The sequence below is a fragment of the Myzus persicae genome, unplaced genomic scaffold (genome assembly GCF_001856785.1).
Source record: "Myzus persicae strain clone G006 unplaced genomic scaffold, MPER_G0061.0, whole genome shotgun sequence".
NCBI classification, from domain to species: domain Eukaryota; kingdom Metazoa; phylum Arthropoda; class Insecta; order Hemiptera; family Aphididae; genus Myzus; species Myzus persicae.
Window position 1 is genome coordinate 139,779 of NW_019101180.1, and position 62,561 is coordinate 202,339.

At 30.1% G+C, this 62,561-nt stretch overlaps 3 protein-coding genes across 5 annotated transcripts; 1 reads left to right on the forward strand and 2 right to left on the reverse strand.

The window, feature by feature from the left end:
* The first annotated feature begins 12,711 nt into the window (after positions 1 to 12,711).
* On the forward strand, positions 12,712 to 13,188 carry LOC111028089 (igE-binding protein-like). Its single transcript, XM_022306628.1, has one exon. It carries the CDS (start codon positions 12,712 to 12,714, stop codon positions 13,186 to 13,188), a length of 477 nt encoding a protein of 158 aa, XP_022162320.1.
* Positions 13,189 to 23,296: 10,108 nt separating this feature from the next.
* Positions 23,297 to 38,588, reverse strand: LOC111028074. Of its 3 annotated transcripts, none has more exons than XM_022306607.1 (8): positions 38,036 to 38,588; positions 29,987 to 30,326; positions 26,750 to 28,372; positions 26,481 to 26,690; positions 25,242 to 25,311; positions 23,770 to 25,154; positions 23,617 to 23,709; positions 23,297 to 23,557 (listed from the first exon to the last, which is right to left on the reverse strand). In XM_022306607.1, exons 1-8 carry the CDS (start codon positions 38,329 to 38,331, stop codon positions 23,363 to 23,365), a joined length of 4,212 nt encoding a protein of 1,403 aa, XP_022162299.1. In that variant the 5' UTR covers positions 38,332 to 38,588; the 3' UTR covers positions 23,297 to 23,362. The 3 variants fall into 3 exon arrangements, with proteins under 3 accessions (XP_022162299.1, XP_022162300.1, XP_022162301.1); XM_022306608.1 differs by lacking the exon at positions 38,036 to 38,588 and adding an exon at positions 37,389 to 37,626; XM_022306609.1 differs by lacking the exon at positions 38,036 to 38,588 and adding an exon at positions 32,787 to 33,095.
* Positions 38,589 to 48,898: 10,310 nt separating this feature from the next.
* Positions 48,899 to 50,867, reverse strand: LOC111028090. Its single transcript, XM_022306629.1, has 3 exons — positions 50,381 to 50,867; positions 49,050 to 49,236; positions 48,899 to 48,929 (listed from the first exon to the last, which is right to left on the reverse strand). Exons 1-3 carry the CDS (start codon positions 50,865 to 50,867, stop codon positions 48,899 to 48,901), a joined length of 705 nt encoding a protein of 234 aa, XP_022162321.1.
* Between the last annotated feature and the right edge of the window lie 11,694 nt (positions 50,868 to 62,561).

Sequence of the window (62,561 nt, forward strand, 5' to 3'; positions counted from 1 at the left end):
TATTCGTTATTACTAAGGTAGATTATAAACATAAACTTTATTACTTATAAGGTATTACTTATCAATATATTATTTTTTTTTCTTACTAAATATATTTGAAGACATAAGAGTAGTAGAAAAACTATTGAAATATACCCCAATATAATTGTTATTTTATTTTGAGCTGGATGAACGATAAAATGTTACGGATCGATTTTTTTGTCATGTGTTTGTTGTAATAGTTATTTATTAACAAAAACATATTTATGATTCATAGATTTTCTTTATCGAAGAAAAATATCGAGTAGTATGGTATGAGTTTTTTTTTATAAATGTCTGTACATTTTATTTACGTTGTTCAAAGAGCTTGAAAATGTAATTCTAGGTTCTTAATAAGCATTTAAAAGTAATAAGCGTAAAGACACAGTTTCTTGTATAGATATTATTTTTAAGTTTGAATTTGGATGAAAGTAGAATATATTATTTAAACGACGAATAACGATTTAGCTGGCTTTATTACTTATTATGTTGTAGTTTAAAAATATTATTCGTGGGTACTTGAAACTATTAAAGTTTATTATAATACTTAAAAGTTATATACTTACACAAAATGACATTTTAAAATGGTTTATACTTACTGTATTACCTACTAATGTTAAATTGTAAAATAAATTACAGAAGAACTCTGATTATCCGAACTCCAATCAACCGGAGGTCTAATAACCAGACGAAAAAAAAAGATTGATCTTTTAATAACTCATAAATCGTAATTAATCGTAATCGGAAATCGTAATCATATTTCCCCGTTTCGTTTCCAGTTAAATTTAATAGTAAAATGATTTGTTTATTGTTTAAAATTAAAAATTATATTACATAGTACATATAAATAATTAAATACATATAATATATTTCTACAATTATTACAAAATAAATTTTGATATGTCATATGCCAATCATCTGGATATTTGATTATCCAGACCTCCTTGACATTAATTAGTCCGAATAATCAAAGTTCTACTGTACTTAAATAAGTAATAACAATAATATAATAATATAAAATATACTTAATAATGCAGTTGCGACAGAGCTGACATTTTTGATTCTTGAATTATAATTGATGCAATATCATTCGTTTCATTGGCTTTTCATTTGTTTAACTTTTTTAATAATTTGTAAATATTGTGGGCCAGGCCTATGAGAATGTTTGTTGATTGAAAAAAGCTTATTATTTAGAATCTAAAATATGAATATTATTTTCAATAATAGTCTGTATCCGTGATCCACATCAACAAATCCAATAATAAACTAGATTATCGTCAATTTTTCATTGGTTTTGTCTACTGAATATGTATAAATACTAAATAGCCATTTATGTCCACTTTTCATGAATGGATGGAATAATGGTCAAACTTAATTCCGATTTCATTAAATAATATAAACAATGTTAAAAATAACTTAATAATGCCGGGTTGCATGAAACCGAACTTTAAATTTATTTAATGAACAGTTTTAACGAGCCGTTAAATCGTTTTACAGAATCGTTTGGGTTGCACAAATCGTACAATAAAAATATATTGGTATTAAACATGATACCGAGGTTAGTGTAGAAATTTAAGTTTATCACAGAAAAAGTGATAAAATCCTATGATCTAGATTTTTTTGGAATCTAGCCACCCCCATAACTTAAAGGACTAGTTACGACTATGCCATTCATGCATTATATATAGGTAGTTCTTACCTATATATAAGGATAATAATATATACGAGTGGACTGCCCAGGGCGGATAGGTGGAAAAGTCCGACTGGCCTAGTACAGGCCTTGTAGGACTATTAATGATTTGTACTGCATTAGGATGGAATATTTTTAGATTTTTGTTATAAATAAAACTTAATACGTATTTAGAATTTAAATAATATAATAAAACTGGTTTGGTGTTATTAACATTTAAATAAGTAACAATGTTTTTAAAACACCTTATTACTTACCTAAATCGACACTTAAAATCGATTTCATCAAATTCCTCCAAAGGATTTGATCGATCTCTAAATAACCTCGGTCTAGGTAAATTATACAAAATATCCAAAACAAATTCATCATCGGAAATAGATAAACTTGAATCAGAACTCGACATTTTTACTATTTTCGGTTACAGCTTATAAGTATTAAGAAAAAAATTTAGTAAGTACGACCAACTACAGGGTAGGTATAGTGACGACGTACTACTGACACCTGAATACGTATGCGTGATAACTGTAGGATTATCGAATGATTAAAATTTAAAGAGCCGAAATCGGCGCATTAGTTTAATGAGCTGGTAACCTATATTTTAACGGCCCAATAAAACTATTGAACGTTTAAAGATTGTTTAACAGATGAATAAAATTTTAATCATTCGTTAGCGCGCTAACGGCTCGTTAAACATTTAACGGGCGTTCATGCAATCCGGCATAAGTATTGCTCATTAATACCTGTTCATTTTTGTATCCTGAGTGCCTTTTCTTTTTTGTAGGCAGCAGGGGCGTGCCCAGGATTTCTGTTTGGGGATTGTTTAGTTTAACCTTAAAGTTTTAAAGTTAAACTTAAACACTTAGAACAATATAATTCAAATAAATGTAAGTATATACTGTATGAATAAAAAAAAATTTACTATTTCATGTAAATTTGTTTAGTCAAAAATAAAATAAAAATTAATAAATCTGTTTACGCCGCCAGTACTCCTTATACCAAGGTTTGGCACCCACAACTCGCACCACACCGAATTAGACTAAATTACGGAAATTACAATATATATATCAACAAAATTGCTTTTATTTATAACATGATACAAATACAACTAATTACAATTAGTGTCTTACCAGGGGATGGCCAATCCACCTGATTTAGAATACTCACAATAAAATGATATTTAAGTTAGTTTGAGCTACTCATTACAAATATGACTAGGGGGGAGATGCGGAGCTGCAGATGCTGGAGATAAATTCGGATGAACTTCCTGTGTCTGTCGAGCTGATGGTTTGACGATGTCCAAGCTGGCAGGTGTGGACGAACTGGCCACATGTCTTCTGATACCAGGGTGAACAGCGATATTAGTATGAACACAATATCGACACCGAGCTGGTTGCTGTCTAATGAGACGTAGATTAAGTTGATGGCTGACAGATAAAAATCAATGTCACTCATAGCTTGTATGAAAAATATATAATGCACGAGCATGTGCTTTAGAAAAACTTGAATGTGGACGAGAATGTACCACTCCGTTGAATAACGTAAAAAAGACTATATCAGAACTGAATAACGCTGACGTCGAAGTTGTCCAGGCAAGACAATGGTGCGCGGTGGAAGCGTCCACTCAGTGTCACCAACTCTGGTAAGAGGAGTAACGAACCAGTAGCACTTATGTCGGGGCGCGAACATACTCCCCCTTGTGAGACTTTCCGTGTGTTCCTAAACTTTTGCATATTGTTATCAAATCCATCGGGTTTCATTTCAGTCCATCCTTTAGAATAGCAGATTGCTGATAAGTCAATCGGCTTGATTACCTCCCCTCCAGCGGCTGACCAATCTGATGAATTTAGGAACACACGGATAGTGTATCACAACTTCATACTTGAGCGGAGTAGTACTAGGTGGAACAAGCGATCTGCTGAACTGGAGCTGAATGAATAAAGTCATGGCCGAGCTGGACTGTTGCTGAACTGGAACTGTAGTTGATGATGATAGAACTTATCTTGAGCAGTTATAGAAGGGAAAATACATTTTTTTTTTTTTAATAATAATTGAGCAGTCTCTAATATAACAAAAAATGACTATTGTCTAATAACAATTAACAAAATAATAATAAAACAAAATTAATTAATTAAAAAGGTTGTATAATACTATTATCCATGATGCAATGCGAAGTCATAGGAACCAACACTCTGTACGCAGGAGCCTTTAACGTAGTAGCACTTCACACATTACAATCATATCATTGTCATATAAATAAAAATATTGAAAAGAAAGAAAAGGAGACTGTAGGAACTTTAATAGTTACTAAACGTTGAACAAACTAGCTATTGGTTAAAAAATTAGTTACACTATGGTAATACACAATATCTAATGATAGTTTATTAAAGAGCTTTAGTAAGTAAATTTAAGGAAAATTAAAATTAAAAATAAATATAAGTTAATAGAAATATATTTATTGAGTAGGAAGTGGAACTATCTTCACTACTGGTCTAATTGTAAGGCCTTGCTTGGTAAGTAATTTTACTACTCTAACGACTCCATCTGGGCCTGGTAGAAGCTCTTGGACGCGACCTAACTTCCGTAGTAAAGGAGATGAAGTGTTGTCCTTGATGATAACTAACTCACCCAATTTAATGTTTTCTTTTTTAATCACCCAACGTCCCTTGGTCTGTAGGGTATGTAAATACTCATTGAACCAACGATGCCAAAATGCCTGAAACACCCGATGAAGGAGCTTCCAACGGTTTTTGAGGTGTATCGAACTGATAGGGACCTCAGCTTCAGGCACTGCACAAAAGGGCCGACCAACAAGAAAATGACCTGGAGAAAGGTAATCTAGATCATTTGGATCATTAGACGATGGTGTTAGTGGTCTTGAGTTAAGAACTGACTCTATTCTACACAAAACTGTACACAGAACTCCTCATAGGATAACACCTGATTACCTACTACCCGTACTAACAATAGCTTTGTTGAACGCACTGCGACTTCCCAGAGCCCACCAAAATGAGGTCCACTGGGGGGGGGGGGGGGGTTAAAATGCCAAGAGCACACAAACGCTGAGCTGAACTGCTCCCGATTCCTTGGATCATTAACCAGATCATATAACTTTTTCGATGCACCAACAAAATTAGTCCCGCAGTTAGAATATACTGCTGATGGCATTCTTCGTCGAGCTACAAAGCGGTTGAACGCCGCCAGGAAGGCATCGGTTGACATATCTGTCACAAGCTCAAGATGAACTGCTTTGACACTCATGCAAACAAATACAGCAATATATACCTTATATTGTCGTACCTTTCGCAGGCTAGTCTCCTTCATGATAAGGGGACCAGCATAATCTATACCCACACAAGAAAAAGGGCGGCATTGCTGAACTCTAAAGTCAGGTAGATCAGACATGACTGGGTGCAGGTTGCGAGCTGATAACCTGACACAAACAGTGCATTCACTAATTGCACGACGAATGACAGATCGGTCTCCCAATATCCAGAACTGTCTACATATTACAGCTGACATGAGACATGGACCTGCATGACAACTGACAAGCAAACAGATGCCAATGCCGGCAATTAGTAATGACAAATATGAAGCCTTTGACAACAGAACTGGAAACTTGCGTCGATCTGACAGCAAGGAATGACGAAGACGACCTCCTACCCGAATGACACTATCGATGAACGGCGATAGACGTGTAAGTGGGTGAGAAGAGACAGCCTTGCTGCACAGAGCTGAAGGCGAGGAATAGACATGGCTTTGGTTGGTGCCAGTTTAGTATTACTACCTAGCAAGAACATAGAAACTCTACGGTAACGATCTGATACTCTTAGATAAACTACAGCCACATAGCCTTTGATAGAAGCTTCAGAAAACCCACATAACTCATATTGTCACCCTTCAGAAGTACCAACAAACCTTAGTACTTGTATCATGGATAGATAATGTAACTCATCAACAAAGGACATCCAAGAATTTTCTAACTCCAACAGAAGACGATCATCCCATGAAACACCAGACCATCAAACACATTGCAACTGATGCTTAGCATGGAAAATTACAGGAGATAAAAGACCAAGTGGGTCAAATATCCGAGCAATCACCGACAACATACTACGTTTGGATGAGATAAACTTGGTCGAACTGACATTGTAGTTGAAGGTGTCCACATCAGGATTCCACTTCATACCTAAAATCTGAACTTGAGGCGAGTTGTCAATGTTGAACGGGAGAGAACCAGCTGCTCTGTCTTCCGAAGGTATATTCTCCAACAGCTGAGGAGAATTACTAGCCCATTTCTTTGACTCTAAGCCGAACTGGCTGAGAATAGAGATCAAATCATCATGAAGGACTTGAACTTCCCTGATGCTATCTGCTTCAGTGCAAATGTCGTCTATGTAAGTTTGATGCATAAGAGCTGTCTGTACCAGAGGATATTGTTGACCATAGACAACAGCTATTTCCTTCAGTACCCTTAGTGATAGATAGGGAGCTGCTCCAACACCATAGGTGCAGGCGTGGATCCAAGGGGGGGGGGGCCAAGGGGCCATGGCCCCCCCGTAGACTCACGGTTAAATGGACTTGCATTACTTGCATTTTTATCAGACTTATAGGCTGAAATTTTATTTAAGATGCCCCCCCCCACCCCCGTAAATACGTTCTAGATCCGCGCCTGCATAGGTGACAATGTTCAATTCATACTCTAGAATTTTGTCATATGGAGACGCTTTCCACAGAATATGCTGGTACTGACGGTACTTAGGGGCTATCAAAATCTGTCTGTACATCTTACAGATATCAGCTGCAAAGACAACTGAATGGGTGCGAAAACGAAGTAGTATGTTCACTATGAAAAATAAATTTTCACTAACCTTTTTTTTAAATTCGTTGTTTATCTCTTCACAATTTAATGTACAATTATGTTGGCAAATTTTAAATAATAATAAATGTATGAAAATAAGTTTCAAAATAATAAAACGTTAGAGTACAACAGATCACCAATCGTGGTAAACACTAACGAAATGAAAGATTGTACACAGTAAAAGTAGGTTTATTTTACCGTTGATAACGTCAAAATTAAATTGAAAATACTGTGTTGGTACTCGGTATTATCAGTAACAGAAATGATGTAAAAGATTACAAATATTTATGATTTGCTTTCGTTGTAATAAAATTATTATTATGTCATCGATAAGACCCATACGGCAACTTGAAAACTGATTTCATTAAATTTTACGTAAAACCCCAAACAGCGATAAGAACCTGCCGTTGTACCACGAATATAAAATACGCAGAAATGTACTAAAGGGAATAAAAACCAAAGATTGTCAAATATTGTATTATTTTTATATTAATTATTGTATTATCGGATTTCCTTATAATATTATGTTAATGTTATTTTTTATTTTGTAAATATCATGAAGTTGGAAAAAATAGGCCAGTCAATTTGGGGGTGGTTTGAACCCCCAAAACCACCTCCTCGGCACGCACCTGGTAGGCAGAGTTACTAATGACTAAAGACCTGTTATAAGCCCATTTAATTTCGTAATATAAGGATATATCCATGTATCCGCCGTGGGAACGAGCACGGCCGATGTATATGACATTGTAATTGTTTGTAAACAAACACTGTCTGAAGTGTTTATCAAGCCGTCGCGATTCGTGTGATATTATATATATCGTGTGTATATACATAAAACGCCAGAACGCCGTCGACGCACGTCGTCTTGTTATATATACGGATATAATATGCAAAATTTCCGCCGTCGTCGACGATATACACAACAATTTTGATCATCATCATAGAAATACACTTAAGATAGTGGTCCCCGCCAGCAGTTTCGGGGCTAGAGAACGTCGATTCCTCAAGATTAGTCGAAGTGGAAAGTCGTCGTTAATTTCTCATGGATCCAGTGTTAGCCAAGCTGAGTAGAAGTGCAAAGTAATTCAATTATCCGTACAAAGCATCCAACGAAAAATCCAAGTGAAAAAAAAAATAGGTAACATGCAAGTGATTTCAGTACCAGTCGCGTAAGTAATAAAAATAATTTTTTTTGGTTTGTACCAATATGTACGAATATCTGTAACGCTAGTATTTAATTAGTCTTAAAAGGTTTAGTAATAGTCGAAGTATTTAATTACATTTAAGCGATTTAAATTTCGTTCATGGTTTGTTGTATAGGTTGCCAGGGTCACCTTTCAAAATCTCGAACTCCTACACCTAAGTTAGGTGATTGTACCGAAAATCTAGTAGAGACAACGGTTCAACATTTTCAACATCCAACTGAACACTCAAATTCTGTTCCACTCACTAGTTTGCCCCTAAGATTGGCTAATCCAGATTTGTCAAACTCTGAAAAACCTTTGTGAGACCTATCATCTAATTTCTTTTGTGCTCAACTAAAGGACACAGAGAATCTTTTTAAGAACGTAGACCAGACCATCAGGGGTGTGGATAATTAATCAATAAGCCCATAATCCTTTAACTCTGGAAAAGGCTATACAAGCCACCAGAGAAGAAGAAAGAAACAGAAAATCTAACACTGAATCAAAGAAACTCTTCACTGGAGCCTCGAAGGCAAGCACTTCCCCAAAAGTCAAGTTAACATGCTTTAACTGTAGAAAAATTGGACATGTAGCTAAGGACTGTCGTGTTTCTAAAGATCAGAAATCTTCGAAAAACGGACCATCTGAAAGTGGTAGTAGAACAATGAAAATATGCAATTATTATAAGAAGCCTGGGAACAAGCTTATAGAATGTAGAAAGCGACAGTATGTAAATTCAAAGAAACTGAGAATCAAGAAAACTTGCAACAACTGGCGGTCAGCGGTGGACGGCCGGTTGGTGAATAGCCGTTCCAACCAAATCCACTACTTTCAGTCAGAATTAGAACGAGACCATGTAACATGCCATATCTCTTAGACTATTCGCGGAACCTCAATGTTACTCCTGGTCTCAGGGAGTGAACTGAACCTCATAGTCATCATTAAAGAATCAGACCATCGTGTTTGAAGAGACAATATTCTATCTTAAAGGAATCAATGACTCAATGGTGTCTACAATTGGACTCACCTATCTAGATGTTCAATTAGGAGAAAATATAATCGTCACCGATTTTCAAGTGGTATATTCCGATTTTCCAATATCACATGATGGTATTCTTGGACGGTCGTTATTGGTATCAAATCGGATCACCATCAAGGCATCAACTATGCAACGAACAAGGTAACCATTCCTGAGAAATCAGACATAGTTCTTAAGACACGTACAGAAACCCTGGTCAAAGTCAGAGCTAAAGATCAGTTAGAAGGTGAAAAAGTAGTAATAACGTTACAAGAATTAGCTGACTCAATCATTTGTAGAACGTAGTCACTAGGATCCAGAACAAAGATGCCATGGTAATACTCATCAATCCAACGAAAGCTGTTAGATTACAAGTTTCAAGTCTCAAAAATCTCGAATATGAACTATATCACGAAGCATTGGTGCGCACAGTGCAGCTCCAACAGCCATCAGAACCTCAGATTTACGGAAACCGAATCTCCTTGTTTAATTAAGCCGTTCGCACGCAACATTTGAATTCGGAAGAAAAAGCTTCATTAGAAGAAGTGTGTCACGAATACGTATTCTTCTTGGAAGGAGACAAGGTCATAGCAACTTCAGCCGCAGCTCACGAAATATGAACTCCAACGACGATAACCCCCCCCCCCCCATTCATGTGAAACCATATCGGTTACCCCAACGGCATCGTCAAGAAATCACAGATTAAATTTAGGATCTTAAACGTGAGGGCCTAATAGCACAAAGTGAATTGCCATGGAATGCGCCCCTATTGGTCAACCCAAAGAAACCGGACATAAACAGAAAAATAAAATATTGGGTTTGTGTTGACTTTCGTCGCTCGTCGCTTAAATGAAGTCACTGTAGGAGATGCATTTCCGCTTCCAACATCGTCGACATATTGGATCAGCTTCTTCTTCTTCTACTGGCATTTCTACTCTCTAAGAGTTTTTGCCGCCATTACTACACTTCGCCACCTGTCTCTATCTTGAACTGCCTCCCTCCAATTCTCAACTCCAAAGATTTTTAAATCTTCTTCTACCACGTCTATCCATCTTTTTCTCGGTCTACCTCTTGGCCTTTTACCTATTGGCTTCCATCCCAATGTCACTCTAACTACTTCCTTATCTCGTCTTCTCATTATGTGCCCTAACCATTGTATTCATTGGCTTTTAATGAAGCTTGTGTTATGGACGCACCACTTAGCGATTCCACACAAATAAAATAAAACGAGTTTAAATTACTTTGGCTCAAAATAATATTCTTTATTTAATTGTAATGACGTTTAATTATAATAAAATACTCTGAAAAATGGTCTGTAATGGTCTGTTGTAACACCAACACTGACTACTACGTGTGCGAGCCCCGCATACGAGCTGGTCGCCCGTTCAAAAAGGGTTTATTCAGCAGATTCCTTAGACCAGTCGTATGGAGAAGGGAGTCCTACTCGCCTGTGTCACACACGTATCAGTTTACAATATTATTACATTTATACTACAAGAACTATAGAATAATATAACTAATAGTATTCAGTTGTTCTTAACACTTGTTACTGTTGTTAGTTCCAACATATCGTACAGCTCTCTATTGTACCTCCTTCGCCAATTCCCCGTTGCTTCGTCAAAGACAGGTCCACATATTTTCCTCCATATTCTGTGTTCAAAAGTCCTCAGTTTTCTCTCTGTTTGTTTAGTTGTCGTCCAAGCTTCGCAACCATACGTAAGCGTCAGTCTTATAATGGCTGAGTATAGTCTTGTTTTCGTTTTCCTTGATAACATTTTGGACGTGAAAAATTTTGTCAGTGCATAGAACGTTCTCTGAGCTTTGTTTATTCGAATACTTATTTCCTTTGACCAGTCATTCTTTGTACTTAATGTGGCTCCCAAATATTTGAAATAGATAACTTTTTCATAGGGTAAATTTTCCAACTCATTAGGGTCCTCCCCACTCTCAATTAGTTCCATTATCTTTGTTTTCTCAGTGTTAATTTCAAGACCTATTCTTTTCGCTGCTTCTTCTAACACTCTGGCTGCGTTGGCTGTGTCTGAAAGCGAATCACCTATTATGTCTAAATCATCAGCTAGGTAAGTCCAAATACTACGCCACACTGTATTTAGCTCATGGATATCATCAGGTACCAATGAATCCACCAGACTGAGAGAAAAAGGCTTTTTACACGGAAAATGGTCATTTTGAGTTTTTAAGGATGCCATTTGGCATCTATCATAATCAATCATAATCTATGCAAAAGATCTTAAAGATCATTCTCAGAAATTCTCAGAAATCTTTACCAGACATCGTTAGTATAATTTGAAAATACAACCACTCAAGTGCGAATTTCTTAAGAAAGAGGTCACTTACCTAGGTCACAGATTAACCGATGAAAGGGTAAACCAGATCCTCAAAAATTGAATGTGTTCAGTCTTTTCCAGTTAATAAGAATGTCAAGAAAGTAAAGTGTTTCCTTGGACTATCAGGCTATTACAGACAATTTATACACAACTATGGACAATTTTCTAAACCATTAATGACGTTACTCAAGAAGGACGTTTTCTATAGGTGGATCGATTTTTTTCAGACATCGTTTGAAACATCGAAGAACCTCCTCACTCAAGCTCCGATCTACAGTATCCAGATTTCCAAAAGCCATTCAATCTAACGTGTGAGGTAAGCAACTACGCCATACGCTGTATTCTGTCTCGATGACCTGTTGGAAAGGCTTTGCCGATAGCTTTCACATTACGAACACTAAACAAGGCTGAAATCAATTACAATACTACGGAAAAGAAACTGACTAGTATTGTATGGGGAATAAAAGTATTTAAGCCGTACCTATTTGGACAACACCTTAACGTAATAACAGACCATCGTGCATTAGTTTGGCTATTCAACAATACAGATCCGGGATCACGTTTAACTCGATGGTGTTTGAAGTTAGAAGAGTACCAGTATACTATTCATTTCAAACCCGGAGTAAATAACACAAACACAGATACACTAAGCCGTTTATACGTTATTTCTACTAGGGAACATACCAGGTCATCAAACTTACCAGAAACTCAGGAATCATCAGACTTGCCAGAAACTTAAGAACCATCAGACTTTCGTGAACACCAAGAACCTCCAGATTATCAAGAAAATCAAACACATCTAGAAGAAATAGAGTCTTCAGATACCTATCCAGAATTCCTGAAAGCCGAAACAGCACAGCTAGGACCAATGCCGAATGATAGGAGACATAGTCGAAACGCAGTTAATAACTTCGTTAGCACATTGTGTGTCAGTTGTTAGGAAAAGAATAAGGGGATAGTATTAGAATGCAGTCGCAAATATGGACGAATTGACGAACTTCGACTCCAAAAACATTTAGTCACGGAGATCGCTTCAATACGGGAAGGAAACCGGTATATCTTCTATTTTTTGACTAAAAAATTCCATTAGCAAAGACCATCGTAAAAAAATCTGTTTAAAAGTCTTCAGAATCTCAAAGTATGTTGCAAAGAACTCCAAGTTATCAAACTTGGGTGTCCTCGTTTAGGCTACGGCTTCGGCTTAGATAGACTTAAGTGGGAAACGGTATGAAAGATTATGAGATTCATAGTATATTCATATATTCAAGTATACACCAAGGACGAGTTAACCGAAGACAACAAAGAGCAGATCGTCAAAGAGTTTCATGAGAATCCTCTTGGAGGACATCAAGGAAACACCCGTACTTACAACAAAATACCGCAACAGTACCAATGACAAGGCAGTACATCCGAAAATTTCCGACTTGCCGAATAAATAAGACACCCAATTATACTATCAGGGAACCAATGGTTATTACGACCACGTTATCAAAACCTTTTGAAAAGGTTTTCATGGATATAGTTTGACCATTACTTCAATCTTATAGTGGGGATTCATATACCTTGACTATGTTAGATGATTTCTCTAAGTTCGCATGGGCTCCACCTATGAAGAAGTGAAGGACCATGAAGCCAACACTATGTCACAACATTTTGTAAGGCAATTCATATGCCTGCATGGGCAACCGCAATCACTAGTTACAGACTACGGAACAGAATTCCTCAGCAAAGTTTTCAAAGAAGTTTGTAAACTCTTCAAAATCTCACAGACATCTACTACACCATACTATCCGCAGATCAATGGAAGTTTAGAATGTGGTCACAGAACTCTAGGCGAATATTTAAGAAACTACTTTAATAAAAACCCGAAGAATTGGAACACTTATATCCTTTATGCCATGTATTTCCACAACTCGTCAGTACATTCATCCATGGGTTACCAGCCTCAAAAAGTAGTTTACGGATACCATCTTGTTATACCAGTCCATACGAATTCTCCCAACGTCACTATTCCCAAACGTAATGAGCAGACGCGATTACACAGGAACTTGTTAAGATTATTCCACGAGTGACACCTAGTATGTTTCAGGGTGTTAACCATAACCATAGTCCGAAGATCAGAAACCATAGACAAGCATGTACACGTAGCGTCACTAAGAAATACTACGGGTCTTTACTTAGAATCAATAAGTCCAATCCGAATTTCTTACTTAAACTGAGACTTTGTGACATATGTCAACCTCTCCATTTACGATATTAAATTTCATAACTTCGAGGATTACTTCTAATTTACTAGCGACATATGCAAAATCCTTAAAAACCAGGAAGAAGAAACTCTTAATAATGCATGTATCATATTCTTACAAAACATCTACCATATTGCCCATGAAATTGAATTAAATTATAACTCTGTGATGAAAATTTTAGCACCCAGTAGGAAAACTTCAGAAAATCTGTCTAGAAGAACTCGAAGTCTAATTAACGCAGGTGGTAGGCTAACAAACGTCCTTTTTGGCGTTTATTCTGATGAAGACGCTGAATTCTTCAATTCAAAAATCCAAAATCTAAAAGAATCCAACCAAAAATCATTACATCTGGCACAAGAGCAATTACGTATAGTATCATCAGTTGTACAAGAAGAGAACTTCTCACTTCACGATTTAGTAGCAGATTTGTTGAAAACCCAAATAAATATCCAAAAACTTTCAGAACAATCCACACGCATTCTAAACGCAATTGATATTTTAAACACTTAAAATCTATTCGATGGGCATACTACTATATTAGTCATCCTGTTAAATCAGATTGGGTGGAAAACTCAGGACCTCCAAAGAATAGTTAATTTTGCTCTAAATGGGTTGATGCACACTAGTGTTTATCCACCTTCAGAACTATATCATGAAATGAAGGAAATTCAACTCACATTACCCCCAACGCTGGAACTACCTGCAGTAGAATCACACTTAGATCTTCTAGAGCTCTTTAGAGCATCTACTTTAAGTGTAGTGTATCTGCAATAGACACTCATGTTTGTAGCAAGGATACCGTTATTGTCAAACATACCATTTAATCTCCATCATAACGTCCCCTTGCCAATAACTATTCCGAACGGCAATATAATTCTAATTAATCCAGATCCAATATATTTAGCAGTGAGTTTAGATAACGAATACCATTTTAGCCTTACAGAACTTCAATATTATAAATGTAAGTCACTGTTCATTTAAATTATGTACAGGACTAGAATCAATATTTAAACGCATTAAGGAAGAAAATTGTGAGGTATCTTTGTACAACAATCTAGACAATTAGACACATGTAACCTGAGGTATTTGAGTTTAAACACCACTTTAAGGCATAAGCTTCAGTATCAAAATTCGTGGCTATATTATTGTACTCATCAGGTGATAGATAACAGTAGCATGTCGTCAAGTCCCGTATAAAATAACCCTTACTGGAGTAGGTAAAATATACATTCTAGAATATTGCGTGATCTATACAGACCATTCAATACTCACACCAATCAGAAACATCAAAACAAGAAATCATAAAGATTTCGTACCCGAAAGTCCAAGTCTAAACTAACCATTATCTCTTAAGAAAATAACAGAACATCATTAACCTCAGAAAATCAGTAATCATACGCTTTATATAAATTTTAACAAATTATCTCGGGAATTCTAAGAGTTAAACAAACTCAACGAATTGTTCAAGAATACCACAGAAAATATTTTTGTTAAACCGGAATATCATTTGATACATTAGTTATTATAAGTTTGTACTTGGTTATTAAGTATTGATGTAGTATACCAAAATTATATTCATCGAAAATCGCTGAACCTCATGATGTACAAGAAATTGCAAAGTCTCGCACCGCCTAGACCTGTAGTTTTTTTTTCTTTGTGTAAAACATAGTAGAAAAATGGTGACTTCTTAGCTTCCATTTCTCGTTTAAGCCGTGGGGTGTTATAAACCCATTTCATTAAGTAATATAAGTAATATAAGTATTTGTAATATAAGCATTTTGTTGACATATATATGTAACCATGTATTTGCCTTGGGAACAAGTACGGCCGATGTGTATGGAATTCCGATACGTGGGCAATTTTGAGTCGCTCGGCCCCAAGGCGAGTCAGTCGTTGTCAGTCAGTCTAACAGAACCTCTACAAATCCGTGTATTTTTGGTATTAACATAGTGTTCAAATAAAGTATAGTTGTTAACCACCTCACTGCGTGTTTTAATTATTTAGTTGTGTAGACGTACAAACAATGAAATGAAGTCCAGCATTCAAGAGAAAAACCATGTGGATGCTATGAGAATACGGCAATTAGAGAAAGCGTTACGTACAAATCATCTAAATTCTGAAAAAAAAAATCGTTTGAAACAATCTGTATAGAGTATCTGATGTATTTTTTCTAGAAGCCGACAAAATCACAGCAACGGCAGCAGTTGTTCACGAAATTAGAGCGTAAAAGTTCATGACACCCAGTCAAGAGAAGCCATACAGTTTACCACTGTTAAATCGTCGAGAAATCACGGAACAGATGGAGACTCTCGAAAAGGAAATAGCAATTGTGCCAAGTGAGTCACCTTGGAAAGCTAAACTCTTAGTCGTTCAGAAAAATCCTGATGTAAAAGGGAACGTTAAGTATTGTGCCTTTGTCGACTTTCGCCGTTTGAATGAAGTTATTGTAGGAGACGCATTATCACTACCTAATATTGTAGTTATACTTGTAACTAGAATAGGTTGACAAAACATTTATCTTTATTGAAATATTTTATAATGTTCCTGATATTCAATATTTTCTTTTCTATTTAACTTAATATCACTTATGTAACTGTCAATTCAAATAACATGTAAGTGTGTAACAAGAAATGAACGAGTAATATTATTTACAACGTTCAGTAACTCACAATCAGTGTTGAGACTTATCTAGATAAACTTAATACTTATCTAGGTAAATAAATAAATAATCTATTATCTTATCTAGATAAAAATCGAAATGTTATCTATTTATCTATCTTAGATGAAAACTCCAGTCATCTACTGTTATTTATCTAGATATTTTATGTTGTAGAAATTATTTTAATTTATTTTAATATTATTATATTAATTATGTTTCTGATAATATTCATTATTTCCGTTCGTGATGTCGCCGTACGATGACAACGACGATCGGACGATAACAATGTCTATTAATATTATTATTACTTATTAGTTATTACTGTTTAGTCATTACCCATTATAGTCAATAGTCAGTATAGTGTATATTCTACAGTCGCGTTCGTACTACGAAATTCCAAATGTTGACAGATGTGGGTAATTAAATTAAAATGAAATGACGGTAGGTCGAAACGTGGAAAGTCCAAACTTCCTATAAATTATGAATAACTATTAAATAATTATTTCGATGAAAATAAGTCTTTTGATTATGTACAGAATATATTATTATGTGTCCAACATATGCTGCTCCACGCGGAACATGTTGGAGCGTGTAGTTTGCATGCAGCCTTTGCATATTTTTTATCTGATACAATTTGAATTTTAAAATATTGTTGTTTTTTAAAAATTTATCGGCTTTTTATCTAGATAAATTCTGTTTATCTTTTATCTAATAAATAGATAATTTTAGTTGTGCTTATTTTTATCTTTATCTAGATAGATTTTAGGTCTATTATCTTTATCTTTATCTAGATGAAAAACTATTTATCTGAGCTCAACACTGCTCACAATTGATTGGTTTTCTTTAACTAAACCTCGATATTAGTAGGTAGTGATACCCACGTTGGATTGATTATGGTTTGGCGGTGGGCACTGCCTTCCTGGGTAAAATCCGTGTTTAAATGGCCATCCGGTCCAATTGGATAGGAAGCCGAGTCTTCACTGAAGTGGTCCACCGATGGTTAGGTTCCGGCAGATATTTTTAATTAGTATTAGTGATTAAATCTAAGATTTCGTTAGGGCTCGAGTATGGTAAATTATTTTTGGGAAGAATATCAGGTCCACATGGTTTATGTTAAAGTAGATTGTTTTTAGAGTTACCCTTTCGGTCTTACCCAGTTACCTGTTTAATGTGAAGGTGACACACCGGTTGAAAACCACTAATCTAAGGTTAGCACTTTAGGTTAACTCTAGTCACTGTCTATACCATATAATATAATACATATAATATTAACATATGCTATGATCACTGATCGTGATGATCTTTGAAAGAGTAGCTATTGACTCCGTTGCAACCAATTGCGCCAAGCCGCCTTCGCCGAAACGGGAGAAGAGTCGTGACTAGTCTGTTAGACTAAAATGTAAAATGTAATAATAATAATATTATGTAAAATCTATCTAATGTTGTAAAAATTTCAACCTCAAACTCTCATAAAAATGTAATTTGACATTTCAGAAGAACTTTTTTTTCGATAAAGCCAGACACACTTGTAAGGAATCTTGTATTACATTTTTAAATCTTAGATATAAATAGAAATTTTTTTATGAATTTATAACTTAATATTATGTGCTAATTTTCGTGATTTTTACGAATTTTATCAAAAATTCTAAGTTTAAACGCTCATGAAAAATTATTGTGGAATTACACTCACTTTTTTTTTAAATTTCCATTAACAACTACTTACAAGGAACCTTGTATTACATTTTCAAGTTTTTTGACTGCTCAAAATTTTTTTTATCAACTTGAGTTTAAAAAAAAACAAATAATAATTGAAAAGTTCATTTGCTTATAAATAGTTCAACACAAATCAAAATATTTTTAAAACTGTATGGTCTATAGAAAATGCTTACACAAATATTCAGTGAAAATTGCATGTATCTACGGACATTTATGTTAGAGTGACACTAAAAACCAAAATTGATTTTTTCAAAAAATGGTTTTGCGTAAAAATTCTCATTTTGTTATTATTTTTAATCTCGTCGTGAAGTAGTTTTGCTAATTGCTGGTCGTTCAGAGAGCTGTTCCAAGCTCTTCGTTTTAAATTGTTACTAAGTATCTGTTTGTTGATCTTTTATTCCCAATCTTTAACCATGAAAATCCTCAAATTTATTTGCCTGGGAAATACTGTGTCTTAATATTTTTAAACACTGCCATAATCAATATAATGACGACAGTACTCTTTCATGTACAACTATCGATATATTAATTAATAATCTAGGTATTCTATAGGAGGCAATTCGAGTAGACCGTTTGTGTATGCTAGAATTGCCTCCGATTACCATGACAGAACACCAAGTATGGGCCATTTAACGATTTTTTTTTAACTCAGTTATGTTAAGTTAATATGCACCAATAACAAAAAGTTAAAAGTTAATTTGACTATAGATTAACTCAGTTAAGTTAAAAGTTAATACCAGTTTTTTGTTTATACAACGCTACCGTTTTCCAAACCAAAACTATAGGCAAATACTCTATATGACAATATGGGACAGTCTATGATAAGAGAAACACGACATAAATATGACCCACATAATCGTTGTGGTTGCTTATACATATTCTGCTAGACGCTTACCACTTATACTTCTACAGTTCTACAGTTGTTATATACTATACGTACTAGGCAAACAGTAGGCATAACGAAATATATACTTATTATTTATTTTATGGGTAATAGGTAGGTATTATGATTATTATTGTTATTATTTAAATTTGTTAAGGCTTCAACAACGAAGGTTTTTAGTCTATAGCAGTAGTTCTCAATTTTTTTAATACCGTGACCTAAATTTCCCCCGAAAAATCTTTCGCGACCCACATTGTTTCACTTTTCAACAATTTGAGAAAAACAAAATTTGTATTATATAAATATGTATACATTTTTATTAGGGATTTTGTTTTTTTATAGGTTTATAATTAATATGAATAAAAATATAATTAATATAATTAAAATGCACTTTTTATAATGAGGTACCTAACACAAATTTCTTGGAATCTATATAATTCAAAAAAATGTTCCCGACCCACCAAAAATTGACTGTTGACCCACACTTTGTGAAACGCTGGTCTATAGGTATTATTATACAGGTAAGTAGATATTATAGTATATTAATATTATATAATTGTACAACATTTGATTTTTGAAAGCCATAGTTTTTATGATCCTTTGATTTCTTCTCTGATCAACCCATAATTTACAACGGAAATTATTAATTAATACTATTTTAATAGAGCATTTGATATTATCACATGAAAATTTCTATACACATTATAGTAATAGCGTTTCAAATGTATCAATACTTACTTGTTTAGCAAAAGAGTATTAATAATCTTCAAATCCATAGTTTGGGAAATAATTTATAAATACATGCTATGATTGATCATTGAATTCATAATTAACATATTATCCATTACAGTGACTTACTCAATGATGAGGTACACTTAACACATACTGTATAGGTACACCTTGTTTTTTTTGGTTTAAACCGACAGCAGAGGAGACTCTGGGTGAACAATACCACCCTGCTGCCATCGTTTATAACGTTTACAATACTCTAGCAGCTAGAGTCTAGCACTCTAGCTAATACAGATACATACTCAACACCACTACTGTATACGCCTGACCTCACCCAATTTTATGTTATAAATGTTACTTTCTTACAGTAATAAGTTAATTTTTTTTTAATAAAACCATAACCTTTAAGATAATGATAGACTCAAAATCACAATAAATACAATTAGTTCCTAAATGTATTGGGGAAAAAAGTAACAGAGAGTTGCTATAGTAAAATAACTATTATTATTTATAGATATTACTTTCAATGAAAGTTAATTCAATTACTATAAATTACTTATAAAGTAATTTTGTTGCATTAAATTTTAAACTTATGGTAAGTTACTCTACGTCTTCGTGACATTGGTAATGTCATTGAAGATAAGTCACAATTATATTTTAAAGGATTCAAAACTTAACCACCTAAAAATTTAACTTACAATTGATCTTTTGTAGGAAATTTATACAAAATGTTAATACCGGATTTTTCCTGCTATTGTTTTTACAATTCCAAAAAGAACAACTCTTGTGTGAAGTTATTTTATAATGGTTGGTATACAAAACAAAACACTTCAAATACAAAATATTTGGAGAAAAATAATCCTAAAAATATATTAATAACAAAATATCGAAAGATTTATAATACCATCCTCCCCACCATAATTAAAAGAAAAAAAACACAAATAAACCATACATGTTTCCTTTATTTTTAGCTCAGATTTTTCGTATAAATATCCAATTAATTATTTAGGTTATTTACTATTTAAAAAAACAGGATTTCGAATAAAGGAGGGATATTTGAGACGAAATAAGAAGAACAAGGTATTATATACTTAGTATGATACAAAAATATTAAATGAGTATAATTGTGTACATTTACATAATTTAATAATTATATATTTATATCCATCATATAAAAACTACTTAACTTCAAATTACAGTAGTCTCGCTAATCCGGACTAGATGGGGCCGAACTCTATCCGGATTATCGAAAATCCTGATTAAACGGAATGACGTTTTTTTAACTTACTGATAAATATAAATATAAACAAAAAACACATTATGTATTCATACAAATTCAAAATTTATTGATTCACAATTTTATACTACACATTATTATTGTTATTATTATGATATATGTATTACATATCTATACATATTATATCAATACAAATTTAAAGGAAATAAAAGACTGAACACACTTAAAAAAATAATATAAACACAATACATATGTAATCAAAACGATAATATCTTAATTCTTAATCATGAGTATTCCAGAGTATAAATATTATACATGAGTACTAAAGTACGAAATATAGATTGTCCGGATTATCTGGATGTACGGGTTAGCAAGACTCTACTGTCCCTATATTAGAAATTAAAATATAATTAAAACAAAGAGATAATATGTAAATTGAAATAGTTGGATAATATTTTAACATAATATGCATTCAGTCATGTATTTGCTGAAGCCTGGGCACAAAAGAGTTAAAAAGTTAAAGTTAAGTTAATTTTAACTTTTTAACTTAACATTTTAAAATTTATTTTTCATTAACTTAATTTTTAACTTATCTGGTTTTTATTGATATAAACTTAATAAATAACGAGTTACTTTTAATCAAATCCAATTTCGTTAAGTTATAAATAAAGACCGGATTTATATGCGTTTTAAATTTTAAAATATGCATGCAAACATGCACTAAAGAAAGTCAAAATATGCAAAAAAAAGATGCAAAATAAAGTTTCAATTTGTATTACATTTTATATTTGACTAGCTGCCTGTGAAACTCGGGGGCTTGTGAGTTGTGAGACTCGGCGATGCAGACGTCAATGTCGTTGAAATTACTTTTAGAAGTCACTCCTGTTGACGTCATGGGTAGTTAAAAAACAAAAATGTAGGAGGTGGTAACGATTTTTGATAAGTCTTAGAGATCTCGTTTCGAGCGCGGGAATGTTTGAAATTTCACTTTACCCACGAAAATCGGCAATTGAATAACACGGTTCCCCATCGCATGTCTTTTGCTTTTTCGTATGTAAAAAAATGTAAATTCGAAAACTGAGTTGGAATGTCTAGCAAGTCCGTTACCTCAAGTGAAAATCGTTTAACATTCAAGTTAGCTACCTAGGTAAGCAATCCGACTTTGTCGGATCGCAGACGATGTACTACAGCTAATCAGGTAAACAATCCACCTGCGGTACCTGTAATTTTGCAGTGATAATTATTTATTAATTATTAGTTTCATTAAAATTTTCATTAACAAAAAGCAAGATGTATAATATAACAAATATGTATTATGTAGTACAATAATGTAACTTGTTAAATTGTTTTAACCATTGGTACATTGTAAAAAATATTTTATTAAAATTAAATAGTAGCTAATTTTTGATATACTGATATAAATAGGAAAAAAGTACGAAAAATGTAATGTAGTATGTTAATTGGAAAAACAATACCCCAACCTATTTTTAGAGTCCGCATATTATTTGAGATGTAAAATATTTGATATTAATATTATGTAAACGTACCTATAATCTGTTTTTTTTTGCTCAACACTTTTTTAAATCGTTTGGTATATATTTGTACGGTTTTTGTTAAATATGCACTATACAATTTTTATATTTAATCAATTAAATTAATGATTTGTGGACACTCGTTGACTGCATGTATATGATGTTGAAAATAGCAACATACATTTCATGCAAAATCCGGTCTTGAGTTATAAATAATTAAATAATAAATATAATAATATTATTATTGATGATATATATGGCATAAATATTTACTTTTTATTATTTTAAACCATACATCTAGCTGCTTATATATTAAAAAATAGTTAAATAAATAAATTAACTTAAGTTAGTAAGTTAGTTAACGTTTTCAAATAACTTTTAATTTAACTGAGATTAAAAGAAAATTAGGATACCTATTAACTTTAAACTTTTTAAAATGTTTTCTATCAACTTAACTTAACTCAATTAAAAATTAACATAATCTAGCCCAGGCTTGGATATACTTAAACTATGAGTTTAAACATAAATAGGTTGCATACATATTTATGCTAAGAAAATTTTACATTGAAAAATTATTTTTTCCTTTAAAATACAGTGATTGAAAAAAATATAAAATTTTGAACTTGAAACAATTCGCTACAAATATTTTTTTGACATGACAACAAAATCGAAATAAACTCAAATAATGAAGTGCAAAAAAAAATTAAAAACAAAATAAACTAACTTAACTTATTTCTTAAAATGATAAATTAATTTAATTCAATTTAATTAAAAAAGTTATTTAATAAGTTAATAGTTAAGAATGAAAATCCAAGAGTAACTAGTTAAGTTAAAAAATTAAAGTAAAATCAACTTTTTAACCTAACTTTATTTTTTTAACTCGTTAATGCCCAGCCTTGCAAAACAAACATCTTCAAATACAATTTTTTTTATTAATACAGTATGATCTAAATACTTGCTAAAACTTATTTTAGTCTACATGGTTTTATTAAGTAGGTATTCATTTTGGCTGCTATAAAAACACAATAAAATAAAAAAAATACACTTTTATTTTACATTTATTAATTGTTTTACCATTAAAACATTAATTCTAAAAATAAAATAGAGCAAAGGAAACAAATATAATACTATTCAATAGAAGGTTTTTTTTAAAAATTAATTACCAATACGAAAAAAAATCAATGTTTAAAAAGTTTATTTGTACACCTATAATATTTTAAATACATATATTAAAGACAAATAATTTATATCTCATCCGAATAACCATAAATTATTTCTGAAGGTGGTAATGGAATAGCTATGGGTACAGGTTTCATCTTGTGAGCTGCTTTACGTAGGTTATATGAATAATTTGAATGAATTGTCTCCTGGTAATTGATTTTATTTGTTATTTGAGTGCTTTCGTAAACAACATCAGGTAATGGTGCTTTCATTCGATTCTATTAAATACAAATATCAAAATAAATATATATTTATAATAAAAATATACATGACTTACATTGACAGAATTGACGGGGATATTTAATATAAAAGTTCTTTTGTCCTGTTTTATAATTGTATTTTTTGGTGGAAATGGTGTATTCATTTGATTCTATAACATACAAACATCAAAATAAATATGTATTTAGTAAAAAAAATATTAATACCTTACATTGAAGGGTGTTGTATTTATTTCTGCTGGTTTTATGACTGTATTATTTGGTTTAGTAAGCAGCATATTCAATAATGGATATTGTGACGGGGGATTCTCATTTATTCTTTTTAAGGCAACTGGAAGAATAGCATTTTGATGTGATAACTCCACGGGAATTTGGTTAGAAGAAACAAACAGGGCTTGAGGGCACTTCCAATCTATGCGTTTTATTCTTTTTGCATCTACTGTCGAAAGTTGTGCATCTTTCCCAACTACAAATACATCAAAGGTAGTACGTTTTTTAACCTTTGATTCACCATCCATGCAAAGATCATCATTACTGTTCAATGGAGTTGTTGCCTTCACAGATGAACTCGAAAATGTTGGATTATTACTTCTTAAATCAGTGGACATTGAAGTAAGTGAAGTTATCTCAATATCTTTGTTACATTGAGTAAATATATTTGTTTTATTTTTTAACATTGAATTCATCATAATTGGTAGATCGTTTACAGTTAAATCAATGGATGTTGAAGTAGAAGGTTCATAACACTCAATTTGTGTGTTGTGTAGAGTCGAACTTGATTGACCATTTAACATATTTGGGTTTACACTTGAAGAGATCATATCTGGTGGACTGTCTACAGTTAAATCGATGTACGCAGGACTAGACTCCATTGTTTTAGATCTAGTTTTCCTAATATCTGTGTTATATTGTGTTGAAATTGTTTTTTGATTACTGAACAAATACGAGCTTAACCCTGAAGTTGTTATAACTGGTGGATTGTTTACAGTTCTATCAATGGAAGCTGAAGTGGCAGGTTCATAACAATCAATCATATTGGACTCAGTTATTTCAGAGAATTCAATTTCTGTACCATATTGAGTCAAAATTGCAAAATCTGGACATATATTTGAGGACTCTAAAGTAGACTGTTCATTAGTCTCAATAACTTTGGATTTAGTTATCTCAATACCAGAGTCAGACTGAGTTAAATTGTCTTGTTCAGTGTAAATAGATTCAGGGCTTATTATTGAAATTGTTGTCTCTGGTGGAATATGTACATTCAAATTATCAAAATTTGGAATAGAAGAATGATTAGTTTTTATTATCTTAGTTTTTGATCTTGTAATATATGTATCACATTCGGATACACTTCTTTTTTTACTTTCTGAAGATTCCGGGATTAATATTGAAGCAGTTGTACTTGGTGGAATATCTTTTATCAAATCAACCATCACTTGTGTAGAAGATAAATTTGTTTTGATTTCTTTGGATTTAGTTGTATTAATATCTGTCTCACATTCAGTTAGATTTCCGTCTTCACTGTTCAAAGATTGTTGGTATGATTTCAAAGTTTTAAAGTTATCTGGTGTAATATCGTTTTTTAAATCTGTACAAACTAGAGCAAAAGGATTAACAATTATTTTAGTTTTAGTTTTATTAAATCTTATGATGAGTTATTTTTTTACAAGATAGATTGATTTACCTTTTTTCTTTCTACCTGCATTGGTGGTCTCTTTCTTTCCAACTCCAATACTTCTACATAATGCTGCATCCTATAACACAATGAAAACATTTCTAAGTTTAGTATTAAATTTAAAAAATAATAAGCTAGTGAAATTGTGTAGATCATTTAATCGTTATTCACTTTAAATAGTATAATAAATCATTATAATAAAATTAAATAAAAATTATTATTTTCTGAAATATAAGTTGGCATATTTAGTAGAAACATTTTGTAATATCTTGGCTACAGACTTTGAGGCAACCTATAGCCCAGCTATTGTACCATACAGCATCAAAGACTATTGGATTTTTCTACACCCAGAAAACACCTATTGTTATAAACACCTATTGTTATAAAAGTATGTATGTGTATATACATAAACAGATACATACATACATACATACATACACACATCTATAAGCAACCAACATGATAAAAATAATATATATGATAAAAATAAAAAGTACAAAACAATCGAATAAAATCATATTTTAAAGGTAGACAAACTTGTAAGGAATCTTGTATTAAATTTTTAAATCTTAGATATAAATAGAAAATTTTTTATGAATTTATAACTCAATATAATGTGCTAATTTTCGTGATTTTTACGAATTTTATCAAAAATTCTAAGTTTAAACGCTCATAAAAAATTATTGTGGATATACACTCACTTTTTTTTTAAATTTCCATTAACAACTACTTACAAGGAACCAACCTTGTATTACGTTTTCAAGTTTTTTGACCACGCAAAATTTTTTTATCGACTTAAGTTGAAAAAAAACAAATAAAAATCGAAAAATTCTTATGCTTATAAATAGTTCAACACAAATCAAAATATTTTTAGAATGTTATGGTCTAAAGAAAATGCTTACACAAATATTCAGTGAAAATGTCATGTATCTACAGACATTTATGTTAGAGTTACATCAAAAACCAAAATCGATTTTTCGAAAAATGGTTTTGCGTAAAAATTCTCGTTTTTCCTTAAATTTGTTTGTTTATTCTGTTGCTTTTGAAAACTAACTATGCATCAACTAGATTCACTTTCCTACCAGAAACGCTGCTATTTAAGAAAATCGAAGCACTTTTACTGCAAGAAACCGTGATGACAGACATACAAAAAAATAAATAAATATAAAAACACACATCATCGTAAAATCAATGCATTCATCGCTCCGCTCAGAATCTAAAATGTAAACAGAGAATACTGATATTCACCTTTTGATTTTGATTTTGAATACTGATGTGTCTTGTATTTCTGTCACTTCTTGTACTTTCTACTAATGTTTTTATTTGAAATTCCAAACATTCAAATTTTAATTGCCATTGGAGGTTACGGCCTTTTAATTTCAAAATTTCTAATTTAGTTTTAGTGCATTGATTTTGTAACAGAATACATGCTTTGTTAAATAAAATACTTCTGTACACCTACAGTATTAATTAGTATTATTAATAAAATATATTTTCAATGTAAAAAATTGTATTACCTCAATTCCTGTCAAAGGATCACTCAAGTTGTTTAAAATTGTTGGCCAATTTTCTTTACAATAAATCGATATCATATCATCATGCACCAAATTAACATCATTGGTTATATTATGATTAGGTTCTTCATTATCGTAATAGCTATCGCTGTCACTATTAATACTAATATCATCCTCATAATTAATAGCGTTGTTCATACAACTTCTAATTGGAGGTTTAATTTTAATTGTAGATGTTAAAATTGAAGATGTTGTTTTAATTGTAGGTGCTAAAATTATAGATGTACTTTTCATTTCAAGCGAATTTTGATTTGTAGGTTTCAGAGTTTTCTTTTTTAATTTAGAATACATTTTTTTTCTGCGAGTATTTATGATTAAAGAGCTCTTTGTTTTTTGTTTATTAGTAGTCCTAATATTTATTTTTTTATGTGTATTTGTAACCAAAGTCCTTTTAGTTGTTTGTTTATTGGTAGTTAGAATATTTTTTATTTTATAACTTTTTCTAGACGTAACAGATTTATTTTTGCTTATATTACTTATTGAAGTAATTTTATTTTTGCGAATGTTATTACCAAATGAATTTTTTTTTTTTAAAGCTCTAATCAAAGAATCTTTTTTTTTGGTAGTCTTAGTAGTCAAAGTATTTTTTTCTTCATGTGTATTACTACTTAATGTATTTTTATCTTTATTTATATTGCTAATCAATGAAATTTTTCCTCTCGGAGTATGAGTATTAGTAGTTGATGCATTTATTTCTTCATGTGAATTACTAGTTACAGTATTCCTATAATTGTTTATATTCCTAATCAAATTACTTTTATCTTTCTTTATATTGCTAATTGATGATTTTTTTTCTTTAGGTGTATGAGTATTATTAGTTAAAGTATTTATGTCTTTGTGTGTATTACTAGTCAAAGTATTTTCATCTCCGTGTGTATTACTACTTAATGTATTTTTATCTTTATTTATATTGCTAATCAATGCAATTTTTTCTTTGGGTGTATGAGTATAAGTAGTTGATGTATTTATTTCTTCGTGTGAATTACTTGTTACAGTATTACTATAATTGTTTATATTACTAATCAACTTATTTTTATCCTTCTTTATATTGCTAATTGATGATTTTTTTTCTTTAGGTGTACAAGTATTAGTAGTTAATATATTAATGTCTTTGTGTGTATTACTCGTCAAAGTATTTTCATCTCCGTGTGTATTACTAGTTAATGTATTTTTATCATTATTTATATTACTAATCAGTGCAATTTTTTCTTTGGGAATATAAGTATTAGTAGTTAAGGTATTTATTTTTTCATGTGTATTACTAGTTAAAGTAATCTTATCTAAAATTATATCACTAATCAAAGAATTTTTTGTTTTGCGAGTATTAATAGTCTTATTATTTATTTTTTGATTTGTGTTAATAGCAGAAGTATTTTTTTCTTTATCTGTATTTGGAAGCAAAGAACTTTCATTCACTTGTCCATCATTTTTTTCCTTCTTACTGACAATCAAGTTTTGTTCTTTTGGCAACATTTCATCATGCACCTGGTTAAAAGTTTTGATCTTGAAAGAAGAACACCTTATATTATTCTTCGTTGTGTCATTTTTTAAATTATTAGATTCAATCTAAAAAACAGTTTTAATATATAATTATGGTAAGGGTCAATTAAATGTAAATTACTCAACAGTTCAGAGTTATTTAATATTTTTATAATACATGAAAAAATAACCACCCATTTGTTTTAACATCAGAATTGTTGATTATATCTAACAATTTTAATTGATACCTTTATTGTGTAAAGGTAATAAGTGAATTTCATGAAGAATTATTAATAATTAATTTTATGCGGTAAACTCATTTTTCTTATAACTAAAAAGTATTAAGTCTTTCAATTTTTTTTTTTTTTTTAGTATGACTGAATAACATCTACTTCTGTTTAAATGTTTGTTACTCAAAAACAAGGCATTTATTTTGTTATGTATAGCCAATTCTAAAATAATACTGATAGATTTTCTTTTAGTTAAAATACTGAAAATGTTAACTTAAATTAAACATAAGTAGTGAAAGTTATATTTAAAATTTTGTAGTTATTGGTAAACTGCACATCAAATATTCATAAAGCAATTTACTTAGTTCACGACAGAAATTATAAATGGACTTTTATTTTATTATTGTTTAATATTTCAGGTTTAACATTTATATATATAAAATAATATTACATTGATTCTTTAAGGTTGAAAACAACAATTTTTTTATTATTTTATGTACTCATGACTAAAATCAGATGCCTTGATTAACCATCATGTATGGATGTTACAATTTTAGATATTATTTGGAGAAATAAACACATTATGGTAACATCAATGAATTAGTCAGTGATAGAACAGTTGTTATTATGTACCAACCTCTAAATTATATTATGGAGTCTTCGTATATTTAAATAAATAATGATAATTGACACGATTGTATTTTACAATAACATAATATTTCAATAAATATAATATTTAAGTTATTTTTAAATCTTAAATTTTGACATAATGATTTATTACACATGCAATTTTACTTGTATTGACTTCAGGCATTACACACTAACAAAATAACTCTACTTAAGAGGATGATGCTACACCTTGCATGTCCTTGCCCCTGTCTTGCAAATACGTAACATAGCAATTTTTTTAAGCTCATTTAGATCTATTACTTAAAAAAATTGAGTGAATTGAAATCTTATACTATTTAAAGGTAAGACTATTATCTAGTGAACCTCATATGTTTATTTTTATATTTTAATTTTAAAGCAAGTTATGAGTATTTTAATACAGTAAATTGTTTGTACAACCACCACAGTAATACCAATTTACATTAGAAAAATTATAAGAATATATATTTATAAGTATAATTATTGTGTATATAAGTGATTGAAATATATAACTTTCACTTTCCTACAATTATGTAAGAAGTCCTATGATTGTTTTTTGTGTCTGTATTAATAAAATAATAAATGATTATATTAAACTTTTAATTTAAAAATACAAACAGTTTAATTGTATTGCTAAAATCTAAGCTATTTTTGAATTTAAATTACAGTGACTGTAATTATTTGAACTAATATGCAGCAATAACATTTTTAACAATAACAATACAAGAACAAGTTTTTACTCTTTTTACCTTCTAAAAAAATAATATATTTATAACATGCAATTTTAAAAGTAAATAATTAAATGTAAATTTAAATAACCTACTTGTTTTTGTTTTCTTGTATTTCTTGTAATTCTAATGCTTGGATTTTCAAAATCGAAACTTATATCATTTAAGTTTTTATTTTTGATTATTTTTTCAAGTCCATCTGTGTAATTATCTTCATAGTCATAATCAAGTGGATCAACATTAAATATTTGATTAATAGAAGCACAAAATCTAGCTAGTTTATTATTTTTAATATTCTCAGGTATATCCTCTTCATCAATATTAATGTTAGCATAACCATTCTTCGGTTTAAGCTTGGTATTATTCTTAGATATACCTTCTTTAAGATGTATAATCTTAGGACAAGGATTCCTGCCTTTGAACATGGAATTATTCCTAAAAAAAAAAAATGTAATAAATAAAATGATTAAACATGCTTTAATTTTTTTAAATAATTTCCATAATTTTTCATAAAAAAAGTCATCATTAAAAAATAAAAATAATTTAAAATTCTATAGGAAAGTGATTTTAATTATTAATCTACCTGAATGTTTTTGATTTTGAGAAGAGCAATAAATGTATTAATTCTACAATAGTAAAAATGTTGTGTTTTTTGGCCGGAAGAGACTCTTTTAAAGGAAAAAAAAAACTTCAATCTTCAATTTCTATATATTTTCTGATAGGAAAGTGAATTTAGTTGGTACAATAGTGGGTTGAAAGTAATGCAGCTCACAGTAATTATCTCAAGAGGACGTTATACCCGCATGTGTTATCTTTGTCTTACAAGAGTGTGGAACATATCAAATTTTAAGTTCAGCAGATCACATTTAGCTCAGTTAGCTTAAAAATTAGAGTGAATTGACCTCTTATTAAAATTAAAGGTAAGATTATTACGGAGGGCTTCTCTTGGGCTTTTTATTATATTCTAATTTTAAAGAGAGTTATGAGTATTTAAAAATTGTAAATTATTTGTACAACTTAAAATACTCATAACTCTTAATAGTTAGGACAAACAAAAAGAAAGAGTAGATAACTGCTCTGCTGACTGCTATGCAGGTGTTGAGTACATCTTATTATTGAGTAAGTTACTATAATATATACTTGTTTAATAACCTTTTAATATATATATTTTTCAATTTTTCAATATAATATGATGAACTACATAATATAAGGAATGTTGAATTATATTTTTAATCCTTAGCTAGCTATACATTTTTATAAATTCAAACTATAAAATAATTCTCATGTTTTCGTGAATTTAGCGACTTTTGTCAACATTTCAACATCAAATTTAAATGTTTATAAAAACAAAATCATACCTATGTTCTTTTAATATTTTGAAATGTCCATAATTAAAACATAAGGGGAACCATATATACATTTTTTGAGCATTTCGACAGAAAAAATGTATTTGTTGATATTTATAAAAAAGAAAAAACTAAAAAAAAAAAAAAAATTTCTATAGCTAGCTCTAAAATAGTCAAAATGTTTTAAAAATTATGTTATGTAAAAAAAATGGTAATTTAACATTAAGGAAACATTTCAAGTACCTACGGTTACAATAAACTAAACAAGATTTTATCAAAAATTAATTTCATGTAGAAATTGCGGGTTTTTTCATAATATTTTGAAAAGTTCGGGAATTTTGACCTACCATCAGTACCAGTCAAAAAAATTCACTTTCATACTAGAAAAGATATACTGGATTTGAAAACTATAGTAAATTGTGTAGAGATACACAAAAAAACACACATCATTGTAATTATTGCTCCGTTTAAAATCTAAAAATAAGAAAACGGGAAGTATTACCCAAAATCGGTTTACACAAAATCGATTTTCTTATTTTTTTATAATTCAAAAACAAACAGTAGTAATTGCATTTTTTGAAAAATGTTTATATAAGCATTTAATATTCACGGTTCAAAAAAAAATTGAGCCCCCTATTGATAAACATTTGAAATCTACAATTATTTTTTTTGTTACATTTTCGACGGTTAAATGCTTGAAAAATTAATGTGAGGTTCATCATAAGCTGTTATTAGTGTAATTTGGTACTGGTTTGTGATATCTCAGCCCGGGCGTGTGACAACTTTATAGCCCTGTCGGCCACCAATATATTTAAAAAAAAATATCGAGTCTTTTAAATGAATTGTAATAATAGTAAGTAAATGTATATGAATTAATAATAGTATAAATAATATACATCTATAAATCGAATAACGACGTACAAGAACTGACAAGACCCCCACGGTAATTGATCGGTGTATATCTATTTAATTATTGATTTTTTAACAACACATATGAATTTGTTATGATGTAGTACAGACTATATTATAGCCTATAGAATTGGACAATGGTACATATTTCCAAGAACCGAAGAATTATTAACACGATATATTGATTATTATGAATGACAGTGAAATATAATAGAATGGCGAGGCCATATAAAATTCTCGGGTGGGGATATAACAAATTAGTACCTGTCATTTTAAATAGAAATTGAGTGTGAATACTGGAAAATGGAAATCCACAGTAATTTTTTTTAATAGTTTGAAGTTGGAATTTTTTAATTTTGTCTCAAACAGTATTTACTGTAGTTGTATTTCCCGGCGTTGAACAAAGATCAATAAAACGGAGATGGACATTAAAACTGCGACGTATATTAATATTTAATAAGTACCTTTTTTTCTTTAGTGAATCTACTGAACCAATACCACATGCAGACATAAACTAATATGCGATAAAGGTTTTAGTTAGGGTAAGCCACCTCAAATAACTGGTTAAATTTATTATCTATATTTTCCCTGAAACGTTAAAATCGTAGTATTTTTATGATTATATAAGCTTCAGCCATACCTTTGACTTTTAAACATTATAATAGCAGTTGCTACCCATTATATTTTCGAAGTCAGTAAATTGCGTCCCCAAAAAAAGTCATAGTCATCATAAACTAAGTAAATTGCGGTCAGTGTACTTTTAAGACACACGTAAGTTGAGTCTCGGGTATATTTGAAATGTGTGTAAATTGTCCTGGAATATTCTGATTTCCAGTAGGCTCATCCAATTCATCCAAACATATTTCATTTCATTGCCATTTTAAAAACGTGCAGTATGATATTATATACATCGCATTGAGAAGTGAGGGAAAAAACAAAAAAAATACTGAAAAAGAAACATTTATACATGACAAAATGTATGAATGGCATTATGGCAAGCAAAAACAATTACTTGGTTAGATCATATGTGCGGGAATTGTCTTACTCATTTTTACCAGTTTCTTAATTACAAATTTTTAATAATACTTTTTTTAATACATTTTTACACATTTTTGCAAACATATTATTTCTAATTGCTAATAATATATTTTTTAATTATGTATTAAGAAAAGCCAAATACCAATATTTATTCAATTATATTGAATAGTCCTTAGTCTGAAACATTGGAAGGAAAATATTTATTTTGTAAAAAAAGCCTTCGACATAATTTACATATAAACAAAAATATTCAGGTAGGTATACACACAAAATTATTCCCAGACCGCCATTTATATATATATAAAATATATATCCGGACTACAATTCACATACACAATTTAAAATTGGACGCAATTTACAGCGACCCTCAATTTTATACTTCTGTATACTAGCTTTATTAGCCTTAATTACAAAATAAATTACAACACAGAAAATATAATCTTTTATATCATGAAAACTATTTTATTATCTGTTACCAGTGTAATTACAACCCGTAAATAAACAAATCCCATTTGTGAGAGCCATAATTAAATGCATAAGTGAGACATGAGCTACTCTATATCGACCTATATAGGTAGAAAAACGAAGCTAAAGACCGTCTCTAACTCAAGAGTCTCATAGAATCGATTGATATGTATAACTTTTATTGAAAACGGTCCAGTGGTTATTGAGTCCGTTAAATAATGAAAGAAGGAATTATTTATTTATAAGTATAGATGGGCGTCTGAAGTTTGAATTTTACAAAAATGTATGTCCATGTGAAAATAACGATTTTTTTGTTTTTATGTTATAATTCAAAACGTATTAAGCGTTAAAAATAGAAACATTCCACTGTTACTAAATTTTCTTAACTCAATGAAATTTTTCCAAAATGTTTAGATTCATTTGAAGTTACTTATAACCTATTTATATTAGATACGAAGTTCTAAGGTAACTGGTAAGTCTGCAGTATTGACTAAAAAGTTAATAGCAATAATATATGATAGTTTTCTCGCAAAAAGTAATTAAATCTACTGTACCTATTTATAAGTATAGTAAAATAAATTACTAAAATAGCAATATAAATTCAAAATAAAATATACTTAGTATTTTAATAATAACTATAACTATTAGTTTTTGTTGGAGAGACTCTGAGTCTCCGCTCAGAATCTTTTCCATATGCAATGAATTCAAATGTAACACTTAATTACAGTGCTGAAGTTTACTCAACATTACTATACAGCAGAGTGGAAACCTATCCTAACCCAACCGGACCGTCCTAAGGATTTGTGAGGCCTCGGGCGAAAACAAATGTAATAGGTACCTCTAGCTTTTATATCTACCAACAAATTTTTCATAAGTACATCATCAATAGTTTTTATCACACAAAAAAAATAGATAGGTACTTAATTAATTACAATTTATCATATAATACTAAAAATATCACTTGATATTTATACAAATTAGCTTTAATTTAATAAAATACAAATAAGCAGATAGAACTCTCATATTTGGTAAAATCATACTTAAAATAACTATTACCTATTCTTAATCGATTTAACACAGTACAAATAAAAATTTATCCTGTGAAAATAAAATAACCTCGTCTTTAATATAATAAATTAAATATATAGTAAAATATCATAACATTCATTCAAAATTAATTTTTCTGGCTTTTATTTCTGCAAACTTTTCAATTATATCGTTATAATCAACATTTTCATACAAATCGTGTTAAATTGAAAAAAAATGCTCAATAAATAAGACCACTCCTGGCAATACTATTGTTTTGGTATTTTTTTAATAAACAATTTTCGACTGTTTTTTACGTTGATTTTGTTGTTTTTCAGTAATTTTAAGTTTCGATTTTTCAGCACTAGTTTTAAATTTTTGATATTTATACGTAATCGACCACTTTTTGAATATTATTCTATTAACCAGACTCGATGTCAACAATAAAAACTACTAATAAAATAGGCTTAGTATACTTAGGACCTTCTTTTTATATTTTGCTCAATAAATATTACTTATTATGAACATTGTTTTTCTTTAAAATACTGACGTTTTAACTGTTGTAAGTCTGATATTCCGAAATATTATTTTGATTAAATTAATAATAATAATTTAACGAGTGAGAGGTATTTAATTGATTAAATATTTGATTTTTTTCAAAGGTAATTATTATAATTTTTTTTTTTCGTATCATACACGTGTGTGTTTGTGTTTGGCAGAATTTCTATTATTATAATTTATAATTAATACCTAAGTAATGAAAATTAGACTAAAAAGACGGTGGCCGCTACCCGCACACCACCAACAATGCTATTAGGTATCGCCATTGTAATTACATGTTATTATTGGATAGTTCAATATTTTTAGTCACAATAAACGATGTTGACCGGGGGAGAAGCAATGCCAACACCAGTTCTCGATAACAAGGAAAAAAGTTCAATATTTTTACGATGTACCTACTTCGTTAATTTGATATTATAAACCAATTTTACTAATTTTTTTAAAACACGAAGCCCGGGGCCTGGACCCTCCTCGCCTTAGGATAGCTCTGGTTGGAACACACGTTTTTAGAATCTGAGCTAAGCGATGAATGTATTGATTTTACAATGGTTTTTTTTTGTGTCTGCATCACTAATTTTTGAGAAGCAAAAATGCTTTGATTTTCTACTTCAGAATTTTTTCTGGTAGGAAAGTGAACCTAGTTTATAATTTGGAAGATCTTAAGTAAAAAATTTTCAGCACCTAGTTTTCCAATGTTGGAAAGCATCAAAAAAATTAAGGAAAACAGCGATCTTCACGCAAAACCAGTAATTGAAAAAAAAATATTTAATTTATTTGATACAACTCAAAAAATAATAATGATACTTTAAATTTTCTTTATATGTTTATAATAAAATTTCCTATTCACCATACATTTTTCATAAATTTTTTCGACTATTTTTTTAGCTATTTATAGTTTTCAGAAAATTACAATTATTATAAGTTTTTTTTCTGAAATGATATAGGTATTGTTGACATAAAATGTTTCGCTCTGTCAAAGAACATGAAAATTTTTGTAAGAACAAATTTAAAAAAAATTTATACCTATATAATATATATATATAAGTTAGGTAGCTACTTTAATTGTATAGGTTTATATTTTCTATACAACATTTATAATATTTATAACAGTATATGATAATGTGATATTGACGGTTAAAAAGCATCTTTTAGGTGGCATACAATAGGCAAATATGAACTAATATAATGATCTTAAATCTGAAAAGAAAGGTACTATTGTATTTTATTTACGAATATAGGTAGAACGCAAGTCATAAGTATTATTTACCAAATGACAATTTTGTTTCGCTGTAGTTTTCAAATTGTAGTTGATATCATAAATATATTATTAAATTGTTAATTTTTATTATTAACAGTATTTTATACTAAAACCATTTTCAAATAATAATTTTAATATAAGAACAATTATACTATTATCATACATGTCTTATTGATTCCTGTATAAATAATTTATTTATCTTAAACAGTTTAAAATAATGGTAAGTTGTTGAATCATAAATGATAGGGAAGTAAGGCACATATTGTTACTATGCCTTTACATCAATTATTGAATAAAATTTGCACATGTTTTGCGCAAAAGAACAAAGGAAAACATTAATGCATAATAATGTGGTAGTAATATTAAACAGAAGTAGACATTGGTCAACAATACAGGAACATCACCAAGAAGTAATAAAACTAAGAAAGAAAATTGTACAAAAATACAACTACTATAAGTTTAAAATTTGGTATTAAAGTAAGGTATTTTTCCAAATGTTTCGGACAGTATTTTTTCTATTACTTGATGTTCAACTATTAATAATATACAAGCAATTAGCATACTATAAAATGTTAAGATAATATACCTACAAGCATTATATTATATGAAATGTTAAAATAATATTACAAGCATAATAACATAGTATATGAAATATTAAAATAACAATAATGAAGTATAACAGATAAGAAGTACCTAATATTTTTGAGGATGACATTCTAACATCTAACAAATTGTAACCAAACAATGATTTCAGAACCATCAATTAAGAAAATTTAAAAATCTCATACAAGATGTACCTAATACTAAAACAATTGGTAGTTTGCTTAAAAATTTTAATTTAAAATGTAATGTATTAAATATTATTTGAAGTCGCCAATAATTGGAATTGCTCACCTGACCTGCATATTAAAGTCATAGTCATACATAACAATAAAGGTACTTGAATACAACTCATAGTGATGTCCATCTCTACTATAGCAAGTGGGTGTTTTGTGAATAAACTGTGGTTGAAAATGATAACTAATCATTTTAATATAATACATAGGTAACTATGATATACGACTAATTTTAGAGCAAGAAGGTGCGATAATTGAAAACAATTAAATTGGAAGCAATAATTGATTTGAGATGATACAATTATTTTTTGTGGGAAAGAAAAATATCACACAGACTGTTCACCTTTTTAGATACGAATTGGTCGTTACACAACCATTGAACCAATAATAGGTACAAAGAATAAAATTAATTGTTATTAATGGTGCCCAAAATAAAAAATAAAAAAAAACAGGATAATTAATAATATAATACACTGTGCTGTGAGATATACTCATTAAAGGAAATGATAAACCTATAACGTAGCACAATAATGTTATCAATGTTCTTAATTGATAACTTGAAAACCAAGATTGTGGGAAAATGTATGGTTCAAAGTAACCCCTATCACACCACTATGGAGGTATGATAATTAAATTAAATATATATCTATATGCTTTGGTATGGGTGTATTATAATATATTAACATATTTTTTATAATATCTTACCGAAAGAAGGAAGATGCTCTGAGCATCTGTAATTTCATTCTTAAATTAGTAATTGCTGCTTCGTCTATTTCGTGATTGTGATCGTGATCGACGGCAATATACTCTAGATTTAGCATATTCATGCTCGTCCTTAGCACGGCCGGGCACTTCAATGCATACACACGGTTGCATTTCCATCGGAGGTGACGAGAGCATGGCTTGTGGAAATGGTACAGGTGCCCTTTAAACACAAGTCTTGGGTATTTAAACGGCTTCATTAGACAGGCTTCGAAAACTTCCAAAACATCCCCTGACATAACAGGGACGACGCAACGACAATCAACCACCGTTCCACCCGTACGGACGACGAGTGACGACTGAGCGGCGGCAACCGGATCCGGACGGAACAGACGAAAACGGCGCGTCGCGCGAGTAGAACAATATTCGAGCCAGTGGTGGGCTGCTAACCCGCTAGTGCTATGGTCTGAGGTCTGCAGTTTACTGCATGTAATATTCAGGCGGTGGTGGTGGTTGCGGCCTTGGGAGCAGGCTGGGTCCTGGTTGCCAACCAATTTATGTGATAACGTCAGTGTCTGTCAGCCGTTATCTCTTCCGCTCGCTATCATCAGACTAGTATGGTGACGGCATTCTTAATAATAAAATAATACGACATAATAATTTAATTTAGGACTTTAGGTATTATAAAGGATTCCTTTATCCTTATTTCTTTATAATAATAATAATAATAATAATAATAATTTTTGTTATTATCCAAGACAGTGGGTGCACGTAAGGTTGTCGATGTACTGCCCTCCCTTCGCGCATCGGCGGCCCTCCAACATTCAAGGGTTAGTTACTATTCCATGAATAGGGATCGATATTTATAATTTACGTTCAAGGTACTGGACATATGTAATGCTGGACCTACGTTATAATTCACTCAATAGTTAATATTATATTATGAAAATTCGTCTTCGTCGCCGTCTTTAATATTTATTATTGTCGTGTTCATTATTAGGTATCATCATAATTTTTAACGGCCATTTACACGTTTCCATTGCATAGTGGAGTTACGGAGGGGTTGGATGGGGTGGTGGCTGTTTTTGGAAGGGTGTCATGTAGTTAGGGTTGTTCACCCCTTACCACCACTATAAACGACAATATTTATATATTATATCTATCACCTATGATGACTGTCAACTTGATTTTCCAACATTTTTTTGGTTCTGTTCTAATCGTCGTTGGGGAGGGGGAGTTAATTCGGTGACTTTTACGGAACAGCACGACGCTATCGGGACGTTCGTTCCCCGCTACGTAGTCAACACGAACCAATGACGGAATTTTTTTTTGCTGTACAATATACGTACCCATTGACCTTTGCTCTGCGCCGCATTCTAAAATTGTGGAGAGATATGCAAATTGAAATAGTTGGTTGGTATTCAATTTCCTTGTTACGTTGTAGCTGCGTTATCAATTTAATCTGAAACGACCGTTGCAACGGTGTGATTTACTGCGATGCTCAATCACTAAAAAATCGAAACAATACATTTTAGGAATTTATAATAATTCTTATACCTAAAATGAATCTTTTTATCCATTAATTTGATATATTGATAAATCATTATTCGATTACTTATATCGATTATTATTTTAACATTTTCAAGTTTGATTTCCAAGTAATATATTTTCATGTTACAGTTGCAATGACAATCAAACATTAACAAATAAATTATTAATTAATAGCACCTATTTTATTAACTTATGTTGCTATGAACATATAATAATAAGTACAACAAATATCAAGTAGCGCAATGTATTTATTTTATGCCTTTTCTTTTATAGAAAATCAGTTAACGTCAAACTATCTGATATTATGTTTTTAGATTTTCGTTTTGATAATGTTTAGTCTATCTTAATTTAAGTTCTTAAAAAAAAAACTGAGAAAAACTAAAGAACAATTGATGAAAGATTAAAAATATATTAAAAATAAAAATAATAATTATTAAAAATATGTTTTATACTAGATACGAACAAATTAACTATTAAAAGCAAATTTTTAATTTTTTTTCTTAAAACTTCTGTTTTGATTTTGATCAAATTTTTACATACTCCTTGAAAGGTTTACTTAATTTACAATATTTATATTAGTTCTCACATGCAGTGTTGTATAAAGATAATTGGTAGAGTAGTTATCTATTTAAAGATAAAAATAAGTATTTAAAAAAGAATTTATGTAAATTGATTAGGATAAAAAAATGTAATGGTATATTAACACTTTAAAAGTTATATACATTTTAACCATATAATACGTATGATATATATCTTATTCATGTATATGTTAAAATTAGTACCTACTGTATTTTATTTTATACGTATTAGTTATCAGTATTTTTTATTTATTTAGTATATTTTATTATAAATCATTTTGATTCATGATCGATTCGAATTAAGGCGGGTATCCTGGTCGGTGAATTACGTTGCAGATAATATTATTATGTTGCTAACACAAAACCTATTTAGGTACCTATGTACTACCAAAAACATTTAAAATATGAACTTAGTAAATCTGATAATTCAAGAATAGAAAATATGTTTAGGTATATTTATTATTTATAATACCAATATTACATATATTTATATATATTTTAATAAACAATTATTATATACAAGTCATTATTAAAATAACAATTTGTAGTATTATGTTTATGTATAGATATTGAAAATAAATTTACCGTTTTGTAATCGGAAAGTATAAAATATTTAATAATTAATTAACATAAATAACAATATAAATATTTAAAAATATAATTTTATCTAAACGATTTAATTATTTATCTTGGACGAGACTATTTAATTATTTATCTTAGATAACGCTCAGATGATAACATATTTCCTATTTATCTGGATAAGATAAACTACACAAATTTACCTATCTAGATAATTTGTCTAGATACAACACAACACTGATCACAGGTAGGTACTGATTTTGAATTTGTGGAATATATACCTACTGAATGTATGTATGGTCATACGACTATACATATTTATTGGCTATATATTAAGAGAAATTAGAATTTATATTTTTGATTAGTTCTTTGACTGCGTAGTGTTGGTTATCACGTCTTATCAGTATTAATGCATATTAAAAGCTTGAGGGATTAGGTACCTCAAATAATTAGGTGTCATGTCTAATTTATTTCACCAAGAAATTTATAATTTTAAGACAAACATAATATTTTGTACTATTTGCAGTAATATATTAGGTACATAATATTAAGAAACACTGTGTATTTGCATAAAAAAAAATTTTTTGTGATCTTTCACTTATTAAGAAATTCCCATTTACATATTTTGGAGTGGAAATTGTGGAATAGATATTTGTCAGACTATTTTGGTGATGGAGTAAGGGTTTAAATTGTTAATAAGAGGTATAACAGTCTCAGAAAAAATGTTTTGCTAATATCCTCTTTCTAAAAAATATAATGTAGGTAGGTATCTTACAACTTAAAACAATCTATTATTGGTTCAATATGGTTTTAAACACACAGAATAGGTATATTTTTTGTACAAGTATAATATTTTAAACATGGGTAGGTGTGTTAGAAAATGTTAAGCAAAACTAAGTTAATAAATATAAAAACATACTCTTTTATTCAAAAACATTGAGTTAGAGATTTGGTCTCAAACATACTAAAGGTACATTAATAGCTTTAAAAATTCTTGTCAGTTGTATACTTGTATGTATACTAAATTGGATAAAAGTAACTTTTGAAATTTTTCTTGATGTCAAAAGAGCATTTGGTCTGTTGATCATAAAATATTGTTAAATGAGCTAGATAAATATGGTGTTAAAGAGGTTCCAATTAATTTCATTTAATGTTTTTTTTTAGAAAATCCTAGCCAACATGTTTGTTTAATGATATATTGAGTAACTAACTTAAATATTCTAAATTATGGTGTCCCACAATGTACTGTTATTTATTATATATATTTAAGGGAATTACTTGATTAAAATGTTGAATGTATTCATCATTCTGTTTTGACGATGACACTACAATCCTAGTTTATGATTAAATTTAATTAAATTTAATGTGTTAGCAAAAAAATTGGCTTAATATAAGCTCACTGAAAATTGATTTTGATAAAACATGTTAGATTCCTTTTTCTATATCAAAAACTTGAATTCTCGATATTTATAAACCCGTTGAAATACATTATGATATACATCAAGTTATACATTGTATAGGTACTTGTAATTGTAACTGCATATGTATAAGTGCAAAATGCTGGTGCCATGATATTGACACATTTTTTTTAATGGAATTTTCATATTGATTTAACAATTAAAAATTAAGGAGTGTGTTAGGTGGGTTTAATACATTGAATAATATTTTATTACCCAACAACTTTAAAATGGTTTCTATGGTATTCAAAGTCAGTATATGCATTCGGAATTGGTGAATGTGGTAGTACCTTTGAGGAATATTTAAGTTTACTCAGAACTGCTATAAATTCATTACTCAGGAGAGCCCTTAAGAAACCCTTTCATTGAAATACTGATATACTATATTTTAATGCATAATATTATGATATACTAAATTTAAAGACAACCCAGGCAAAATAAGTACTAACAAATTTATATTTTTATAAACTATAAAGTGTCAGTTTCAACCATAATATATACTCTTCAAAAATAAATAATGTATTTAAAATAAATAAATATAATATAATGGATATAAATTTGTGCATGCATTATAATATTATATGATATCCATATTAAAAATTTTTAAAACTATGATCAATAAAAAAAATGTTTTTAGTATAAGGTAAAATACATGTTTATAAAATCCTGTATCTATGAATTCAGCACTGTACCCAAATATTTTTCTGTCTTACTTATTATTATTGTTATTATTTATTTATTTTATTAAACTTTGATTACCTAATTAATTAATTTGATAAGGATTCAATTATTTTAAATTTGTATAATCTCACCTTATAAATAATAACTATATATTTATAACTGTTCCTTTAAAGAACTTATTTGAATTGTATTTGTATAGTATGTTTCAATATAGGTAATAAATATTCTATTCTTTTATATTAGATATTTACAAAAAAAAAATATATATTAAGCGTATTTTAAAAATATTTGATAAATGTATTTGATCGATTGCACATTTAATTTTTAAGAAGAATAAAATAATGTTTAGGGGTTAATTTTATTCTGTTGGTTGTTTCTTTTTATACTTGAATTTGTTTGCTCTTGTAAATATTTTCCTACCAACTTGTTTATGTTAGATATCAAAAAGTATTTGATTTTTAAAATGAGTTGAAATTTAATAGATTAACAAACAATGGTCAGGCGTATAATTAATAATCTTTTATTATTTTTATCTTAATGTTTTTAGTTTTTAATTATACTTTAGTGCATAAGTTATGCTGCTTAATGCACAATATTTTGGATGACTTTTTTACTATTGTTTTTTTTTTGCAACTATTGCATAATATAATAAATGATTATATTATATTATATTATATATTATATTATATTAGATAGTATATTCAGCTATTGATAGTTAATGGAAATTAGAGGATCAAAAAAAGCGACTATTGTCTCATTGCCCTATGCGCTACATATAATAATAGTATAAATAAAAAATTTAACACCAGTTTAACCTAGTTTCTTTAGCTTCTAAATTTTTACCAAAGTTTGGTTAAGTATGTATACCAAACATTTCGTAATCAGTAAACTAGACTGAGGCAGGTACTACAGGTAAAATATTTGGGTCGCACATCAATTTAAAATGGCACACTCCTATTGGGCCACGATATTTTTGACGAACATCAGAGACTATTACTACGAAAATGATAAATTAAACCTAATTTAAATAGATATACAATAGACATTGGTGATGATATAATTTATTGTGGACGACATGAAAACGTTTTACAAACTGCTATATTGAAAACGGAATAGTTTGATTCGGCGTTCGAGGTGGAAAAGGCTGACACACAACCAGTGTATACAGCTAAAATAAATCAGGACCAAACTCGTCAAAAAAAATGAGATGTGGGACCCGACTCGACCGAAAAAATAATTTGTGGGACTCACTAACTGGTAAGTACACAAACGCGAACCGATCGGATAAAACAATCTTGATATCGCAATCTCTCGATAATGACGACGACGGCAACGAAGACTACGACGTCACTGGTGATAGAAGAATAAGCGGCATACAAGCAGCGTTCCGACATTATTTCTAATATAAGTGTGTGTGTGCTAAATGTTTGTGTTACATTATATCATATAACTATACTACAGGTATAGGACATAAGTAGCAGTAGTCCTTACCCGAATGGCGTCAGTTGTCCGTGGTTACGTGTAGTATCAACATTTTGCACCGCTGCTCGGCAAACTATGTTGGCGACGCGTCGTCCGATCTCGCTGACATTAGATCGACGATAGCGATGATCTTGGACGGTTTTTTGGACCAAATGCATGACGATCGACGGGTTTGGACGAAGTGTCGACGTAGCCTTTGAAGATTTACGAATCGGTAGCGTCATGCATACGATAACATCGCAGTTTGTGGCAACTGGCTGCTCACATAAATGGCTGCTGCGACGGCGGCGGCTGCAGTATGATCTGCGCAGTATTCACAATCGACCCATATATGATTATCAAGAGGGGGTAGGGAATTAGGGTTGACAGACTGAATCAGCTGATAATTGGTAACCACCCTGGTTTGTTGGTGGTAAAACAGTAGCACTGATAGGCATCGCAGCATCTCATCGATGTACGCGTTTATCAATAAATTCACCCAACAGTATGAAAAAAACACCGCGGGATGCTTACACCATATCATTGAAAATCATATGGTTTATTATCTCAGAGTGTTTCTTTTTAGTTTTACTGATTTGGATCAATGCATTTCTTGACTGTATCAAAATACGAAGAATACAAATTTACAAAATATTTTCTACGAAAATCTCGGCCAAATGTCAACAAAAACCTTCGAAACAAAGGTTTTTAATTCTCGTTTTTTATCTTTCATATATTTCTCTAATTTGACTTAAATCGACTACATTACATTTGGACATGTTATATAGTGCCGGTGTTATCTAATCATGACCAAAGTACGAATCAGAATGACATTATTTACATCAGCTTAACGTATATCTATTATTCACATTTTTTTTTTAGATTTTAGAAAATAAAAGATGTTATTATTATTATAGTTATTTTATATTAACAATATTTTTTTGGCAAGCTATCTTAATTCATATTTTATTTGACAAACATCAAACATTTCGTAAATTGGAGGTGAAAAAGAAAAAATTAAAAAAAACACGAGACAGTACATAAACTCGTATAGAATGTATGTTTATGTTACGGTTATTGTTTAATTTAGCTGGACAATAATATTATTTATTATGTTTTGTTAAATATATTATTCAGTTTTAACTTATATGCAACGGGACTCAGATCTGAGTATTTTCATCGAAAATTAACAATATAACATAATATATAGAGTGATTCACCTAATTGTTTTTTTAATATATTTTATTTTTTATTTCTAATTACTTATGTAGGTTGTGAATTACTGATTTAAGATGATGTAAACTTAATGTTTAGCTTCATCCTTCATTTCTTTTGACCCAATTTTAAAATATTAACTAAATATTCAGTTAATCGTACAAATAATTTTTAAATTTTACTGAAAAATGACACCTTTTATAGCATCCGGTGTATTTGATTATTAGGTAACAATTATTTGTGATTATTTTTGAGGCTGTGTAATTATTTTCATGTTGCTTTTCATACCTGAAGTAAAATCATCCAACGATTCACTAAAGATTTATAAATAAATACATAGGCACACATAGTAAAATATTAAAATTAAAATTAATAATGATGTGAGTAACACACTAGCACAATATGAGTACAAAATAAACCATTTCACACAATGTGTCAATTTACAAAATTAATTTTTAATTTCCCAGTGTGACATTTAAGCTTAAACACTGTTTAGGGAAGTGCAGTGACATATTATTTAAGGGAGTACAGTTACGTATGACCTATATAATTCTGAGCGAAAACGGTCTTTAAGTCCATATTACTAAGGATAATATTTTTATCATCTTTATATTGCTACTATACAAGTTTATTTTTCTATTATTAATAACCTATTGTTAATATATTAATAATCCTTATATGCATAAATGTATATGTCTTTTTTATGTTCTAATTTGCTGACAACACTAATGAACTTTTTTCACAGAGTTATTCCAAATACTTTCGAGGAAATGGCGAAAACGTCAATGGGTGCCAACTTTTTGTGGTCGAAAATTTGTTCACTTGTGAATTATTAAAACTTTTAAAATTATTTTAATAATTTATAATATATTATACTGTTTTAAATTTAAACGAGAATGAATGTACTTATATATCAGCGACCGAGAATTATTAATATACCTACGTCCGACATACCTAATAATAATTCCTTTTCCCAAATTTGTTGTGATTCAATATTAGTTATTTAAAAAATGCTCTTAACTTTGAACTATAAAGAAGTCATAAACTCAATTTTATCTTCGAGAGTAGTGGGTTCATGACATTACTAAACAATATTTTAAAAAAGCATGTCAATAGATTCTTTCCTTTGATCATAATCTAAAAAGTTCACAAGGTTCAATATCCCATATTACCAGTGAGCAGGCTCTGGTTGGACATGCCATTTATTTTACACCGGGGCACTATAAAACTAAATGTGGCACTACCTATTATTATATTATTCAGCCAAGAACGTGTTTAAAAAATAAAATTGGAAAGCGGTACCTTCTCAACTCCCCTCACAACAAATAACTATTCTGTTATATGATTTTAATTAAAACATAGTACATACTAATAATCGCTAATGATTTAATTTTCTTTGAGAAAACAAAGTTTGTAATTCTCTGAAGATTTCTATTATAATATGATATTAACTACTCGAGTTTACTCAAATTAAAAAATAAATTATTTAAATCTTAAACATAATTTTGATAGTTTTGAGTCACAATTATACTATATACAATATGATCACAATTTCAGCTTTTAGGGAATCGATTTTGGCGGGATTACCTTACATTGAATGACTTTCTGTTACCATGTTCGACCTAGGAGGTTAGGTTGTAAAAGTAATTCGAAGGAAAAACCTCTCTATTGTTTAATGAATGTGAATTTTTGACGAAATGTCTAAACAGATTATTTCGACAAAGCCCGTATATTGCTGCACCGTATAAATGTATATTATAGTAGCCATCTACTCCTATTTACTAAACTTAATATACCTGTTACAAAAAATATTATACAGAGGTGTGTATGTTTTCGGTTATTTTAATACATTTATGCAGACTTGCAGTTATAGAAGTACTGATATAATTTAACAGACAATTATTATTCACAGTTAATGGCTTTATTACAGTAAACACACAGTAATCTACCTATAATTAATAACATAATATTATCAGACAAATTGGATTCTGATGAATCAAAACTACCTTATTAATATTTACAAATTAACTTTTTTTAATACAAATAAGAAAAACTGAACTTTTAGATGATTTCCCCTCTATAAAATAAATATATTGTAGTATAACACAATTCAGTCATCATCAGTGACTGTTGAAATTTTTCGGTAGAGCTGTACAAGTCATTACAGCCAGACAAAACCATAATGTTTATGATAAGGCTTTTGAAATGTTTTTAAACGACAGTTTATCTCACTTTAGAACGTAAGATGTTCACTTTTAAGATTAAATATTATGTATGGGCAAGTATGGCTTATTATTATTAATGTGTAATTACTAGGATCCAGGACTAGGATACTTTGTATACAACAGCATGTTTTTTTGCTAAGTCTAAATGGAATTTTAGTAAGTAGTGTCTACAAATTATATTAACCTTATGAAAATGGTACTATTTTTATTTTGCATGTTTTTGCATATAATGAGCTTTATGCATATTTAGTATAATCGTATTTATTGTATTTGAGCCCGTAATAATTGAACTGATCAAAGTATAAAACTTGATTTTTTTGTTAAACATAAATTGTATTTTAATAAATACAATCCTATGACACAATAGGTAGGTATGTGATATAGATTGAATAGTTTGACGGAGAAAAATAAACACAATTAATAAAACTATGTAGGTGTCAATATAAAATCCAAGACAAGATAAAATTTGTCGGGTATTACACACAACCCTACGTAGTACAAACAGTTTAGCTGTCCACGCATCACCATTTATTACACTATTTTTCAGTGTGATTTCAGTAAAATTATTGTGATTTTTGTGTGTGACAACTATGACTATAACTTAATGTCTAATACTGATAAAAAATGATCATAATTTTGTTTAACGAAGTATTTAAATTAGGTCTGAAATGTATAAAGACAAGATAAATTATACATAATTATTCATTTTTACAATTTGATGAACTGTGACACTTTGATTTGCATAAAACATTACTTTTTTACCAGTGCCATACCTGGGGGGGGGGGGTCCCAACCCCCCGAGAAGTTGTTGATGCCATAATGGAAATTCCAGTTTAAATAATGTAAATAATTAACACAAAAAATTGTGTTATTCATTTATGCTCCCCCCCCCCCCACCGCCCAAAAAAAAACAAAAATGTTTCACAGGTACGCCACTGTTTTTTACAATCACATCTGTTAGTTTTGCATCGTGTTTCACAAATACAGCTAGTATAGCCTTTCCAGCGATTCCTTAGGTAGCACCCTCACGAACGGTAACTTTTTTTCTCCGACAGTCGACATTGTCGTTTCATAGTTTAATATATTTTCAGAACAAGAAATGAAGGAACCAAATGTGATCTAGTGAACCATAGCATACCATACTCCATACCTACATAGTAATTTTAATATTTTTTTCAACAAATTAATTTTTATTGCACTTACATAATTTATACATTACATCTTCATATGCAACAATGACCTCCAAAAGATTAAGAGATAAGCCACTCACTTTATCCACGTCAGGTTAGGCACTCTTGCAGTAGTTCCTAATTGAAGTTCTGTAAAGTTATTATTAGAATACTTCATCACTTTTTGTGCTTGCTTTTGAAGGTTAATTAGGGCCCCTTGCAAATAATTCTTCATTTGATCTTTGCTCGAATCTAAGATATCACTGACTTCTGATTTCTTCTTAAATTCTAAAAAATTAAAATATGCAATTGCAATAATAATAATAATAAAAAATATTATTGTTAAATATTAAATATTAATGGATCAACTATTTTATTTTTCAATATTAGATACCTATAATATTACGATTAGTATGCTCTTCAATGCCATCATTCTCAACTTCAAGTTCATCGGTGTTTTCGTTTTGATTTCAAAATACAAGTCTTCTTCCGATTCCAAATTTAGTAATTTCATCGTAAAGGGTATTTGTTGAAGCTAATCCAATTTTTGAAAGGACAGCCAAACATGGTGTTTCTACGGAAAACAACCTATACTTAAATTTTTTTTTTAATTTTTGACTTGATGTTTTCATTTTTTGAATATAAATAATGTTTTTTGTACTATAATTTTTAAAACAATTAAATTTAAATTAATTTAAAAAAATTAATAAAAAGCTGGATTTTTATGGGCTTTACAAAGTTTTCGAAGCCAAACCTTTTTTCAGATTAAGTTGTTTTTTTTTTGACAATATGGACAGTAGCGTAAGAAACCATTATTGATTCTTTGGTAACGTTACAATATTAATGTTTTAGTTCGGCCATCATTATATCCCCATGTCCAATTGCAATATGAGTAGCATATAGAAAGTCGAAAATTTCATCAACATTTTAAATAAAAGATAACTGATCCATCTCATATGGGTTTAATTGATTTGTGGTGTTTTTATTTTAATTTTTCACTTTTAACAGCTTATATTTTTTTGTCATACTGAACCGTATTGATGTAGGTGTGCTGTGTTGAAGTCCCATTATTTTGAGTTTTTTTTATAAATGAATGTGAATATCGCATTTTCGAATTTCATTTTAATTTCTTAAATCTCCATAGCAAAATTTAAACAAAAATGTATGAACTCATTTTCATCGATGTCGGAACAAAACGTTAATAGTAATTTGCACTGAATGTAAAGTAAACTTGAATTGTGCACAAACAAATCGGTCGACTTTAGAGGTAATTACTGAAGGACCTATAGTGTAGGTGGATACCTACTAGATTGCAATGTTATGCAATGTGATAGTAGGCGTGTGTGTTACTTTTATATTGTATATATATTATATACCTACTATATAGATGCCAGATGTATCCGATAGACCGCTATCTTTTATTAATTGGTACCTAATTGTACGACCAATGGTATATGAGCACCATGTAAATAACCACTCATTGCCGAGGCACCGTCGTAGCCTTGACCAACTAGAAACTGGCAGTTAATGCCGTTATTTTGCAAACTACTCATTATTAAAGTTGCAAGTCCTTTTCCAGTAAGATCAACAGCAGGTGTAAATTCTAAAAAGTCTTCACAAATTTTTTTTTCGCCTTGATCAAAATAACGCAAGCATACCGACATTTGCTCAATTCTTCCAATGTCTGTAGTTTCGTCTGCTAACACAGAAAAGCACTCGGCAGCATTAACTCTTTGGATTATTTTTGACTTAACGATATCACCACAAATCGAAATAATCTCATTTTGAATTCCAGGACTAGTATACAACGAATTTTTTGGACCATTTTTCAAATGTTCTTCTAGAATAGTGTCACCAGAATCTACACGAAAGCGTAAAAGTGCTCGGAAATTTCCGTCATTAAAAGTATTTATGTTCATTACATTTCCAAAATCGTTTGAACCTCGGAGAACAATTTCTTGCTTACTACAAAGAATAATTGTTTTTATAACAGAAAGTAAAATGTTTCTATTTTGTTCTATTTGTCTAGAACGTTCAATACTGAGTTGTTCAGTAATGTTTTTAGATCATCCTTCATTCACTTTTAAAAAACTATCAGATTTTTCAACACACAATTTGTGATATGACGTACTAGCATGTAGTTGAAAATCTTGCAAAGCATTTTTCCAATTAGTATACTCTTTAGAAACAAGTGCACCTAATTGTTGATGGCCACCTTTACCTCCTTTTTCTCGAGCAAACAAAACGCATGGTCTACAAAATGCTCCTTCGAAAATTTGTGAATAACTTAGCCATGAAAATCGTTTTATCCAAGATAATTGAAATCGTAAATTTCTTTTGGTTTTAACAGGGAAAATATACGTCGAATGTGGTACCCATGGAGTTTTTAAAAGTTCTTCTTTTTTTAAATCATTAATTTCTAAATTATGCACATAATTATACCAATATCATTTTCCCCAGCTGTGAGAGTCTTATTAGAATTATTAGTCATACTATTATTAGAATCAGGAGTCAAAACAATGTTGTGATTATCAGTATCATTTTTACTAATTGAAGGTTGTTCTGATAAGTTAGCTTGGTCAATTGATACATTTTCAGAAGTAGGGTTGTCTATTTTATTTCTTTTTATTTGGGTAAATGCTGAAATACTCAATTGTTTTTGAACTCGTTTCATTTTCATACATACATTCTCAGAATGAATACTAAAAAAAAAAAAAATATTTTAAATAAACATATCGATGTTTTAAAGCAATTTTTTGTAAATATCGTTCTAAATACGATGCTTGTCCTCAACGAAATAATAATAAAAACAAATAATAATAATAATCTTATTGATCTTACGCCCCGAAGAGGGGGGATAATTTATATAATTTCTTATGATATTAATATTATAATAACCGCATTAAACACGGTGCTTGTCTCGAATGCAAAAACAAAATAAAAATAGTCGGTCTCCGATAATAGAAAATAGTATAATACTATAATAGTAGTAGAAACACTTACTGATTTTCGCCTTGTACAGTGATGTCAGCCGCCAGGAATCCAAATGAAGAAATAATATGTCCGTCTACAAGTTAAAATTAAAAATTATCAACGAATAACGTCTTCTGATAAGTTACACAAACGAAATAAAAGAATACTAAAGATAACGAAATTACTCTTGACACGAAAACGAAACATTCATTAATTGTGTCTACTGTCTATAACCCTCAGTTGGCGATACGATAACGTCACATATTTATTATGATTGTATTCTATTTTTAATTTACGCGATGTTTAACACAGGACGTGGTTTGTCGCGACGGGCTGTTATATCGTATATTGTATTTAATTACAATTGTATCGCAGACCGTCGCGACAAGACCGCGTTCTATATGCCTGGGCCTTTAGAATTATCGCGGAAATTCAATAAAAATATTTTTGATGACTGATGACATTTCGGGGAGGGTTTGAACCCTGAACCCCCCCCCCTGAATACGGCCATGACGACCATCGACATATAAGAGCCGAGAAGTACATTATTGATAGAATTGATTATACCTAGATAAACTGTTAAATCGATTTTAGAACGCAAGGCCATTTCTAATCCAGAAAATAAATAAATGATTTAATATTTTTATCGAGTATGTCTGAAAAAGCCCGGAATAATCATCATAACCTAAGAAATATTTCAAAATGCACCATTGCCTGATAATAATGAGCATTACCGATATTTCTTAGAGGCTGTCAACATCGTATACTGACTAATTTGATCGGAAAAATTGTTATTGACTAGTCATTAATCCCTTAATTTACGTGTTTTCTGGTAACATATATAAAACATGAACTTATATACCTATTACTATAAATTGTAATGATGGCCATACTTTATAACTAATGGTCAATAAAAATCTCATCATCATCTCTCTTATTAGTTACTATAAATTATATAATACGCTGTTTAGGTTGTCACATAGATATTTACACTTTATTTATTTATTTATTTATTTATTTATAATAGTAAACGGGATAGGCCCTTGACATTTATGTAAAATTAATAATTAACAAAAATATAATACACTATAACATACATAATATTAACAGATAATAATGTAGTACAAAATAATTACACACAATAAGATGATTAGATGTTATAGGATCCATCATTAGCTAGTGCCATCATACGCAAAATGGGTTCATTATATAAGTAATTTGTCGCACAGAACGGGACCCGGAAAGGAGAAAAGTTGCGCAGATTAGCGCCGGGAACATTAAAATTAACCCTCCCTAACATATCTGGAGCGTCAACTTCCCCACTCAAAAGTTTCGATAAGAACACCAAATTAGCATTTTTCCTTCTAGTACTCAACGTCTCCATATTTAATTTCGCTAGAACTGGTGCATAATCATGTGGAAGGCAGTCAATACGAAGTACAAAAGAATACTTTTGACAAAAGACCCCCCCCCAGGTATGGCACTGGTAAAAAAGTAATGTTTTATGCAAATCAAAGTGTCACAGTTCATCAAATTGTAAAATTGAATAATTATGTATAATTTATCTTGTCTTTATACATTTCAGACCTAATTTAAATACTTCGTTAAACAAAATTATGATCATTTTTTATCAGTATTAGACATTAAGTTATAGTCATAGTACTTTTTCGGAGAGTACAGTTTTCTTTAAAATTTATAATCAGTTGTTATCTGAACTTCACCATTTTTGTATTTAATTATATGATTGTATCTAAAAATGTGAATTTTTTTTATTAAATTATTACCCACAGCTGTGTAATAATTTTTTAATAATAAAATAAAATAATTGGCAATAAAATATTATAACATAGTGTATTACATCAGTCGAATCAAAATAAAATGTTGTTTCACAGATTTTACAATTTTTATAGTCTTCGCTCTTTAAAATAAAATTTTAATTTTTCTGCAATTTCTGTATATTTTATCGTTATAATTTATTATTATTATTATACAGGTATTATAAGGCTATATACTAATTTCTATTCGAGTAATGTAATATGTGAAAACATTTTATTGCCAACAAATTTTTTTCACACAGCTATAGGTAATAATTTTTATTAGAAATCATATTATTGGATACGATCATGTTTAATTAAATATAAGAAATGTTTAGGTTCAGATGGGACAATGGCCGATGAGGGAATGGTAAGTTTTGGCCAGTAACTAACAGTGGCTGAAAAGTGACACTAGCCGAAAAAGGAAGAGTACATTTTGTCTAAAAACGGTGACGTCCTTCCACGGTTGTCACGTCATACGTGATGACTGATGACTGATGAGCAACAATATGATAATTTGTACCACATAATATTTTGTGTCTTTATAAATAAAAAATGTATTCTGTTCAGTGTTTCCAATATATTAATTGTGCTCTTAATTAATATAAAATTATAAGCTAATAAATATGTATGAACATTTTACGAACCTGTTGTTAGCAGAAGAATATGATAATGATACTGCCATAGGATAAGCAGTTTCGATAGCAGGATGCTGTTTGGATGATAAGCAGAACCAGCATATTCCTTGTGGAACAGAGTATAGCATACTTAATAATTAAGGACAAGTGGTTTGATTTAATTTTCATTAATGTACATGCACCTTCAAAGGACTCCGTTGCTCAGACCATTTTCTAGTAATTATCATTCTTAGAATTAAATTAAAAGCACAAAGTAAAAGGAAAAGACCGGTAACTGTAGGATATGATATTAATGATAGTAGAAAATTAAGAGAATTTCAGGAAAATATGGGGCAATACAACAAACTACCAACACGTTACGTCATAACGATTGAAAGCAATTAACCCTTGAGAAAGTATCAGCTGAGGTAGTAATAGAGAATATTATAAGACTAATATTATCTTGACTTACAATGAGCTTCGTACTAGACAAGACCAAGGTGAAGCAAATATTGCCAACCACTACATTGATGAATTTTCCCGGATTGTTCCAGTTCCAGCTACCTGACTCCAACAGAATCAACGACATGCCCCGTGCTTTTAAAAAACTTGTAGAAGAAAGTTTCCTCCTACCGTTCAATATATTATTGGATAAAACATGCACCACCTCAGTTTTATGTTTTCGTGTTCACAATGTAAAAAAACACACTATGTAATGTAAACCGCTTACAGGAGATATATAAATCAATTTAAATGCTATATTTAATAGATAATTATATTTAATGTATTACATTAAAAAAATCACACTATGTCTATCTTAAAAACATTTTTTTTGATTTTCAGTTCTTTTGACTATTTCCATTCCCCACACATCAAGGTAATTTTAATATCTTTTACAGGTGGTCTTAGAACTAGACTAAATTTTCTGATAACCAATTTCCACGATTTTGGCTCATATATGGTGTTATACATAGGCGCAACTAGGGGGGGGGCTAGAGGTGGCTAAGTCCTCCCAGTTTGTCAAATAGCCCCCCCCCCAGTTTTTTTCATGTGACTTCAATTTATTTTGTGCTAATACAGTTGATGACCTATCAACATTCAACTATGTTAAATTATCCATGATAACAAAAATGTTTTTATCTATGTTGTTTATCTAGACAGTAATAACGACTAATTATTATACTTTATAGTGGTACTAAGGTGGTATAATATTATTTGATCGGTATGAACATAGTAACGAACATTATGATTATGATTATGATTATTAACATTATGAGTTCGCGTACAACAGTCAACAAGTAACGAACACGTTTTTTATAGGTACTCTGTACTTACTCATTTTTCTATAGTTACTGTGTTTTTTGATGAAAAATTAGTTTTGAGTGAATAATATCTGATAAAACACCAAATGTGTTTTCTGTATTTAATTTTAAGAATAAAAAAGTTGAGTCTGACGTAAGTACCTATATATTATGTATATTAGGTTCTAAACGTACAAGAAAATAGCCAAATAGGTATGAGCACTTTGTGGTGTTAGAAAAAACTGGAGAAGAAAATGAAGGAGAGTGTAACATCGAAACAGAAGAAGAGTACTGGTGAAGAGTGGCTTACTACAGAATTATCGACACATTAATTATTTATCTTAAAAGCAGATTTTCAACCGAAAGTTTATTATTAGCCATTTCGTTAGATAGTTTTCTCAAAATGGATTCAAAAAACAGTGAATATTTTATTAATCAATATCAGGTAAATTTTGAAAACTTAAAAATATTTTTTTAATACATACAAATTCATATTAATTGAACATTTTGTGGTTTTTAGGCAAATTTTAAATGTCAATCAAGATGATTTAAAGGCGGAGATGCTCATTGCTAAAAATTGTACATTAAATTTAAATAATGATTTTGAATTAAACACCATCAAAGAAATTGTGAAGAAGAATACATTTCCAAACATATACAAGCTGTTTCAAGTAGCTCTAACCATTCCGATAAGTTCGGCAACACGCGAGAGATCCTTCTCATGTATGAGACGCATTAAAAATTGGTTGAGAACATCAATAGAGCAGAATCGATTTTCAGATTATATTCATAATTATAACAATTATTTATATTTATTTTTTGATTATAACTAGCCATATGTGAGAGTCCGGGGTTTTTTAGTTTCCCGAAAACCACCCACATGAAAAGGGGAACACTTTTCATGTGACCTACGAGCCGCACCGCGTGTTGGCCCTAAAGCCAAGTCCGTGGAACTCGTAGGCTTTGATACACGCATTGACTAATGAAAGCCAAAGATTTATTGTGGGGAAGAAAGAGAAAAAATAATACATATTCAATATATTAGTTAAATAATAAGAGAGAGTTAGGGTAATCAGAAATGTTATATTTTACACAGCACAACGTGCGAAATAAATATTTGAAAGATTAATGTGGCAATTACAAAATTAATTATACAACTGGGAACATGGCAAGTACAAAATAATTTATATGAAATGGTATACGGTAAGTACTGTGGAAAAAAAGGAATTATACGTTACGGAGCATGGCAGCAAGTATCTAAAAAAGAATAATTATACGTTAAAGATCCAGCGACTCACAGGACGGCCCACGAGGTTCCGCGTGAAAGATATGTTTTTTTTGTAATAATAATAATATAGTTTTAGAACGCCAACCGTTGGGTTACCGCCTGGCATATCGCGTAGGATGAATCAAGACGGGAATCAAAGAGAAGGAACATATAAAATGTACAATACGGAATGAAATATAGTATATCGACCTAACAAAAAAACAGGGGGGGGGTTTTGGGAGAAATACTCTGGTTACATTACGCAGGCAGATGATGGTGATGACTTGAGGTGTCGGTGACCGACGGCTGGGATGGGCTGGCTGGCTGGCCGTCGACGCACACGCGGTCGACATGGCCCATCGGCGTTGGTCACGGCAAACGACGGCGGCTTCACCCGGATTCGGGCCCAACGTTGTTGTCTAGCCCATCATCTTGTTTTTTGCAAACGTTTACAAAAATATGAAACAATAGTTGACATTCGATCCTGAGTTGGAAACGTCGGACGGTGGACAGGTGTGTGTTGGTCTTACACGTCCGATCGGAAAGCCGCGAGAAAATAGAATATAATATAACATTTTTAACGGAAGCAAAGAAATTTGTTTGGGGCTATAGCTCCCCCAGAATTTTTACTTTAGTTGCGCCTATGGACTGTTATAGTTTTAACGAAAAAGATATCTTCAGATATCTTTAACTCAGAACTATGTATCAATGGATAACATATTTATCGGTTGGACAACAGTACAACACTAGCCTTTGCTTTCTTGAAGGCGCTGCCCTAAAAGCCATTATATGTAACTATTATTTATCCCTGATAACTGCCCATATTTTAAAACTTTTATCCAACTGTTTGTCTCTCTGATCATTTCATAAATAAATGTTATTATTGATGTTGTTTACTTACCACCTAATAATATATTGCAGTTATACACGTCCCGTGATAACTCTGTAGAGGGCATTGTGTTCAAATATACCACCATAGCATATGTGTTATGTGGTGACCTTATTATAGACCTATAAACAATATGCACAATGCTAGGTGATCCTATAACTGAGAGAGAAAGAACACAAAGTAGTGAATCATGGAGGAAATACTAAACTTTTTTAATTTCCATTTCCTTTATCCATAGGTCTATGCCTTTATCATCTATGAAATTTTATCACGTTATCAATGAAATATAACGATCGGCAAGATTTTATTGTATCACAATTTTTTATTTGGCAGTAGGCACACTGCAAAACACTACTTAGTCTTTTTTCTCACTAGACTATATCGTATCCTGACTTCTCTCTCTAAGCGCTGTCCATAGTTTATAGGTCTATGGACCTTTTCATTTCTGGCGTTAACTTTTTTTTTTTTTTGTGTGGTATCGAGAACCAGAGGGGGGACCGCGTTAGCATTACTTCCCCTCTGGCCATAGCATTACTTCCCCTCTGGCCATAGCATTACTTCCCCTCTGGCCAAAGCATTACTTCCCCTCTGGCCAAGCGTTAACTAGACATATGATAATTTTGGTCTTATAGCCTTAGCCCCTTAGGTAACTTTTCTCCTTCTACTACCATTATCATTGAATCTCTATCATTCCTAAATTTTTTTTAAATGCAATAACGTCCAAAACCATCTCAATGGTCTTAACTTACCAACCTAACTAGACATAAATTGTTCATGCTTAAATTATGTCTCCATTGACAAGCACCCCTCTTCTCTAGTTGTAATTAATCCTTACCACCCTACCTTTGCTATTACATGCCCCTTACCAAATCATCACATTGATGAAGTAACTTTTCTTATCACGATTTCAAGGCCACCAATTATACGGCTATCACTAAATTCTCTAACTCTTATAACTGATTAGTTACTTTTTATATTTATAACGCTAATTATGGTCCTGTTGTTGTCAATGATGTCTTATTCCACAGGTTACCAACCTTTTTAGCTGTGCAGACGATCAATCTTATAAAAAAATCTTTGAGGCCCACAAATAGCTCACCTATATACGAATGCATAAATATATATATATATATATATATATATATATATGTACATACAAATGTCAGTTGTTAGAACTAAAAATAATTTAAAAAATCAATTATTTATCATGAAAAACACTTTATTAAACTTAATCACAAGTTAAACAATTTAATGTGATTTTTGACATTACTTGTCCTTCATGAGAGAGTCAATATCGGGATGAAAACTTTATAGTTTTAGAATTAAATCACTTTCAACATTCAGCTTATTCCTGTATTTAGCGTTAATTATACATCAATTTGACACTACAGAGTGTAGATAATATTGATAAATATTATTATAACCAGAAATATTATTAGACATGTACCATAAATATATAACAGTATTATTTTAAATATAAAATAACTAGCTGCACTTTGTTGCCCGTTAAAAATGCCAACTCTATATGAGACTCGATGGTGATAATGAGAGCAGTATATTATCCTTACCTACTGTGTATTATTGAAATAATATGTTTTCTATTTATTTTGATTGCGGACACGCCGATGGGCGGCTATAAGTACAACTCAGCCACCTTGGTAGGCAATGTGCGAAAATTCAATTGTATGCATGCTTATACCTAATCTGCCCTAGAACCACTGCAGGCAACCAATAAACAAAAAAATAACCATTTCTACTAAATATATTTATATTTCTCCCATAACCAATAGCAACCGTATTTAAACAAATATTTTCTTCGTAAATCTTAAAATCTCTGTTTGAGCAACTCCCCGGGTCGGACCTATCGGGTCCAATTGTGAATCTAAACCATCCAGGAATGTGTCTTGTTAGATGAGTAAAATACAATAAAATAAAATAAAATTGTACTCACGCAGTTTTTCTGGTACGCCAACAACGGAAAATGGAAAATGAAGTCGTAATAATAGAATAATCATATTTCATATAGATAAAACCTAAATTTTATCTCTACTATCGACTATTGCGTTCTATGTAAAGAGAATATTACGACTATAAATAAAATCGAACGGAATAAAAATAATATGAAAATTATCACTTTACAAAATATAAACTTTTTTATGTAGGTAGTGAAACATAATATTAATACCTAATATTCAATACACGACATAATTCTCCATGTTGATCCATTTTTTTAGTGTTGGCCGGGGGCCCCATTTTAACGATTAATTATGTCATATGGACAATTGCATAAGCTGAAGCTTGCTGTAGCTTTTTCAATTCGAAAAAACATTCCGGAACTCAAAAAATAAATCATCAAAAAAATTTGTTCGTAAAAACTTCCTGGCAATTACGAAATATTAAAAAAAATTTGAGCCAAATCGGCAAGCCGTTCTCAATTTATGAATTGTTATACATTTTTGGCTCCATTTATATATATATAGATATTAGATATTAAATACAGTGGGTTCCACTTAATGCGATCACTTTGGTGCATGTCATTTTGATTCTATTAACCTGTTGATTCTATATAACATTTACAACATTCTTTTCATAATTCAATCTTTTTATACAATATTACAATTACATATTTATTTATCATTACATATATTTAATGTAACATACAAAATAAATGACACAAGTACACGACGAACAAAGATAATTGAATAACATAATAACGTACAACGATATACTGTTATACTAATGAGTTCAAATATAAAATGGGTTTTATAAATTAATCAGTTTGAAATACCATAAAAACGATAAGATTGTTCATAAAAGTGATTCAATTATCCGGTACTTATTGATTCTAATGAAAGGTCAATTTAACATTAGTAACATTAAATTTGGTTTGGGATTTTCATTTTTGATTCTAATAAACGGTTGATTCTACAAACCAGTGATCCACATCAAGCGGAACTCACTGTATTATATATTTATATGGTTCACTGCCCAGTATCACACTGCTCGAGGCCCACAAGTGGGCCGCGGGCCATGGGATGGGAACCGCAGCCTTATTCCATTGTATCAAATAGATTCGTTCCACTAAACGTTAGTATATTTAGGTAATATTAAACAAAATATTAGGTAGTTAATTATATCCTTCTACTATTTTATTGCTATTTAATAATTAAACCGACAATATTGTAGTTTTTCAAATCGTATCAAAATAAATTGAAAAATAAACTATTTATTAAATGTTAAATTTATAAAATAGGTAAAAAGTTTTAAACCCCACGAATAATGTTTTTGAATTACGATAAATAAACCAACACTTTATTCTTAGTTTAAATATTTAATTTTGTAAAAATATTAACTTCAAATGTCTATAAAGAAAAATTGTCCATGTACATTGAATTGTTGGCTTCAGTATAAATTACTCATAAAGATGTATCGAGTCTTATATAGTTATAAAAATTGAACATAATATTGATCATTATTTAAATATACAATTTTATTTTTTGAATTTTTGTTAGTCTCATCCACTTAATTTATGTAAATACAGATAAAAATCAACTATAAAAGTTTCAAGTCAATCTATTAGGGTTAACCCATGCCGACTTGAATTTGAAATTTGAGTATATTAATTTATTCGTAATTTTATGTAATATTTTACATTTTCATATATAGGTATCTCGTTAACAGTTTGGAAAATTAAAATTTGTTACATATTATGTTTTACATAAAATAACATTTTATATAAATTATGTTCTTATATATTTCTTCTTATTTACTATAATTTACAAGATATGTTGACTTTTGTGTATGAAAGTACTTTTTAGTATGGTGTCTGGACACCCCCCAAACCAAAAAAATTCAATCTTTAATTTTGATAAATTTTAAAGGGAATTAGACAAACAAAAATATGTGGTTCGTTATGAACTATTTTTATATTACATAAAGTCCTATACCAATTCGGAAACAAAAAAATTTAGTTTTAAATAATGTACTTATTATCCTATTATATTTTTAATTATTTATAAAACTGTTATTCTTATAGCACCACTGATATCGAATTTAGCAAACAAAATATATAGTAATAATTATTAAATTATTGAGACCGATGATGATAACTATATAGGTACTAATGTATATTAATATGTTTAAATAATATTATGTTATTATTATCCTATTACAGTACACATGCAATTTATATTTGTACCTTGCGGCTCCATGCCTTTATGTGTCTGTGTTACTTGTTTTTCCAGCCGGAATTTGTGTTGTGCTTATATTTTATTTAGATATTAATATATTATTATGATGTTTTTTTTTAAATATATTAATACGTTGGATCTTAAATATCCATGTGCATTTATTTTAAAACATATTATTTTTTATCAGTTGAATTTGAATCATTTTTCATTTAATCGTTGTCGAAGAAATAAGGCAGATAAGAATATTCTTAGTCTTGAATTTATTATTTAAATGAATTTATGCAATACTTTAAAGTGTATTTATTATTTTCTATTTTAAAAATTATTATTTGCTTTTATTTTTATTTTTAAATTAAAATTATGTTTACAGTATGTATTTTATACATGTATGATTAAGTTACACAAAAATTACAACTTTTAATTAAATAAATAAAAAATGTTTCATTACAATATTTGATGAGTATACTATGAACTTAGTGGTAGTATATGTAAAACAGAGAAATATTGCAACCAATTTACAAATAAGTATATACCTAAATTATCTGGACAACCCCCCCCCCCC

What these genes read in the sequence shown, in the direction of transcription:
- LOC111028090 (XM_022306629.1), bottom strand. Translation starts at nt 50,867, where the DNA reads ATGAACATAAATACTTTTAATGACGGAAATTTCCGAGCACTTTTACGC. An exon ending in ACCATTGGTCGTACAATTAG is followed by an intron (nt 49,237 to 50,380) that starts GTACCAATTAAT and finishes TTAATTTTTTAG; the next exon opens with AATTTAAGAAGAAATCAGAA. An exon ending in CCTAACCTGACGTGGATAAA is followed by an intron (nt 48,930 to 49,049) that starts GTGAGTGGCTTA and finishes ATTACTATGTAG; the next exon opens with GTATGGAGTATGGTATGCTA.
- LOC111028089 (XM_022306628.1), top strand. Translation starts at nt 12,712, where the DNA reads ATGGGCTCCACCTATGAAGAAGTGAAGGACCATGAAGCCAACACTATG.
- LOC111028074 (XM_022306607.1), bottom strand. Translation starts at nt 38,331, where the DNA reads ATGTCAGGGGATGTTTTGGAAGTTTTCGAAGCCTGTCTAATGAAGCCG. An exon ending in AGAGCATCTTCCTTCTTTCG is followed by an intron (nt 30,327 to 38,035) that starts GTAAGATATTAT and finishes TTTTTTTTTTAG; the next exon opens with GAATAATTCCATGTTCAAAG. An exon ending in TGCAGGTAGAAAGAAAAAAG is followed by an intron (nt 25,155 to 25,241) that starts GTAAATCAATCT and finishes CTTTTGCTCTAG; the next exon opens with TTTGTACAGATTTAAAAAAC.